The sequence below is a fragment of the Neltuma alba genome, unplaced genomic scaffold (genome assembly GCF_004799145.2).
Source record: "Neltuma alba isolate B1F8T4 unplaced genomic scaffold, ASM479914v2 tig00010248_pilon, whole genome shotgun sequence".
Lineage (NCBI taxonomy): Eukaryota > Viridiplantae > Streptophyta > Magnoliopsida > Fabales > Fabaceae > Neltuma > Neltuma alba.
This window is the reverse complement of record NW_021635175.1, coordinates 296,006-368,094: the sequence shown is the minus strand read 5'-3', so window position 1 is coordinate 368,094 and position 72,089 is coordinate 296,006. Positions and strand designations below refer to the sequence as shown.

The 72,089-nt window shown below is 32.5% G+C and overlaps 2 long non-coding RNA genes and 1 pseudogene across 2 annotated transcripts; all 3 read left to right on the top strand.

Annotated features, from left to right (window-relative positions):
* The first annotated feature begins 20,892 nt into the window (after positions 1 to 20,892).
* Positions 20,893 to 29,644, top strand: LOC114755313 (uncharacterized). The gene is made up of 3 exons (XR_003741300.1): positions 20,893 to 20,906; positions 21,218 to 21,222; positions 29,507 to 29,644. It is a non-coding gene; the product is annotated as an uncharacterized LOC114755313 (long non-coding RNA).
* A 10,759-nt stretch (positions 29,645 to 40,403) lies between these two features.
* Positions 40,404 to 50,469, top strand: LOC114755295 (uncharacterized). Its single transcript, XR_003741299.1, has 3 exons — positions 40,404 to 40,519; positions 44,524 to 44,528; positions 50,459 to 50,469. It is a non-coding gene; the product is annotated as an uncharacterized LOC114755295 (long non-coding RNA).
* A 4,397-nt stretch (positions 50,470 to 54,866) lies between these two features.
* Positions 54,867 to 58,676, top strand: LOC114755306 (putative receptor-like protein kinase At3g47110; annotated as a pseudogene).
* The last annotated feature ends 13,413 nt before the right edge of the window (positions 58,677 to 72,089 follow it).

The following is a 72,089-nucleotide window of genomic DNA, read 5'->3' as shown; positions in this document are numbered from 1 at the left end:
CCCCAATTGTGATTGAGCTATTAAATAATTTAATGAACTTTCTCTTTTCTACTCATCCTGAGTCAGAAAATTCAGGATGTTACACTCTTTTATCTCAGAAATACTCCGTTGACTATTGTTTAAGCATTTGACACAAGGACAATAATCTAATCCATCTATTTTACTAGGAGCATTTCTCTGAGCAAATTCAAGAAACCTTTCAATCTCAACCTCATATTTTTTGCTAATTTTGTTAGCTTTCATCCAACTACGATCCATTGTTCACAGAGTCAATAAACATAATTGTCAAGCTCAATTCTAATTCCTTGATTCAAATATTGAAATAATAAAATCATTAAATGTTAGTCAATAAATTAAAATTGACTAACACTTAATTACAAATTAAAGGGAATGTCTCTTTTTTAAAAATAAAAAATTTGACAAAATTTCCTCTTAACCACTATGTACAAATTAAACATCAAATTAGAAACAAAAACACTCAAAATTTTTAATCAAAATTAAAATTTTCTTAACCCCTATTTATCTTATTAAATATATTATAACAAAAATAAAATATATAATTATTTTTAAAAATTAGATTAAGTAATTTCTTAAAAATTAGTATATGTAGTGAATGAATGAAATGTTAATAAAATAAAAAATCAAACAAACATATATAAGTTTTGTGAAATAATTAAACAAAAATTATTTTAATTAAAAAAAACTATTCTTCATAACATATTTCAACATGATAAATTTGAAGAAATATAACAAATAAAACAAAAATAAAAATTCAATTTCAAACCAATTTAATGAATAAAGATTCTTAAAGCTAAAACTTCTGAATCCAAAATAAGAACACAAATGATATCCACTTGCAATGAAATTTTAAACAACACTTTACTATCAACCAAAATTCATAATGAAAAAAATCACAAAATACCAAACAGATTATTTATTACTAAATTCTAAAATATATTACAAAAAAATACCAAAAATTCGAAATAAATATCAAAAAATTATAAAAAAATAAAAAACATCAAAACTAATAAATTTCAAACATTTAAACATGTTTCCAATATAGTATATAGGAAGAAATTGAGGTTTTCTCATACTAAATGCCCACCAATTAACAATTCAGGCACATAATAAACGCAAAATCAACAATACAAGCCAACCAGAATATAAAACTAACAAACCCATTTGAAATACAATAGATTTTTATGGTCAAAACATTCAAGAAACTAAGAAAAATTGAAAAGAATGAAAGAAGAGGATACTCACAGAGTAGAGATGATTCAAATGCGAAATGAGGGGTGTTCAAACAGAGCTGGGCAGTGGCAAGACAACACAAGCTAAATGGAGGAATTTAAATGGTGGGAGAGTGGGGGAATGGCCGGTAATAGAAGTTTTTTGATGATGGGATAGAAGGGGACCACGGAGCACTGAAATGAAAGTGAATATGAGAGAAAATGAACCAGCGGTGTAGGTTTATTTTGAAACTTTCCACGGCGGTTATTAAGAAAGCCGCTGTGGAAAACATTTTTAATGGCGGTTATTTAAATAACCACCGTTAAAAATTATTTTGCATAGCGGTTTTCTTAATAACCATCATGGAAAATCAACACTTAATCAACTTATTTACAAAAATACCACCGTCTTTTTTTCACGTCATTTTTCTGATTAACAACTGTTATTTGGTGATGTTAGAAGTCTTTTTTCTAGTAGTGATGTCACTATCACCCATATCATAAAGATCTCTTGGCTTGAGGTGAACGACCATATTCCAATTTTTATGTTTCTTGTCCTCGACATAGTAAATCTAGTGTGCCTCGGAGCCAAGAATATATGACTCATCATCTTCATATTCGCCCATATGAATGAGTCTAGAGAAATTAACAGAGGTGATGCCCACGTGGTCAGTAGTGAGTCCTCGTGAAGTTGTCGTATTTGCCCAGGAGCACTTGAATAGAGTTACGGAGAAAAGATGGTAACTTAACTCAACGATGTTAATTAGCTTTCCATAGTAAGTGATACCTCTAAAGCGCATATTGTCGTCACCGCTGCTAGCAAAACATCTCATCCCGAATGACCCGCAAACTCCAAAGTTTTGTGTGTGCAATCCCTGATCACGTCCAACTATACAAAACTTGAACCCGTTGACATTATATGCGGTAAACCTTTATGCATGGTCTAACGGACCGAGTGAAAGAGATTTGAATTCATTTGTATATGGGCTGTTGTTATTATGTATTTGATTTGTAAACCAACCAGGAAACTCTCTGTGGAATTTTTTTTATCAATGTCAGCAGAACACATACGCCTTCGTAACTGCCGCTTGAGGTAATTTCTAAACTCACTACAATGAAGTGTAATTTGTTAGAAGAGTTAGTGAGAAACAAATATAAAGCGTCAAAGTTAGTGAGCTTATATAATACTTACTGCATAAAGGGTTCAACTTGGCTGCAATTTATCAAAACATGTCTGTGTGCCTAAAGTTTCTCCGTGAGAGTGAGTCTGAAGAATTCATATCCTCCAACTGGTTTCCGAGCAGGAGGAAATAAAGTTGACATGGAAGGACCAGGAGGAGAATCATCTACGTGACGCGAGGGGTTAAAAGATGTCTCCATGTTATCAAAGTACCTTGAATAGAAAGTTAGTACCTCATCTCCAAAATAACCTCTTGCTATTGACCCCTCAAGCCACACTTTTATGCATTACAAAATTCCTTCCCTAAGTCAACATTCATACTGATACACACACACACACATGAAGAGACCACAATATAATGAACTATTGTCATTTTTCGGTTAATACGATATTCTATATGCATCAGCATCATATAAGTAGTTCTTTTTCTTTTTTTTGTTACCCTAATGCAAGAAATAGCACTCTTGCATTGTAATACTAGTCTAAAACTCAATCAAACAACATAAAATAATTACCATAAATAAACGATCAGTAGAGGAAATTCAATCATGTATTGATGGATACTGACATAGAAGAAGAAATTCAGGGAAAAGAGAAGAGCGAAATTCAATTACCAGCATGCAAGTCCAATAATAGTTTAATCAAAAGTTTAACATCTCAATCAAAATACGCAGAGACGAGACAGTATACAACCATTGATCACATAAAATAAAAGGAAGGGCAATACAACGATTATAACACTGTAATGGTGTGGAAGACCAATAACATGTGCAAATATGCTCAAGTGATCAACCCCCACCAAAATTGCTTACCATCAATTGGAGTTAGCTAGTCTAGTAATGAAGTCAAAAGAAATTTCCTCCCATATATTTTTAAGAATCCCTAATGGTTGTAAAAGCCCAGTTGGGGTTTGCGTGTGATATTTTTTTTTTTTTTTTGTTAAACAAGAAATGCAATTCTAGACAAACTTTTAGACTTCCTCTTTTAGAACCGACGTTAAAATCTTTTCTTGCAGTGACTTGTTAGCCTTGAATATGCATCCCCCTGGGTGTCTCTATCTCAAATTTAGGAAATTCAACCTTAGAGTGGGGATGACGAGCTTGTTCCCCCGAGGATTGTCTTGATCTTCTTCATCCAACTCTTCGCCAACCTGTCTGCCGTTACTACTATTGCTGCCTCTGGGTTCAAAAATTATCTTTCGATGTTTTAAAGTAGACATTTTTGCATTCAATGAGTTCAGTTTGGCGATGATCGCAGACAATTGTTGGGAAAGTAATTTAATGGCAGGATGGTTTGTTGGATTCGGATGGAGTGGAAGAAGTTTGGGTAGGTTCTAGAATGGGGAGAAGGGGGGCAGAGTTGAGTATAGAGTTGCGCGTGCAGGCCATAGTGATCCAACAGGTTCCTGAAACAGGGCTTTGATACCTAAAATGATAGATACTGATAAAGAAGAAGAAATTCAAGGAGAGAGGAGACCAAAGAGAAGAGAATAGAGGTGAAGTGAGAAGAGAGAATTATCCTAGGACCAGGATCTGTAATTCGAGGGGAAGGAAAGAGAAGTTACTGAATAAAGACATCCAAATCTTCTTACAAAGGAGGTTTTAACAGGCTACCCAAGTAACCTGATAACACAAAGTCACTGACAATACTAACATAAATAGGGAATAACTAACAACGTTAGTGGTAACTAACATCCCAAACTATCCTTAGCTTCAACGCTTCTTTCTGGAACACTCCAGAAGTGGGCGCTGAAACCTATCACCTATGCATGAAATAGCTTCCAATTAATCCCATACAAACAATGAGCACTAAATAATCAATCACTAATTATGGCCAATGAAAAAAACATTGAGCAAAATGAGCACACAAGGAGATAATACATCTATATAATGCCGTACTGTATAGCAATTGTAGAAATGAATAGCTTTTGTGTTGAGGCTAACAGTACTAATAAAGCAAAGTTACAGGAGCTAGCAACACGAACAGAGTAAAATTGGAATGTTTGATTAAGAAGAAAAGATACACAGGTACCAAATTGAATATTGAAGGAAACTATAGCCACCTGCAAAATAGTTTTTCCTTGTTAAAAGAAGGGGTATCCTCTATGTTGTGTGCCATATATAGCATTACAAGCTTTCACTGTAGCATATGAGAACCCTCACTATTTATCAAGAGCTTGAAACTTGCATGGCACCCACGCCGATCCTCATAATGTATTGAATTTGTACTTCTGATATTGAGGAAAAAGGTAGCAAGCATCGCCTCTTGCGTTATGTTCGCCTTGGTACATCCTGACTATATATTAGGCACCTCTTGGTTCATTTTGTTACCTAAAACTCTATGATCGCATACTTACTTAAGAATCTATTATCTCAACCTACCTCATATCCTTGCAAAATTTTACAAGAATTTTATAATAAAAGGCAAAGCATCTATAAACATGATATATCCAACCTATTGTTTGTACCTTAAAATACATTATCTGATCCTACCCACAAGGAAATTACATTGTCTAAAAGCAAACTCTAGGTAGATAACACTAGTGACCAAGCACTAAATAGTGAACATTGAGTGTTATAGGTGCATATAAATAGTTAGAGACTATAATTTTATTTACTTTTTTGTATTAGCTTCAAATATTAATTTCAGTGGTACGTGGATTAATATTTGTATTCGATCCAGGCTCAATACCAATGGAAATAGGTAATCTTCAACAACTTGAGACATTATTGTTGTCTCAAAACAAATTGAGCGAATCTATTCCATCAGAAATTTTCAACATCTCAACTTTGAAAGTCTCGTCCCTCCTCAACAACTCTATCAGAAGTCTTCCATCAGATTTTGGATATGGCCTTTCTAATCTACAAGAGTTGTATTTATGGGGCAACAAACTCTCCAGAAGAATCCCAAATGCTTCTAAGTTAACCATTCTAGAATTGGAGCAAAATAATTTTGATGGGGTTTTACCAAGCACACTTGGGCATTTAACATACCTAGAAAAACTCTGGGTAGATGACCACAATATCACCATAAGGGATGATTCAAATTCTGAAACTGGCTTTGTTAGGTCGTTGCCAAACTGTAGACATTTGAAGACTCTGATTCTCTCAATTAATCCTTTGCATATGAAACTTCCCAAGTCCATTGGAAACTTGTCTGATTCTCTACAAGTGCTGATGATAGACTCCTGCGAGATTAATGGTAACATACCATCAGAAATTGGGAATTTGTCTAACTTGTATCACTTATCTTTCGCTGAAAATGTTTTAAGTGGATCAATTCAAGCAACAATTAGCAACTTACAGGCTCTTCAGCGTTTGACTCTTATGGGCAATGAGCTAGATGGTTTGATTGTTGATGAGCTTTATGACATTAGAAGACTTGCATATTTATATCTGTCTCAAAAAAAAATTTCTGGAGCAATGCCGTTTTCCTTGGGAAATCTTATGTCCCTGCAGGAGCTTTATATGGACTCCAATAAATTGCTTGCTGAGGTACCTTCTTCCTTTTAGACTTTGACAGGTATATTGCAAGTAAACCTATCTTCCAACATGTTGTTTGGAAATCTTTCATTCAAGATTGGGAACATAAAATCTCTCACACTATCAGATTTCTCAAGAAATCATCTTTCGGGCACCATTCCGACAACCATTGGTAGCTTGCAAAGTTTGTAAATTTTCTCCTTAACGCATAACATATTGCAAGGAATGATTACAGTATCACTTGGGATTTTGCTAAGCTTAGAAAAGCTAGACCGTTCCCAAATAATTTGTCTGGTGAGATTCCTAAATCACTAGAGTCACTTACATCCCTCAAGTATGTTAATCTCTCTTATAATGAACTACAAGGCGAGATTCCTTGTGGTGGGCTTTCAAAGATTTGTCAGCTGAATCTGCCATGATGAATAAAGCACTTTGTGGTGAGCCAAAAATGCAAGTTCCTCCATGCAGAAAGAAAAAAGGAAGAGGTCAAAGGCAAAATTGATTTTGCTGAGATACATACTACCAATGGTTTTGTCAACAATTTTGGTTGTTTTAGGCATTATCCTCTTTCAACGTAAACGAATAAATTCCAGGCATACCATGAACAAGATTTATCAACTTTAGGAACGCCAGTAAGGATTTCTTATTTTTGAAATTTTGGATGCAACGAACAGATTTGATTAGAGCAACTTACTGGGAAGTGGAAGTTTTGGTTCTGTACTTAAAGGAAGGCTTTCACGTGGAATAATGGTTGCTGTCAAAATATTCAATTTTCATTCTAAAACATTGTCAAGGAGCTTTGAAGTGGAATGTGAGGCAATGCGTAATGTGCGTCATCGCAATTTGGTGAAGATCATTAGTAGTTGTTCCAATGTTGATTTCAAGTGTTTGATAATGGAGTTCATTCCCAATGGGAGTCTTGAAAAATGATTATATTCTGATAACTATTGTTTGGATTTTCTGCAAAGGTTAAATATAATGATAAATATCGCATCTGCTTTGGAATGTCTCCATCATGGCTTACCAACACCAATAGTCCACTATGATCAAACCAAGTAACATTTTGTTGGATGATAATATGGTTGCTCATTTGAGTGACTTTGGACTAGCAAAATTTTTAGATAAAGGAAAATCGAGGACATTCACAGAGACAATACCTACAATTGGTTATGCTGCACCAGGTAATTATCCTAAACATTGCTACTTTTTTTCCTTCAATATGAATACTCAGAAATTCTTGGATGATAAAAGCCCTTGGGTATTTACTTCTAATCTTATGAGGGTGGCTTTTAGATTGAAAAAAGAGAGCTATACTTGTTTAATTAATTTAGCATACGAATGTTGAAACATCCTACCTTTAACCCTTCAGAGTATACGTTTGGAAGTGTTATGGTTCAAGCGATTCACAAAACAAGCCCGTAGATTGAACTTTGTGATTGGTTCTCAGGTTACTATTTACTAGTAAATTTTAGATTTTTAGTCCAACTCTGAGCAATCATAACTCTTAGCACGCACATCCATTTTAAATGATCTACCACTTGTTTCAAAGCTTAGGATGTTTATTTTAATCATGTCAAATTTCATGCCTTAACTCATTCATTTAATAGGTCAAACTGAAGCTAGAAACTGAATGCTCTAGGACCTACGTTTTATCTATTAAACAATTCGTACTCTAATTCTCCCTTTATTCGAACATGCAACAACTAGCCTTATGGATTCCCATTCATTTATATATTTTGAGTTGCATACTATTACATTATATATCAAACATTACATCACATTTCATACTTGACATATCCATAATTAATTACATAATTAGCGATGTAAATCATTATATTGAAACGCATGTAAATTATCCACTTTCTTTGCTTCCATCTTCTTGTCCTTCTTCATGCATGCCTTCTCTTTATCATTTGACCTACTATAGTTGGTTAAGAGAGGGTGACATTTGGGAGAATCTCAGTAGCAAACAATAACCACCCAAACATACATTGCTAGCTTGGCATTCATAACATGCTAGCAACTTAACATTTCTATAACATAGTGACATGTTTAGAAATCATCACACATTAACCATAAAACACATAGGCCTATGACACATTTTAAACATATTCACAATCACAATATATGAGTTTATAAAATCATATAAACACAGAACATGTCATACATGCAGACAAATACTAAGCACATAAGAGTAGGGTAAAGTTTGGTACCTTGTGTCCTTAAGCCTTCTTCTTACTCCCTTTTTGTTTCTAACCATTAATTTTTCTTGTTCAACCACATACAAACCTTCTTTTGGATTCATCAAGGTCCTAATCACAGCCACAAGGGTCACATTACTTATTAGGACCAAGAATTGCACAACATGGAAGACTTATGTCCTTAAACTTCATCCCTTTTTTCTTAATTTATAATGTAGAGTTCTAGTTTTGTAAAAATTGTTTCCTTAGGCCAATCTTACACAATTTTTCCCAAGGAATCCAAATATGACCTTAGATTCATCAAAATCCAACTCCTTCCCCTAGTTCTAGGCCAAAACTGAAATCTACCGCTTAAATTTTAGTTTTGATTCCAATGCTTCCAACTTCATTCTTTCATCTTATCCGTACACAATTTTTCATTTTAAACACATTGGAAAGATCAAAATCATCAAAATCACATTCTAGGCATAAGAACCAGGTTTGGATGAAAAATTTCTCAAGTACATAATCATGAAATTCAATCAATTTCAGCATAAAACCACTTGATTCGTATTCCTTTCAAGCCTTTGAACATTATTCTAACATCAATTTCATCTTCTCCTAATCTTAAAAATTTCGTTCAGCACCTCCTCTAAGGGTTTTAAGCTCCCAAAATCATTAAAATCCATAACCAAGCTCAACAACAACAAGGGTAGGGAAAACTACATCAAAAACCATGAAAATACCTTATTTTAGAGCTTCATCTTATATAGAACCACTTGGTCTTTCTTTCTCCCTCTTCTTTCTCTCTCTAGAAACCATTTTGCAATAGTTTCGCCATAGTTCCATGAGGTTGGACGAAAATGAGGGGTGGGGAGGGGGTATTTATAAAAAAACAAGACTAGATCTGGGCCGTTGATCTTGAAAATGTGTGGCTTGATTTGGACCATCCATTTTCTCTTTTAATCTTATGAAGACAAGTGTCCTATGACATCATGCTTACATCATCAAGCCACATGTCCCTAATCCAACAGTACACGTGTCTTGCATCCAGCCGTAAACGCAATACCTTCTTTTTCCCATCTAACCATACACTTGTCTCCTCCATATTCCTTCATCATTTTGGCATTAAAATAGGGAGGAAATTAATATAAAATTCATGTAAAATTTAGGCATTCCTCCACCTGTCTTGGCATGCTGCACTATAAAGGGTACTTTTTCGGGTCTTGACTTACCCGGGACACTGGAACATGTTCTGGCATTATTTTCTCATCTCAAATAAATTCACATGGCATTATGTAACATGCCCAAAGAGAGAGTGATTCTCTTCCCTTGTTCTTCCATTAAAATAATTAATGATATTTATTTTGAAGTGATCTTGACCGAATTCTTTCTATCGGTCCACAACTCTGAGAATCTATCTCTCGGTACCAATACTATTTATTTATCACAGGAAATTACTCTAATTTTTCTTAAGTCAAAAGTGAACCTCTAGATAGTTGACTTTGACTTTTTCCGGATAGTGTATAAATAGGCTTTAAATTCCATTAAAGCCAACCTCTTCGCTTTCTGGGGACGGAATTATTTTTAAAACCCGTGATAATTCTTCAAGTAGTTTTTTCCATTTTCTTCCAATTATCTGAGGCTTCCCTATACTTTAAATAATTTATTTTTGAAAGTATTCCAAATCAGTCAAAACCCTGGGAATTCCACAATTTTCTTCTAGGGGCATTTTCGTCATTTTTAGCCTCATACAGGCCTCTGAACCTTATTCCCTTTTTTTTTTTAGAATTTTTCTAAAGTGTTCAGGCCGTAACCTACCATTTTCCATTTTTTGGGATTTTTCTGGGATTTTGGAGCGTAATTTCCATTTTGCCCCTTACCAGCCCAAAATTTTACAAAATTACAATTTACCCCTGGTTTGACTTAACCTCGAAATTTACCTTATTAAGCCCTCTAACATAACCTTTGGCTTACATTTATTTCTATTTCTCATTCCTGGGCCCTGAGACTTCATCCAAGTTTCTAACTTCCTCTTTTCTCAGCCCTAGAAAATTTTCTTTTTGCGATTTAGTCCGTGGGATTCTCTCTGTCCTTCTAGGGAATCTGTGGGACCTTTGCCAAAAAAAAGGTCTGGTAGTCTATCCATTTCAAGCTAATTCTGGTACTTCTAGACTCAAAAGTTGGGATGTTACAGATGTCCAAGTTCTTTAGTATGAGGAAAAGAATAAATTTTGATCCTTGAACTTTTCCGTAATTATTGATTCTGTATTTAAACTTTAAGTTGAAATAACTTATTAATCCCTATAATTTCTTGACTCAGAACATGTCAATTGTCGTAACTTTTTTTACTTGAAATATCTTCATCCTTGTAATTCTTTCTTTTTCACTTGGCGAATCCAAATCATATGCAGAATACGGATCTCTTGGAATTGTTTCAACAAAGGTTGATGTGTATAGTTTCGGAATAATAGTAATAGAAGTGTTCACAAGAAAAAGGCCACCAGAAGATATGTTTTCGGACGGTTTAGGCTTGAAGAGTTGGGTAAGTGAATCATTGTCACATTCATTAACTCAAGTCATAGATTCCAATTTAATACAAGGAGACGATCAACAATATATTGCTAATATTTTGACAACTACATCCACCATCTTTGAATTGGCCTTGAGCTGTTGTGCCGATGTTTCACGAAAGCGTTGCAATATGTCAGATGTTGTGGCGTCATTGAACAAGATCAAGGACCTATTGATGCAAATATGTCACTTGGATAAATATTGAACCTATTTGTAATTTATTTGTAATTAATTTGTATTGTTGTCCATCAGTCATTTTTATTGACAATCCCACTTAGAAATGTTGGGATGCAATACTTAGTGAGACAATATGGATATGAATTTAATGTGGTTTCTTTCTTTCTTTTTGTTTGGATGATCTGTAATACATGGATTATGGGCCTTTTGGTCAATGACGTGTAGTGGTACTGTTGGCCCAAAAAAAAAGTAAGAATCCTTAATTTTTAAGTTTTTAAAAGGAATCAATAAGGATTAAGTCTAGAGGAAGGGACGAATCCCTCACAACGTGGCTAACCAATGTTTGAATCCTAACTGAGAGAAATGTTCATATTTAGTACCTGATAGTACCTCGAATAGAATTGCTTCTAATAGGAGGATAACTATCCTTTAACGGGAAAAAAAAGTTTTGAAAGAAGGTATTGAAGCATTTAGGTTGAGCACATTTAGTATTCATTAAGTACAATCAAGTCAGGTTACTTATATATATTATGTTAAATTCTCCAATCACAAATGGTCATATGTTCTATTGTCATATTTTTTTTTTAAAAAAATAAAATACGTGGTTATGTGTAATTCAAGAACTTTACAGAATGAATATCTTGTAAATATTTTCCCTCACTTCGTGCAATTAAGTACTTTGGTTATTTGGTTTTGTTCTCAATAGTCAATAGCATAAAATTATAATTATTGTTATATTTACTTAATTTTTTTTAGTTTATTTTATTATTATTTTTCTTTGAAATCAAATTTTTATGCATTCTTCTTATTATTTTTGTATTTCCTCATTTAAAATATAGATAATATAGATTAAAATATAATTAAATTATGATCGATTCAAATACAGTCCAATGATCAAGAAATTCATGTATGCCATTGCAATATAATCTTTATTTTTACTTTCAATAACTTGAATCAATCCCGATCACATGCATGAAGATTGCCCAGGTATTGTATACTTGGATCTACGTTGAGCTAATTCACACTTAGGGCTAGACTAGGAAGATGGAACTGAGAAGGAAGGTAGATGGACAGAAAAAAAATAGAAAAAGTAACCAATATATTATTACCAATTGAAAAATATAAAATTTATAGTACCATGTATAAATTCATAGCAACGAAGTTTATTTTAGGCTTCGAATAAAATACGCAGGAAAAATATATCTAGTTTAAATAAGTATACATAATTATGTAAATTTTATCATAAATATGTGTTTAAGAAATTTACACTACAAAAAAATTGACTTTCAGCGGCGACTTAGTATAAAAGTCGCCGCTAAAAAGTCGTTGCCGTAGCAGCCGTAACTGAAAACTTTCAGCGGCAACTAAAAAGGTTGCCGCTAAAAGATACTTTCAGTGGCGACTTTTAGAAAACACTTTAGGCAGCAACAAGAATCTCGCCGCCGAAAGTGTCTTTCAACGACGACATTCTTGTTGCCGCTAAAAGTAATACCTAAGAAGAATTGGCTTTTACCAATGCCACGTCATCACTGCTGACCCCACATCATCAATGTCACCCGCTACGTCATCACTACCGGCCACCACATCATCACCGTCGGGGTGCCACGTCATTGCCACATCACTCCTCCCCGCCATGTCATCGTTCAAATATTTTCACCTTAAATGTGTCTTCTTCAAGGTTCGAACTCATGACCACCTTCTTTTGTGTCCAATCTTCTTGCCGCTGAGCCATATTGAATTTGTTTATTAATATTGTAAAATAAAATATATATTATTATATTACACTTTTAGCGGTGACATTATGTAGTCGCTGCTGAAAGTGAACCCAGTATTTCTCAAAGGTATACTTTCAGCGGTGACAAAAAGTCCACTTTCAGCGGCAACATTTTTGTTGCCACTAAAAATCTTAGTTTCAACAGCGAACTTTCAACGGCGACTAAAAAGGTTGCCACTAAAAGTCCACTCTCAACTGTGACATTTTTGTTGCCACTAAAAGTCTTAGTTTCAGTGGCGAACTTTTAGCGGTGACAAAAAAAGTCACTGCTAAAAGTTCATTTTCAGCGGTGACGAAAAATGTCACCTCTAAAAGTCCTAGTTTCAGTGGCAAACTTTCAGCAGCGACAAAAAAGGTTGCAGTTAAAAGTCCACTTTCAGCGGCGACATTTTGTCATTGCTGAAAGTCTTAGTTTCAACGATGACTTTTTGATGTCGCCGCTGAAAGTCATCACCTAAAGTCTTTTTTTTTTTTGTATTGTTAATGGATGTGGCTTTTATATAAACTCGTAATGGCATTACCAATGATGGCACTATAAAAATGGTACAACCGTAAAAATGATGAATTTGTTGACAATTACTACCTCCATTCCTTAATATAAGAGATAGTTAGCAATTGAATTTGGTTCTAAATATAAGATCTCAATTTACTTTGTCTCCTATTCTTTTCTATAATATCCCTATTGATTTCAAGAGGTTTCTACCATGGAATTCTAATTATCTAATGAATATGATTGAAGAGAATAGCTCAGAAAGATCAAAAAACATTTGTGACAAAATAACTAACTTAACTAATTTTCTTAATCCCCTAAATTTATTATCTTGTTCTTCTATTAACGATCAGATTAGTACAGTGAAAGTGAAGTACAATAACATGAGCACTAAGAACATGCAATGCCAGAGAACAACTACTAGATGACCCCCAAAATGAGGACGTTTGGATTTAAGTGGCTCCGTCATAGCATTTTCTTTTTTGACCTCCTCCTCCTCTTCTCTCTTTGCTCCTTCATCCGTTCCTAGTATCCTCAATCGCCAACCCAAAGAGGCCAGATTCAGTCCCTTTGCAATCGAAATTTTTAACTTCATCTCCAGGTAGTCAGAATTTCTTCCTCAGCGTCCTGAATCGTCCGCCGTGATTTGTTATCTTTCATATCCGAAAGAGGAGGAAGAAGAAGAAGGCGGCTTTTCTTAGAATATTGCAATATAATCATCTCTTCTTCATGACTTAGTCCTTGGAATATGCACTAGGAAAAAAAAAAAACTAACTTTCAGTGACAACTTTCAGCAGTTGCTGTTGAAAGTTAGTGACCCTAAAAAGTCAATGCATAAATTCATACTTTTGGAGGGTGACTTTTTAGGGTTGCGACTAAAAGTTTGAGTTTCAACAGCAATAATTAAAGTCACTATTAAAAGAAATTAACTTTCAGCGGTAACTTCAATTGTCACCACAGAAAGTCATACTTTCAGTGGCGACTTCAAAAGACGCCACTGAAAGTTTGAGTTTTAGAATCACCGCTGAAGGTATGGCTTTTTTATAATTCTCACCAACAAATGTAATTCTTTCATTTAAACATAATATTTAACATCTAAAAACATTAAATGTATCATTTTATCATTAAAAAAAAGGTAATGATATTTCATGTTCATAGGATTTATGTTTAAATCAATACTTTAATTAAAATCTCTTATATATTTACAATTATATACTATATGCATATAAAACTGTTTTTATTTTTTTGGTTTCTAAAAAAAGACAATTGTTCTACCAATTGATAGGTAAAGTTAATATGTTGTATGTATGTATGCGTGTGTGTGTGTGTTTTGCTGCTCCAATTTCTTCACTCTTGCACATAGAAGGGAAGATATATTAGGTCATATAAAAAATATTCTATTACACCTCAATCAAGATATTTTTATTGATAAAATTAGATATATGATTGGAAAAAGGTATCTCCTCTTCCTTTTCTATGATCTTTCCTCCTATTCTTTTTCTAACTCTTAGAACAATGTTTCAAAGGTTCAGATTTTAATTAAAATTACCCCTCCAGTCTTTAATATATGACTTAATTATTGAGTTGATTTTGATCCTAAATATAAGACCCATTTATCATAGTTATCAATTTTTCTTAAATTATCCCTATGGATACTTCCTCAACCATAATCAAATAGAAGAGGGAAAAAGGATATTAAGGAAGATAATTATGATATTTTTAAAAAAATTTCATATGTCTTAAAATTAACTAATTTAGCTAACTTTCTTAATCTAATCAAATTAGTTAAATAAACCTTATATTAAGGACTGGAGGAGTATTATTAAAAGTTAAATTACAAGATTAAAGAAATCATAAAATACAGATAACAAAATTAATTTTAACAATTTGCAAGTGATAGAAAAAAAGTGACATTCAACAGCGATTTCAATTGTTGCTACAAAAAGTCTTACTTTCAATGGCAAATTCAAAACGTCGCTGCTGAAAATCTGAGTTTTAGTAGTGATTTTTATTGTTGCCACTTTTAGAAAGTGTGACTTTTACAATAATTTTTTTCTCACCAACAAAAATAATTTTTTTGGGTTTAAATCTAATGTTTACCATCTCAAAACATTAAATTTATCATTAAAAAAAATAAGGTAACAATATTATATTTTCATAAGATTTATGGTTAAATAAATACTTTGATCAAAATGTATTTTACATTTACAGTTGTCACTACAAAAAAAAGTGTATTTTCTAGCTATTAAATTATGACATTTTTAATGGTTTTAACTGCTACAAACAATATTTGTAGTCATTAGAAAAACCACTAGAAAATCAAGTGTAAGAAACAATTTTCTAGCGGTTAAGAAAACTGTTACACAGTATAGTTAAAACGCTAGAAAATTTCTAGCGGTTTCATTAATTGCTAGAAAAAACAAGCAGGCGCAGGAGAATGTGACGATGTTTGTAGCAGTTCAAAACTGCTAGGAAATTTTTAAAATATTCATAGCGATTCACCGAATCGCTAGAAAGTTGTGCATGAAATTTTATTTTGCCGAGAAATGAAATTTTGAAATTGGTGCCAAACAATAACCACTAGAAATTTGACACTAGATGGACCAAATTTAAATTTTGTGGAATTTTTCCTGCTTTTTTTTAAAAAAATTTTCTAGCAGTTTCTGAATCGCTACAAAATTCATTCCAGATGAAAAAAATAAAATTTAAAATTCTCATTATTATAAAATATAATATTATTAATTAAAAAACCATTAAATAGATTATCTTAGAGAATTATGTTAATATGTGTATTTACCAATGTATTATATGTTATATATTTAAATTTTGTGATAGATAATAAGTAATTAATTTATAATTGTGTCAAATGAATTGAATTGAATTTTATTTAATTTAATAAGATAGTCAAATTGGAGATGGGATAGTTTGTAGTGTTGAACCTTAACTTTTATGTTGAAAAGTGGTTGAATTAGTTGAGGAGGGCATGACAAATATAAAGAAAAAAAATTTGAAAGAAAAAAATAAATAAATATGTGAGTAAAATATAAATAAAGATAAATAAAAGAAATTAAGATTTATAAACTGCATATCCTCTTACCATATAAATAAAAGAGAAAAACTACCATATAAGAAAGCAAGAAGAAAAGAGAGAATTATAAAGAAGAAGAGGAGAGGAAGGAAAAAAAATGGAGTAAATGAATGAGGAGGTGAGATGGTATTTATAGAGATCAGCGAGGATTTTCTAACTGGTGTATACTATTTGTAGCGGTTTTATATATTTTCTAGCAGTTTTGTCAGTTTCTAGTGGTTCTGTAACAGTTACAAATTGCAATTTTTTATTTTTAAAAAACTGAATCAAATTTAAGGGTAACGATGAGAATTTTCGAGTGGTTCATAACTGCTAGAAATGTTGAGGTGGGAGGGAAATGTGAATTTCAAAGTAAGAGGGTAACGGTAAGAATTTTCTAGCGATTATTAAAACATAACATAATAAAATCCAAAGTATTAAAAGTCAATATAAGGGAAGGGCGTAAATAAGGGGTGAGGAGCAAAAGCACATCATCCTTATCGTCATTTTGTGAATCCTCTTGCTGGTTCTATTGGGGTTGGGCTGGTTGCTAGTCATCCACTACTAGTGCCAGGCATATATCAAGGAACTCGAGAAACGGGATGTTTGGAGCAAAAATGATCATTATATCATGCATGGCCATGGCGGCTACTTTGAAGTGGTCAAGCTGTAACTGCAAATGACAATCACGCTCCTCCATCTTAGCATCTACCTCTAGCCTGATCTCCTCTCGCAGCTCGTATGAGGATGAGGAACTGGGCCGCTTCACTCATGCGCTCGCCTGATGGGATACTGCTGCTAACTAAGAGGTTCTTAGAGTGTTTGAAGGGCCAGCGCCACCTGAGCTGGGTAGCCCACCCGGTGTGGGTCCAAGACTGAGCCCGCTAACTAGGCTGGGGTACTGCGCTTGGCCATGACTACTAAAAGTGAGGTAGTAGGATCCAAGGCAAACCCTTGAAACTCCCGCAACTCCGTATCGACCTAAGTCATCCGCGTCTATCAAAATTAATATAAAAATATTAGTATCGAATATTTATATTATGATATTAATATTTAATTAATTAATTACTTACCGTCATCTCCTTAACCTCATCCGATGTAGGAGACCCGTCTCAAGGCCTATACAGATGAGGCCACATCTCGCCATAGGTAAGCATGTATCCTCGCTCTTGCCCCATCTTTTCCTTCTATAAGTCAAATGAAAAAAAATTATTATTTGCAAATTAAATACATATACGCAACATATAAATTCTTTTTATGTACTTACAATCTAATCATAGGTGATAACAAAGCTCCTCAATCTAGCCCTATGGTGCATAGTCTGATGCCTGACACCTTTAGTATTTTTCTGGGAAAGAGCCTCAAACAAAATGTATAAAAATTAAATTGGTCAAATTGGACCAAAAAAATTAAAAAAATTTATAATTAATGCAATAATATCATACCCTCTACTCAGCCGACATCTTAAAATACACAAAACTTGACCAGTCTTGCTCCGAGACTCCAGTAGGTATATCTGCCAGTATCTCCTGCAAAGGCCTCATCCCGTCACCTTTCTTCTCTTGCCATAGGTTAGCCCTCTTGCTCTCCCACGCTACTCCAAGTCTCTTGATGGTATCCTCCCTCAACTCCTCTCCCAGTATAAATTTACTCTGTAATTAAATAAATAAAAAATTATGTTCATTTAAGTAATTTAAAAAAATTATAAATAAAAAATTAATTAAATAAATAAAAAATTATAATCAAACAATTAAGTAATTTAAATAAAAATATATATTACCTTTATCACTTCACAAACATTCTGCTTCTTCTCTGTCGTGATTTTCTTCCAATCCTTTACATAAATAGGAAACAAAGTCCACTGCTGACCAAGAAGGCACAGATACTTATTATATAGCTGGCTACCTTTCTTAGTCAACTAGCCCAAATCATTCAGTGGCGCAACCACCCATCCACTTGTCATCATGGACAAATCTCTAATTGTCACCCTCCTATTAGACCTGTTCCCCTCAAAGACTACAAAATTTAATTAGAAAATTAATTATATATTAATTAAATTAAAACAATTTTTGATAAATCAAATAGTCATCAAATTAAAAATATTAAATAAATACTCACCCACAAACTCCACTTCAAAACCGACCTAGTACCTTGAAGCACGATGCTGCTCATTATGGGGATTCTCATTACCCTAAACCTCCTCCTCCTTCGAGCCATCATCATGATGGGGTTGTTCATTCCCCGAGGAATTAGCCTCCTCAGTAGGCTGGACATCATTGTTTGTCATGAAGCTCAAGATGTCCTCCTCATTTAGATCGTAGTCATAAATGCTTGGGAATGACTTAACAGCATCATCACCTCCAGTACCATGATCCTCGTTGGGTCTATCAGGATCGACCAACTCCTTCCCTAGTCGACGAGTCATCCTAATAATAGCACATAGCAATTATAATGAAAAATATATTTTACAACTAACAATTATTAAAAATAAAAAATTGTATCTATTAACTCTAAATAAATACTTCAAATAGATAATATCAAATAATAATAATTGAAAAAAATATTTATATATTTAAATTTGCTATCAACTCATTAAAAATAAACAATTACTTCAATTAACTCTAAACAAACAAGTCTATTATTAAAAATTATTTTTATTAACTCTAACTAAACCAATTTATTAAACTCAATGTAAAAAATATAACTCTAAATAAATACTTCAAATAAATATAATCAAATAATAATAATAATTGAATAATAAATATTTGTACATTTAAATCTCATGTCAACTCATTAAAAATAAACAATTACTTCAATTAACTCTAAACAAATCAGTCTATTATAAAAAATTATTTCTATTAACTCTAACTAAACCAGTCTATTAAACTCAATATAAAAAATAGAACTCTAAATAAATACTTCAAATAAATATATTCAAATAATAATAATTGAATAACAAATATTTGTACATTCAAATCTCATATCAACTCATTAAAAATAAACGATTGCTTCAATTAACTCTAAACAAACTAGTCTATTATAAAAAATTATTTTTATTGACTCTAACTAAACCATTCTATTAAACTCAATATAAAAAATATAACACATAATTCAAACTGTGGAGAACTATCTAAGACATATACTAAATAAATCAAATAAAAAATAAAAACAAAAATAATTTATACATAAATTTCTATTTTACCTAAAAATGTGAAATACTCTCTGGATCTGGATTTGCTTTGTGGAGAAAGTTTGCTAGAGCTTTGCTTCACAATTAGCCAAAAGCGTGCAAATGAGGAGAGGGGGGTATATATAGGTGGCACTTTCTAGCGGTTCTATGAAAACCACTAGAAATTTTGATAAAATTTCTAGTGGTTTCTAGCGGTTCTATGAAAACCACTAGAAATTTTGATAAAATTTCTAGTGGTTTCAATGACAACCGCTAGAAACTTTGATGAAATTTCTAGCGGTTCTATGAAAACCGCTAGAAATTTATAGCATTGCCCCCCACCGCTACCTGCATGCAGCCACATGTTAGGACTCCTTGGGAAAAATAAATTATTTCTAGCGGTTTCAAGGATAACCGCTAGAAACTTTGATGAAATTTTTAGCAGTTACTGAACTATTAGAAAATGCAATCTAGCGGTTCCAGCAACAAAACTGCTAGAAATTAAATACTGGAAGTATGGTACCAACTTTGCGCCACTATGGCGGTCATTTTCTAGCAGTTGGGTCAAAACCGCTAGAACTTTGTGGGGTCCACAACCTTTCTGGTCAAAACGCTGCAAATTTCTTGCAGTTTGTGTTATAACCACCAGAAATGTTTATTTTTGTAGTAGTTTTTTTTAACCGCTGGTAATTCACTATTTTTTTGTAGTGTGTAATGTGTGTGTGTGTGTGTGTATTTATGTATGTATTTATGTGTTTTGCTCTGTGTGTGTTTTTATATTAGGTCATATAAAATTTTCATATTCTCCTCTACCTCAATCAATATATAATTATGGATAAAATTAGAGATATAATTGGAAAATATTCAGGAATTGTAATAGCTTAAATTTATTTATGTATATTTATGTAATATTATGATCATGGTTTTATAAGACATTAACTCTCATTTTATAATTAATATGAGGATTCAAATCCTTTTTTTAATGCTATCTCAAGATATACTATCTTGAAATATGAATATAAATATAAACATAATATGGGATGAGATGTAGGGAAAGAAAAGGAGAAAAAGATGAGTAAAGGATCCAAAGTCTTTCCTAATTCTACTATAATATATAATTTAATGTGAATTTATATTTAAAAATTTAAAATAATAAAAACTGAAGAGAGAATGTACAAGTTTTTCAATAAAATTTTTTTAAAAATTATCTAATTAACTAAAAGAAAAATAAATTTTCAAATAAGGAAACTATTAATTTTTATATATTAATTTCTAACGTAATATTTATATGTTAAATTATCAATTAATATAATCAGTAAATATAAATATAATATAAATAAAAATGAATTAAATTAATAGTATTATACTAATTAATTATCTCCATATTTTGATCTTTCCAAAAAGACTATTATAAATATTATACTCATTATAAATTAATATTATATTTTATAATTTAATATATATTGAAATGAATATAAATGATTAAATGTATATATCTTGATATTTATATATCAATATTATATGTATGTACAATACATGGACTAAAATATTTTTATATATCATAATTAATATATATAGATATATGTGTTTGTCATGTTTAATACACGCATATATATATATATATATAATTTTGTGTCAAAAAATTGCAGGCTCACTCTAGCTCACTTGGTAAAGAGAATCCAAGGTTCGAATCTCGGGGGAAGCACTTGTGAGGAGAAAATATTGGTAGGTGATGTGGTGTAATGAGGCATTGACGCATGGCAAGTGTAGTGGCAGTGACATGGCAACATGCAGTAGGCTAGGTGATGAAGTGACGGTGGCCAAAAGTGATGACATGGCAATGGTTGGCTGGGCAGTGATGACATAACATAACCATATAATTTTTTTTTTTATAGTGATGGTTTTTAGCGGTGACCAAAAAATCGTCACTGAAAGTACTTTCTGTAGCAACTTTCTATCACCGCTGAAAATACATTCTATTGCAATATTTATGTTGCCACTGAAAGTACCCTTTAGTGGCTACTAAAGGTATATTTTCAATGGCAACTGAACTTTCAGCGATGATAATTTTTATTTTTTATCGTCATTGAAAGTCAATTTCTTTTGTAATGATGGGTGATCCTTCTTGCTAATTTGAAATGATTTAATCCTTGGAATATTGAATTTTCGGAAGTGTAGAATCACAGAATGAATTTGAGAGATCCATCTTCATTGCTGGTTTTGTGGCAGAAGGCAAAGACACAATCACCATCTTGCTTAAGTTGCAAAAGTTCATCCGTTACTTCAGGTTTCACCATAGGGAGGAGCATTTAGTTAGTTAATCATGATATTTGCCATTTAGTAGGTCGTCTCAGTCGCAGATTAGTCTTAGTAGATGGTTTTCTATTCTTATCTTTGCATGCGAACTTTGCTCCTTGAATCTCTTCCCAACTATTATTATGTTGTTAGCATAAAAAAAAAGAAGGATAAATACAAGAGATTTGAATCAAAGAGGAAGGAGACGGGTTGAATCAGAGGATGAATCTGGGAGATTGGGAGGGTGAGAGAGTGTGCGTGTGTTTTTTTCCTGTGAGTTGGGTTACTTTGGTTCTTTCGCAACAAATGTTGTGGGCTTCATAAGAAACGGTAGTTATATTTGCAACCATTTTAAATTTTTACGGTTACTTTTGCATTTTAGTGGGTGCACTTTTGATAAAAATTAATGGTTATTTTTGTACCTTAATTTTTTTTGATACACCTGATAAAATTGACCGGCTTCATTTCTCCTGTCCTCTCCCATATGTTGTATAAGGTAGTTATTGACTTGGTTAGCCCAACTATACACAGTGAAAGAGCTGCTCTATTATGAAGCTGCTTTATTTATTTTATTGTCTTTGCTAAGGCATAGAAATCCTTTTATTGGAGGGCAATCCTTTTCGAGACACTATTAGGCACTAAATGTAGGCACCTCTCTTAACTGGGATTCAAACCTTGGTTCGCTGTGTTGTAAGGGACTAGCCCCTCCTGCTAGATCCAATCCCGTTGATATGAACCTCCTTTATTTTTTTCTATATGTGTAAGAGTTGGGCCCATCTGTGTATTAAAAAGAAAAAAGGAGTTGGGCTAATCTGGATTATGCGCTCAAATCTTCCTAGGAGACATTTGCCCATTGGTATTTACAGCATGAAGGCCAAGTTTTCTTTGCTCAAGCTACGCATGATCATCACATTCATCAATAGTATGTGAAAACGTTATGCTTTTGTTAAACAACTTCTCTAAAGCAGACTTTTCAGGATTTTCTCACTTATTTTTTTAATCTTTATTTACGTTTTCATATAACTGTTATTATGTAGACTTTTATTTCTTTTAATTAATATATTTCATCTTTTTATCAGAAAAGAACAAATATCTACTGTTCAAAGTCAATCCCTTGCACTGTCATCCACGAGAAAACGTAAGTGGGAACAAAAGCTAAAATTTCATTCAAAACACCAATAAACAATGAAGACAGAAATTTGTAAATCGAATCCAGCTAGCCGCCCGGCTCACATCGGTATTATAAAAATACTCCTAACCACCTTATCGAAACAAGATCATAGGTTAAGTTCATTTAATTTAAAAATTAAATTAAATTTCTAAAATGTTGAAATGTGAAGAAGCTTCCCATACAAGTTGAAACATGTCCACTGATCCATTGAGTAAAAGGACTGATAACACCGCGGAGAGAATGCTGTAGAATTAACTCGATAGGTCCCCTGGGTTCTGATTTAGGCTTCTAGTTTGCTGTTTAGTTTTTCCCCCCTTCATTTATTTTGTTTCTTGCCGTGTTTTGTGTTTCGACATGCTACCTCTGATCCTTAATAAAAAGCTGGTTGACTAATTTGAGCAGATTAAGAAAGTTTATTAACTTAGTTATGTGTCATAAATAGGAATTATTTTTTCTAAAATATCCTCGCTAATTATGTGTATTAGTTAGCTACAAGTACTATTTGATGAAATTTTTAATATGTAAAACTACTGCAAGGACTATCTTGAACAAAATAGATAAATATGAGAGACAGAATATATTAGTGTTTTATATTTAAGACCAAATTAAAAGTTAAACTAACTTTTATATTAAATATTGGAGGTGGTATAAAAGAAAAAGGAGATAACAACAACGTAATTAATAGTAAAACTTAGAAAAGTATTATTATGATGACATCGACTAGGGACAACATAGGAAAAATTGTGACATTGTACAAGGCCAGCGCTCGTGCTCTCCACACCAATAATTAATTAAGACGAGAATAAGATGTAGAGGGAGAGAAACATGCGTGGTGATATGATATCTCTGACAACGAAACTGAAAAATTTAATTAAGTGAACATAACATCAATAATTATTGATAGTTTTGTAAATAAAATTACACCCATTTTACTCCGATTTAAAAATAAAATCATGAATTGAATCTTTTGGGAAAGTTGGTGAACTATTCTTACTCAAAAAATATAAAACAAGAGGGGATGGTGGTTCAGTCTATGAGACCCAAATATTTATTTAAGGGAGAATCTCATTTAGCCCCCGCTGCAAAAGATTTATTTCCAATTGCCCCTTACAAATTTGAAATTTCACTTGAATTAATTTCCAGAGTAAAATGACATTAACAACCCTGCAGGGCGAGAAAGAAGAAAGAGTATTATTTGAAAAAGAGAGTGCCGAGAGTAAGAATAAGTTTGCGATTTCAAAATTTTAAGTCACTCCAAAATCGAGATCTGGTGCCTCGCCGTTGACGCTGTTCTCCAAAATTTAAGAAATGACATTATCCTCCCCTAATAAATCAAATTGGTCTTTGATTTTTGCTAGTAATTATAGTCTCTACGATGGCATTTTGAATATACTCTGTTTTGCAATTTCTAATTTTTATGAATATTGTGGCTACATGTCTCTAGTATTAGTAAGTGAACTTAAGGAAATTAACAGGTACACTTATTGCTCGTGTAACAAGTTGACGTTAGGACATTTATGACAACAAATAGAGCATTTAGAAGGTGATGGTAACAATTTCATGTTCACTCATGTAACAAGAGAAGTTAGGAAATTTACAAAATTAGTGTATTTACAAATTTATTGTAGCAATTTCATGGTTGCTCATGTAACAAGCGAAGTAGGAAATTTATAACAATGGTTAGTGCATTTACAAGTTGATCATAACAATTTCACCTTGTCATGTAACAAGTAAAGCTAGGAAATTTAAAACAACTATTAGTGTATTTACAAATTTGAGGTTTATATAACAAGTTTCATGCTATGCATTATCACTACCAATAAAAGGTCTATTTTTGCCTGTTTACAGTGAGACATTAATGAAGGAGATACAAATAGTAATTATTTATTTATATATTTTTAACGGAGGAAAATAGTGACCCTTTTTTGTCTAGTCACTAGGAACAGACGAACATAGGGCATCTATTTTTGTCTGTTTTAGGCAAAATAGATAAAAATATGGCACTATTTTCATCTGTTCCAGCCACAATAGATGAAAATGGATAGTGCCCTATTTTTATCTGTTTTGGCTGGAATCAACTAAATTTTATTTTTTAAAATGAAGCGTGAAGTACTTGTATTTGTCAGTTTTAACGTGTTGTTTATTATACTTAACAATATTATCATTATTGTGTGAAGGTTTATGAAGATGGTCAAGAAGAGTACAAAAGTAACCGGATGGAAAACATTCATTGCTAAATTTAGAGAACGTAACAAGGGGGAGATGCATGGGATGAGGGGGGATACAAGAGCTGCTACAAAACAGTGGGACAAAATGGCTGCCACAAAGAAGGAGGCATATGGAATAAGGAAGGTGGAGTCGAGGGTAGACAACAATAAGAAGAAACAAGTGATGCCATTTTCAACCTGATACTTTCCAAGTAAATTCAAGGAAATTGCCAACTTTATCAATGGGAAAAGAAGACTAAGGCATAGGGTGAAAAAATAGGATTTGGGGAGCTACTCAATATTGGGTTGAAGAAGATCCTCAGGAGTTATCCATGAAGGTTATGCATTCATATGATCCCCCCATGAAGCAAATGAGCATAAGAGGAAACAGAAATAAGAATATGGGCTGGCCAGGCCCTAAGGCCAACAGGCTTAAAAAGGTTAGCCCTACAGGGCCGAAATTTAAAAAATATCCCAAATTGCGAGGTTGACCTTTAAGCTGATAGTCTCAGGGCCGGCCTATGGGCCCAGCTCGTTTAATTGGGTAGATGAAAATATTAATATGTTACTAGTATCAGATTCAACTTTTACTATCTAAACCAAAACCAATAGCAAATCATCAACCAGATGTATATTATCTAAACTAATCACAATATATACAAAAATCTATTGTCCAACCTAAGTAAACTAGCTATGAACGTAGCTATACAGAAAGAGATTAATATTCCTCACATCTTGAATATAGGATCTAATTGTTGAGTTGATTCTGATCCTAAATATAAGACCTTTTTTTTCATATTTATCAAGTTTTTTCCTGAATTATCCTCATTAAAGAAGATGACTATAGTGTTTTAGGAAAAACATGTCATATTTTTTTATGATTAACTAGCTTACCTACTTTCTTAATCTAATCAAATTAATTAAATATGTCTTACATTAAGGACTAGAGGAATTTTTTTTTTAACCATATCTCCAGAAATATAAAAACCGTCTCTACTAGTATTTATATCTTCCTTTGTATAAGGTCCTGGGTTTTCAAATATCTGGAAATTTAAATTAATGAACTCATTAAATAAATAAAAATTAGAATCAAAATAATCAACAATTAACCATGGTAAAATTAAACTAATAACATCTTTAGGACCAATATCTAATTACTTGATCTCATTTCTTAGCAGAATCGGTTTGAAAAATTTCGTAGATGTGGTAAATAACATAAAAACAGTGCTTATATCAAGTTATTTACAAGTATTATGTCAAGTACAGGTGCTCATGGGACGGGATGAGACGGTTTTTTCTGTCTTGTGTCTTGTCCTATCCCATCTTTTTAAATTTTTTTGATATTTTTTACTTTTTTAATTTGAAAACTAATTATGCATGAATAATTTATCATAGAAACTATGCGAAGAAAATAGATATAAATGAGAAAATAAGGACAAAGAAAAAATATTTTTTGTAATTTTGATGAACAAAAATAAACAACTTAAAATGTTCGCTACAAAGAATACCATGTAACCCATACAGAATAACTTATAAACAAATAAAAAAATAACAATTGATAAATATTATAACCAAAATACTATTACAATGATAAATAAAATAAATTTATAACAATTAAAAATAAGATAATATATTGGGGTAGGACGGACGAGATACCCTCATCCCACGTCCCATCCCATTCTAAAACAATTTTGTTCCATTTCGCTTTCATCCTATCTTGAAAACTTTTGGGACAGGACTATCTTGTCCAAAATGAGTGGGACAGTATCGGGATGGAATACAGTTGAACACCCCTAATGTCAAAGTTTTCAATCACTCAGTTATGTTTTGGAAAAATATATGGCAATATAATGTAGATTCCTTGTTCAAAGTTCAACAATTGCTACATTATTTGTCAACAATTGACACTTCATATTCTATTTTATAATTGTTGAAAAATGAATGTTTACACTGCCCAGATCTCAAAAGAAAATCTACAAACTGTAGAATGTTTAATTTTTATTTCATTTTTATATGTATAATGATTACTTTTAGTTTTATTATTTTACAACAAATGTAATTTTGGAATTAATTAAAATGCATCATGGTATATCAACCCATCTATATATCAATAGAAAATCAACCTATGTAGTATTTAGCACGCGCAATCAATAATGAAGCTCATGTTTTGTACTGGCCAATATATTAATGTGAAAAAGTTACATGGTAAATTGAGAATCAATTTACGAACAACTACTATTTATTTATTTGAGTACAGCACATTGATCTCCCTTCACTTCTGGGGAAAAAAATTCTCTTCTTTTAGTTTTTTAATTAAAATTACAAAGGTCTTTTCTTTACTTTCAACTAAACCCAATTTTAGCTTAATTTTTAACCTTTACTATTATTTCGTCAGAGATTTTAAAATAATTTTTTTTTGGTTATTTTGAGTTTAATACTACTTGTGTTTGCTCAATCAGTCCCTAAGAAATTTTTGGGGGGGGGGGTAAAAATTTTTTTTTTTTAAAAAATTTCATTGGCATACAACTAACTAATAGTCTCCATTCTCTCGTTTTTTTTCCCCAGACAATGAAATCCATTCTGATCAATAATATTATTGCGGGCCCCCATCATCCCTTTGATAATCAACCTCTCTTTTTAATTGCCTAGTAAATCAATAGCTGTTAAGCGGATACAGAAATTTCAGCGATATGAGATTGATGCGACTCACAACCGCCTTCCTGTTTTCTCTAATCAAGTTGTCTTCTTATTTCCATCAGTATTCACTTTCCACTTCACTTTCTACACCGGCAAATGTCATATACCCAGCAAAGAAATATTCTACGCCGGTTGTAGTGTATGGTCGATCGGGTTGTAGTGTATAGTCCATCGGGATAGAAAGTGAAGAAAATATTTTTATTTAGCACCTTTAATTCTGGTTAAAGTCCAATTTTGTTGTGAAAGTTTCTGCGCCGTGAATGTTAAAAAAAGGGTAATATTAATGATTAAGATTAGTTTTTTAGTCGTTAGGATGATTTTCCTCCTATTTACCGCTTATGAAGCGATATAAAAAAAATTTGGGTACCCACACCACATCTCCTGCATCAAAACTTTGAAGAATTATAATAAGGTCCCAAAAAAAGATAATTACTAGCATATCCTAATAACAATAGAGTAAATGTTGTTTATTACCCTGAAACTTGTTATTATAAACTGCTCTGTTGCCACTAAGACTTTTTGATAATTATTTTTCTTACTTGAAACTTCATAGTAATTCTCCCTAAACTATATTTGGCCATTTGGTCATTTTACTTTATACAATGTTTTAATTTGGCCCCTTAACTTTTAAAATACACTTTTCATCCTTTAACCCTAAAATCGTTAGGCTAAAACAATCATAGTTACTTTGAAAATTGAACCTAATATGTTAGCATTTGAAATATTTTATCAATATTTAAGATCTCAATGTCATCATTTTTTGTTAACAATTTTAGGATATTAAAAGACTAAAATATACTTTTTTTAAGTTAACAGACCAAGTTGAAACTTGTATAAAGTTAAATAACCAAATGTATACTTTAAACCAATATATTTTTAGCCCTTATTTTAACACCGTTAGTCTCATTTAATTTACTGAAAGAAATATTGACTCAACAAATTTAAAAGGTAACTTTGCAATTAAACACTAACAAATCATCCTTTAAAATTTTCAATTCTTCGTTGGCCACAAAAATCAATTCTTCAATATAATTATTTATTTTGTAATGCTTAAAAAAGTACATACAATCCTCATCCTGTGTCCCATATTTCAGCCCCAGTTTAGGCCTGTCTTGAAGATGTCCCGATCCCGCCCAAACAAGAGATGGATCGGGATTGCCTATATATGCATCTTATAACTTCAGGTGACAAAAAGAGATGAATTAATCAATCAATCAATACGTACAGTAAAGGTAAATATTTAGCTGTGTTTAAACAAGAACAGCCTCAAGCCTACATAGCCACACATATATAGTTCCTATCGCACATCATATGACCATAGCACAAGAAGAAATGTTATTATCCTTTTAAATATATAATTAACAACAAAATAAAGCTTCCCACTCTAAATGGCTTATTCTCAAGACGAAGTAAATTAAAGAAGCAAATTTGCATAAAACGGAATGAACTGAATATTGAATAATGACGAGGACATCAATAATCCTTCTCTTTCCCTGAAAATTCCAAAACCATATGGAAAAAGCGAGGAGGTTTCTAACTTGGACAAGTATGATTCACTTGATGGGTCCCAATGTGAAGGTGTGAAGAAGTTTCGCATCCAAGTCGAAGCTTTCCCATTGTGTTCATTCAAAGAATTTCAAAGTTGAATTCCATTTTGTTTAGCTCTTGAATGAAACAACCACCTAATTAATAAGACTTAAAAAGCATTATATTGGCGTCAATAACGACGGAATATATAGGAATTGTGACATTATAAAAAGCCAGCACTCGCATGTGCTCTCTACACAAATAGATCAATATTCTAAAGATGAGAGCCCTAGGGAGTAAGATGTTTGCCAAGTGGTTAGTTGTGCTTTTCATTGCTGTTCAGTTTCTGATGATCCCAACGTCGTCTCTCGCCGATGCGGCGGAGCATCAGGGATCCTCGTACCGGCCGCCTTCCAGATCTCATATTCTCATCAAATCACGGTCTCTGGCAGATGGGGATCCTATCGTCGGACCTGGAAACACAGAGCATCACCCTCCGTATAAAATACCACCATACAAACCACCAATTTACGGACCACCACCGAAAGGCAAGCCACCAAGCCCGCGCTAGAGAATGGGCCCCAGTAGTCAAAACTGACTCTCTCTCTCTCTCTCTCTCTACACCACACACACACACACACACACACACACACACATCTAAAGCTTCCGTGCCTATGTAAAGAATAAGAGTACTCTTTGCTCGTGTAATACTCCCTCCGTATAAAATTATTATTGTTTTAGACTACTGTTTCAGAAATTCAATGCTGCATTATGGATTTTTTTAATAATTATAAATACGTCTCCCTCTTATCAGGTGTTCTTTCATCTATAATTTTTCTGTTAATCTCATCTCTCTCTCTCTCTCTCTCTCCTCTCTCTCTCTCTATTAAGCCACACATTGAGCTTGCTGGACCTTATTAATTAAAACAAAGATATAGGGGGAGAGAAACGGATGCTTGGTGATATAATATACGTACATTGAAAATGAAAATTATGTGAGGAGAACATATAACATCAATAATTATTAATCGTTTTGTAAATAAATTACCCGATTTTACTCTGATTCAAAATAAATCACGATTAAATCTTCTGAGAAACCTTGCGAACTATTATCTTATTTGGAAGACACAAGATAATTATGCGATTTTTTAATGGAAAAGGGATGCATCAAATCGACCTGAAAAAGTTATGGAATTAGCATGAAGATGACATGGTGTTTGATAGGGAAGTAACAAAACAACGAAACCAGAACACCGGGAACTACAGTACCAAATTTTTGTTTTTAAAAACAGAAACAAAACACTTTGTTTGGTAATTTTTTTAGTTAGTTGTTTTAAAAACACAAAAAATATTAATATATTTTTAAAAAATAAAATCAAAACAATTTTTAGATGTTTTCTTGTTTTTTATTTTATATTTTTATACTTTCTGTTTTGGAAAATTAGAAAAACCTTCTCTCCGACCGCTCACACCATGCAATGTCACTGGTGACAGCCAAATGTGATTTTCTAAAATAATTATATAAACATATTTTTTTTTCAAAACTTGTTTCAAAAACAATTTGTAAAATTATTTTCAGAACAAGAAATAAAAAAAAGAAACAAAAAGCCAAATTACAGACATTTTAAGGGACATGAGATAAAAACCATGTGCCACCAAGGAGTCTTTGGCCAGCCTATCAGCTTCATAGGGTGCGTTTAGATTACCGGTAATAAAAGTAACTTTTTCAATATGACTTTTGCAAATTTAAGTTGGAATAAAAGTTAGTTTATGTAATGTAATTTATCTTTGGATTGACTTTGGTAATTTAACAAACTAAAGCATGTTTGGGATCATTAATGAAGAAACAAGTTTAGATTAAAATGATTGAAAAAGACATGAACCTTATTAAATAATACATATTTATACTATAGGTATATATGTGATAATTCTAACAATAATATTGAAACTATAATTATAAAATAGAAATAATTAATGTATGATAGAGAAAATTTGAAATTACTAAATATTTAAATTTTATGAAAAATTGGAAAAATTTATTGGTAAGAAAGATTTAAACCAAAGTACAGGATACTAGTGCTTTGTGCGTACAAAATTTACGGAGGACCAGTATCCTATGTGTATAAAAATTTATCATATCCTTCTCATCAATTAAATTTCTTATAGAATATTTTTTTCATAATTTTTCCTAGAGTTTATTATTCAATTTTTTTCTTTGAATATAAAACCTAATTAGAGAGCTGGTAATAGTCTTTTATATATAAGATCTATTTTATATGTTTATTAATTATTTTTTCACATTAATATTTTTTTTAACAATAATCAAATAGGAAATGGAGGGAGACAATTAAAGAAGATACTTAGAGTGTTTTAGAAAAATATATCATATGAACTAATTTAACTAACATATTTAATCTGCTCAAATTAGTTAATTAAGTCTTATATTGAGGATTGGAGGAGTATTTAGAGGCAAAATCCATCTCATATAGGAGAATATGTTGTCAATATCAACTGCGATAGTTGTCAATATAGGTACTTATTAATGATAACTATACTGTACAAGTTTACATTAATTGGTTATATTTTGACACAAAGACCATGACTTTCGATGCCCTTGACTCAAGAAGAGATTATGAAAAAAGATGAGCAGCCACATGAGGTAAAGAAAAAAAAAATGACCAAAAAAAAAGCCATTTCAAATCCAAATATATTATAGCAAAGGAAATTTTTAAAAAATATAAGTGATAGGAATTTTTTATAATGCCACAGCACACACTAGAGCCGATAATACGCAGGCTCAACCCGCCAATCTGTCAAGAAATGGCAGGTTGGGTTGATAAAAATCAGGCTCATTTTAAAACGGATCTTTTGAGCCTGTAACTACCAAGATCGAACCTGCGACGGGCTAACCCGTAGGGTTTGGCGGGCCGACCCACTTTATTTTTTTATTTAAAATTTTTTTTTCTCCCTCAAATATAATTATGTTTACTTCTTTGGTCTTTTATCTCATTCTTATTATTTAAAATTACCATAATATAATATATCTTTTGCTTTGCATTATGAATTTTACTTGTATATGGCAAAGTTAGTTGAGCAAAAAGAAGGTGATTCTACTTATGAAACTTAACCAAATAATTTCACATCTTCATATCATTCTTTGAATTATATCAACATTAAATGGTAGCTCATGGTTGAACACTTGATAGTGATTTGTAACATTGTGTTTGTATTATTATTAATTTAGATTTATTATGTTTTAATTTGGGATGTATGTTTAATCATTTAGGATGATGTATGATGTATGCTTATAGTAGTATTTTGGAATGTTTGGAACTTTGGGTTTCATATTTTATTTATGATAATTTCTATATGCATATTTTATTTTAGCTATTTAAGAATTAGAATAAATTTATTAAAAGCAAACAAAAGAACAAAAAAAAAAGTGGCGGGTTGGCAGGTCTAATTTGCCAACCCATCTTGGCTGGCTGGGTTGGAAAAATATCAGCTTGTCAAAAGTCGGTCTTTTTAGAACTGACTCGTCTGTCCTTGAACCCAGCACAGGCCAACTCATAAGTACGGGTTAGCCCATATTATCGGCTCTAGCACACACCTAAGTTTTTTTCTCCCTCAATAATGTACTCAAATTAAGTAGCCCTTACTTTAAAAGCAGTAGAGCGATATATATTTAAGAAAACACGAGTTCCTAGTGAATCCTTCTGCTTCAAGGATGCAACGTGCAAGATGATGGGTAGATGTCACGCCTAAAATCCTCGTCATCCTGTAAAAAGGAAAGAAAGAGGAGTTGCCACTCAAATTTTGAAAAGTTAATTGACAAACTCAATTATTTTTATATATTTTGATATCTTTTATATGGGTTTTGTCAACTTAATTAGTCCTTTTGGCCTTATTGATTATTAATTGATTTAATATGTTTTATTTTGAATTATTATTTTATAGGGGCAAAATTGTCATATTTTGGTTTAATTGTGACTAATTGATTTTTTAGACAATTAATGTTACTTTATTCTTGAATTTTTGGTTGCAGGTTTTTGGTAGATTTAAAAATTTAAAAAAAGAGAAAAAATATAAATAAAATTAAAAAATATAAAATAATAGTAAAAAAGGTCGGAGCAAAACGCAGCGTTTTGGCTCCAACCCTAAATCTGCAGAATCATCATCATCTTCGATCCAGTAGATAGGAGAAAAGGAGGGACCAGCGAGCTGACGGACGAACAAGAAAACAGTGAGAGTAGCATGAGCAGAGCACGGCGAGAGAAAGAGCGAACAGAGTTGACGGTGAGCAGGGAGAGAGGACCAGGCGAGCAACACCGAGAGCAGAACGAAGGCGAAGAAGGGCCAGAGGCGACGGCGTGAAGAAGACCATAGCAGAGTAACTTCCTTTGATTCTTCACATTCCATCGACGCAACCCACCATCACCATCTTCATCGTCTTCTCCATGAAATCTTGTAGCAGAGTTCTGAATATAGCAGTTTTGATGGCAAATCGTGGCTAAGACTCTATAATCTTCTAATTCAACAATAGTGGAAGGAGCTCATCAAAGTAGAGTTTTAGTTACTTTAATTTCCTGTCCAATAGTTGTTTAACAATTTCTAGGTCTTACGATAGTTATTCTGATTATTAGAAAATTTGTATTGTTTAAGTTGATTATATTTGGAGGCTATTGTAGCTGGATTACTATTTAACATTTAACATTAGGCTGTTTATAGCTTTAATTTCAATTATAATATTGTGATTATGACATATGTATTGACTTTGGAGTTAATATATTGTGATTTTCTGAGGTAGCTTGGAATCTTGGATCATATTATCTCTTGCTAGCTTTAATTCTATTAAGAGTTCTAATTAAACATTAGTTTTTTAGCATCCTTAATCCCATTTTACTATTCTGGTTGTAGTTAGTAAGTTGGGATTTTAGAAAAACATTTTTTGCAATTCAAAATGACTCAATTGTTGAATTAAAAGCTTAATTATAATTCTTAATTCATTGTTTTAACTCTTGTATCTTTTGGAATGAGGATTGCTTGCATTGTTGAATTGGAGGATTGATTATTATCATTGTTATTTGTGTGTTTCATTTTCATTTCTTTCATCTTCATTCATTTTAATCACTTTTTATATAAAAATAAAAAGTATTTTAATTTCAATTTATTTCACGGTATTTAATTAGTAATTATCAAATCAAAAATTCTTTTTATAATTTAGGTTACTTGCATTTATTTATTAGGATTTAATTTTATTTTCAACTCCTGAAAGTGAATACGACCCGGATTGTGCACTATGTTAGTGGCAATCTCACCCAAGAGGGGGTGAATTGGGTGAGTTATAAAAATTTGCGAAATTAAAACTAAATACAATCGAAAACAGAGAGAGTAAGTTTAGAAGAATTTCACTGCAAAGAGAAGACACAGGATTTATACTGGTTCGGTCTTAACCACTTGACCTATGTCCAGTCCTCAGAACACCTCTGAGTATTTCACTATCTTCCAAGATTGATCGGGCTCTTGGCGCCTCAGTACAGTAATTGAATCACTCAATCACTCCCCCTTACTTCCCATAAGGTTACAAACCCACTCAAGAGTCCACACTCTTGAGTATCACACAGATGTGATTAATGAAAGATAGATAAACTCTCTTACAAAGTAAATAGGTGATAAACACTGACGCACAGTAAAATGAAGAAACAGAGTATTGAATGCAACAGTAAATGATCACAGACGGTAGCTCGGATATTCAATTCTCTTCATTAATGCTTCTTCATGCCTTTTATAGTTGAGGTCGTTAAGTAACCATTAGACGGAAGAGCTTCTAGCCGTTGTGACTCCGTTTGTGTGTTTTCCCAGTTACAACAGTTCCACCATTAATGCTTCTAGGCTTCTGACACAGTAGGTTACAGGTTACGTAATCAACCGTTGAAGAGCTGTTGTGATTTCTCTTCATAATCTGCAACAATACTTTTAACTTCAATAAGTTAATCTTTGCAATGTAAACCTCAAGGCAAAACTGAACAGATAATAAAATGATTATTCATTGTTTTCAGGTGGAATCAAAATGTCTGTTAAATATGTAGAATAACAATCTAGTCATTCTTGATCGAAGTGCTGATCGATCACTGGTTGCATCGATCAGGTTATCGATAATCAGAGTAAAAGCTTTTTGAATCAGTTAAATAAGATTATCGATCAAGTGATGGATCATTAATTTATCAAATAAGTGATCGATAAAATGTAGTAGAGACACTTATGCTGATATGTGAACCAGAGAAAGATCAGAGTCACTTTGATTATAAATCACTTAGCAAAATGATCAAGATGATCATGCATGCTAAAAATAGTTTGGAAGAAAATAGAGAGTTGAATTTGAGAACCATCATAATTAATTGAAATAGAACTGGAAAAGTAGCGTGATCGAACAGTTTATCAAATACTTGTTGATCGATTAGATTATCGATAATTCAAGTGTTGCAGAAATGAAACTTTAGTTTATGTTGATCGAACACATTATCGATAAACTCATGATCGATAATGTTATTGATAAATACCATGAGAAAAGTATTCTATGAAGAGCAAGGATTAATTGGATTTATCAAATAGGTGATCGATCAGGTTATCGATAAACTGTGAAAGAAAGATTTTGTTCTGAAGCTGTTTATTGATCATGTTATATGAAAAAGTACTATGCAGAAAGGTTCCATTATCGATAATGTTATCGATAATTTGGTGATAGAAAAACTAAGTATGAGTAGATAAAACACTGATTATTGATCATGTGATCGATAATTTGGTGATCGATAAGGTTATCGATCAGAAGCTATGATAGGTACCTGCATTCAGAGAGTTAGCGAATAATGTTCGATCATATTATCGATAAATGAATGATCGATAATGTAATCAATAAATAGTGACAAAATTAATGTGCAGAACGAGTATAGTGTATTACCATTTATCGAAATCTTCATCGATAACTGATTTATCGATCATGTGATCGATAAATGCACTTCTGAATTTGGTTCTCTTTATCTGTTACTTGTTTGATTATCTTACATTATCGATCAAGTGATCAATAATTAACTGTAAACTTGTATAACTTCTACGTTAGTGATAATCGATCAACGGATTATCAAACAACTTATTGATCAAAATATCAGTCATATTACTGGTTTGCATTGACAATTTATCTGATAGCTTATCGATAAATACTTGATCGATCATATGATCGATCAACACACTGAACTACTTTAATCTAACTTTGTTATCATCAAAACCATAATCCTAACACACTATATTGCATTGATTCGGTTAATTTTTGGAGTAATCCCAAAGCGACAAATTAAGGGTATTATTTCATTAATTTTGGAAACCTAAAAAATGTGGTCTACGAAAACTAAGTAGGGTTCGGAAGTTGATTGTGTATGGAGAAGGTGTTAGGTACCCCACAACACCCGTTCAAAAGAACGGTTACCCTCAATCAACTACTCAAAATTAATATGACCTTTTTAATTATATTTTAATTGTCCAAAAAATAGAAACAAAGAAAAAATCTATTTAAGAAAACAAAAAATAAATTATTTATAAAGTTGGACTTGACCTAAAAAAAGAATCTAAGGCTTACGTACCCTTTAGAGGAATCAAAGTCTACTTAGTTCGGAGATAAAAATGCATGTCACTTGGTCAGTATTTTTTAGAAAATATTTATTAATTAAAAAAAGTTTTTTTTGGTGGGTTTGTATTTTTTAATATATGAAAACAAGTTTTTTATTTTTATTTAGAAAGTATTTTTTGAAAGAAATTTTGGATTTACTCTCCCTGCGAAGGTCCCCATAACTTTATATGGGAGAATAATCATTCGAGCTTATGGAGGTTTTAAAAATCTCACACGGCTCTAAAAACATTTTTAGATTATATATTCATATTTAAAAATTAACTTTCTATTTTATTATTTATTTGTAAATATGGGGACAAAATTATTTTCTTTCTTTTTATTTCAAAAGGGAGATTTGCACAACCACATTAGTATTCCTGTAGAGACTCCCATAATTTCACACAGTTTACCAATGAATCTAGATATCTGCGGAGGTTCTAAAAGCCTCACACGGCTCTAGAAAACATTTTTATTTATTAGTTTTGATAATCATATTTTTCTTAATTCAATTAGTAAAACAATGTTTACATCAAAATTCAAGAAATGATTAACACACGTTGCCCATAAACTGAGAGCTTCTGTATTCACAATAAAACAAGAAAAAGATGGCAAGAAGTATATGTGTGTGGAAATAATATGCATAGTGAGGCAGTATGGACATTTGAAACTTAAAGAGGGAAATCAAACAATTAAAACAAGATAAATCACGTGTCATTACAAGAAAATGAGAATAGATGGAAGCATGTACCCTTAAGACTTGTCGCATGAAAAGAATGAAGAATAAGGCCTTTTCTCTTACCTCTTCTTTGCTTCAGAATTCTCCTCCATTCTCTTCCTACAACCCTTACTCTCCTATTTAGGGGGTGTTTGGATGAAACCAAACTATGGTTTGGAGAATAGCTTCTGGAAAATAGATTTTGGAGAGAATAGATTTTATGAAAAAATGATTCTGAGAAGTGAGAGTATTTAGATAGTTGTTACCAGAAGCACTTTTTACATGTGCAAATTACTAAAAAGGACATAAATTAATATGATAATTATATAAGGGATAGATTTTATAATATATTTTGATTTGAAGAAATAAAATTGTTAATAAAATAATTTTTACTAACATAATTAATAATGTATAAGATAATATAACTAATAAATAATTAATATGTGTATATATATTTATAAATTATAAGATTAAATAGTGAAGAACTGAGTGTGGAATGAAGAGTGAGGCATCAATTATGGGGGCTGCTTTGTTATATGCTGTTGGGCTCACACCAACGTCTGAAAAATTTAAGCCAGAAGCAACTTCAAACCACTTCCACCGAAACCATGGTTTTGTGGTTTTGGGGTTCAAAACCATGGTTTGACCCCAAACCATGGTTTCACATTTTTTGCTCCTGTTTGGCTGGTTTCTTTCCCAAACCATGGTTTGGGTCTCCAAACTATGGTTTGGAGGGACATCCAAACTTATAGGCTTCACTTAGTGTTTTTCAATTTTTCTCTAATTTTTTCTTTTTAGTTTGCCTCAATTATGTCCTATAATGTAACTTCCTATTTAAGCACCAAATCATCATCAAATTGTGATTTTTTATTTTAATTTTCATTTTTTTTACTATTATGACTCCAAAATATGTTTCTAAATTGAGGGGCTAGTCAACTTAAATGAGGGATTTTTATTTTTATTTTCTAGTTTTTCTTATATCCCTCTTTAATGTGTTCACCTCATATTTTCTAAATTAGAGAGCAATCAGCATTTAGTTTCAATCTTTTTCTTTGTTATCATTTATTGTGAGAAATATGTTCTTATTTGATTTTTCTTTTTTGAGCAGATTTTCAAACTTGGTCATCAAGAAAGAATCAAGGAGGATATTTCTTTTATTATTATTGTTATCATTTTCTATCGGTTTCTTATTATTAGATTAATCATTATTTTTGTGGGCCTGGACAAAATAGGGCATTTACAATAGAGGTGGATAAAATTTGTACGGAACCATTCATTCCCAAGTACTGCTTACAATATACTAGAATATACTTCAATAAACATCCAAAAGCGAACAAAGAAAATTAAATCCTTTGAAGGCTCTGAAAGTTCTTAAGCAATTCGAAAAGAACAACATATCCAGCAGCTCCAAGAATCAGCAATAGAGTGATCTTCCCTCCGGGAACTAGCTCAGGTAGTTTCACAGGTGGAGATGAAACTGAATTCGAATTTGAGTACCTATCAGACCAGGACATTGCAACGGGAATAATTCCAAAGAGCACCAACACTAAAAATTGAAATGAAACTATGAGAAAAACTTGCCGCACCAGAATTAATCCCCAATAAATAACTATGAATTATATAGAAAAGATAAATAATGAACATAGTTCCATTTGCAGGCTGAACATTAACTTGATGAAAATAATCAACAAGCAAAAGCACTGAGACATGCCCAGACATTCATTATAGATATAACTCGATCAAAAGGGAACGGATCATTATGAATGGGGAGATAACTTAAATTCCATCAACACATTCTGACAGGGAATGCTTCACCGTTGTCGGTTCATAACTTTTAGGATTCTGGGTTTTCGCTTCTTGTTATTGCTCTGTTTTTGATGCGTTCTTAAAAGCAGAGAAACAGCATTTATATCCAAGAGGATACAATAGTTCCCCTTCAAAAAAAAAAAAAAGAAGGGAAAAAGCTCCCTCTTTTGTAGTTGAGCGTGAGTTTTTGAACCGTAACAATGAATAAGCATTATGCAGGGGAGCACGACGCTCGTTACAACACCCATTAGCCAAACACGATAATGGAAAAAGGTACTAAAATTAAGAGAATAAATCATAATCTAAGCTCAGTGAGTACAATGAGGAATTAATAGTCATCCATTAACTCCAAGATTAACATGGATTCAACAGTGTCTATTGATCGAGAGGTTGAGAACACGACAATTCTAGAACGATTTTTGTTTTTCTGCCAACCCCTACTAAATGATTAAGGGTAGGATAGGAAAGAAGGAAAAAGGCAAAAAAAGAAGACATTGGCATCCATGAATTTCAAAACAGGGCTTCATATAAAGGGACAGAGCGATCAATATAAAACCTCAGCTAACACGTTAAGAGTTTTTGAAAATCAGAACCAGCAAATGCAATAATAATGGAACATGAAGATCTATGTGTTAAATTGGAATCTTTTGGGTTTGATAAGGAGTGGTTGGCATGTATTCATCGGGTAGTAGTTGATGACAAGATGAAGCAACTACTTCAATTGGAATCCGAGGTGAGAACTGGCCAGTGGTATAAAGGGCGATCGATCTAAAACATGATGTGATTGGCTTCTTAAGTTTATTGGTTTGTATTAAGGCATGCAACACTTGAGGCTACCATTCTTATATTCCAACTTCAATTTTTCATGCTGAAATGGTGTAACACAGCAGATTCACAGTTTCAGATGTCAAATAATGATGTCTTGGGCATAACATTACTGATCGAATGGCATCTTTCTGTCTGGGCAGGAACAGAGCACCACAAGGAGGCCTAACAAAAAGGTGATGGTTCAAGCAGCTACGCTCACCTGGCATTGTGGGCTGGAGAAGCAGCTGCCTGTGATCCTTCCACCGTAAGGAGCCAGAGATTATCGCTGCTCTGTGAAACCAGCCTCACGCAGTGCCCTCTTGCTTAGGAACCACGAACCCCAAGCCTTCGGTTAGGAGCCACGGCTCGGCTTTCGACTTGGAACGGGCAGGCCATCTAATTGCCTCCTTCAACCCGACCAGGTAAATGCCAAAGCCGTGTTCCGTCACACTAGTGCCCCCACTTGGGTTACAAGCTAGCGTTACCTAGCTCGGTGTGCTGCTATACTGACACTAGAGTTTTATATCGTGTAGTTTGTTCTTTTATACTACTCAATGTGTGACTTGTTTCCAAATACTACTTGCCAAAGTAATAAGTTTTGCAATAAATATTCTTGGTTTTGTCTCTTCAGCGAACACAATCCTACGTGTTAGAATTTTACATGTAGTTGGAAATTATTTCGCAAAGGTGGTTCCATGGAGCAGAAGTAATCAATCTCCTGCATTTTCATTTACAAGATGACCTTAAAAAATAAAAAAAAAAAAGACCCGAGGGATTTTCCTGTATATTGTTTTGTCTCGTTTCCCATCCAAATTGTACGTAGATTATACTGTACCATTAGGAAGCTTGTACATCCAACCTTTTTATCATATATGACCTGTACATCCTAATAAATGATTAAGGGTGTGTTTGGTTGGAGGGGAGGGGAGGGGAGGGGAGGGAAAATGAGCCCCTCCCCTCATTTGGTTAAAAATTTTGGAGGGGAGGAGAGCTAAAATGTCCCCTCCCCTCCCCTCCCCCATTTTGGCTCCCCTCCAAATTGAGGGTTTTTGGAAGGGAGCCAAAATTTTGGACCATTATGCTCTTATGATTTTTTTAATATTCCACTTCTACCCATAAAATATATTATTATAATATTTATTTCAAATAAAAAAATATATTATCCTAAGTAAAAAAACAAAAAATATATACATTATTATAATTAAAAATATATTATAAAAATTATTTAAATAAAAAATTATAATATATAAAATTAATTGTTTTTTATAAATATATTATTTATTAAATATATTTAAAGCTGGAAAAAAAGATAGCCTAAAGAAAATAAAATTTCATTTTTCTTAGAGCATATAAAATTTGTTACTTTGATTATTTTAAATATATTATTATATTAATTAGAATAAAAAATTACTATAACAATTTTTTAATACACATATTAACATGATAAAACTGAATTTTTATTAAATTATATAATTTAAATTAAGATGTAAATTAATTTATATAACATATCAATAAAAAACATAAACTAATATGTAAGGGTAAAATGGTAAATTGATTATTACTATCCCTCCCTCCCCTCCTTGAACCAAACAAGGGATCATTAAATACCTTCCCCTCGCCTCCTTTTTAATCAAACCAAACAAGGTGAGGATAAAACCTCCCCTCCCCTTCCCTATCCCTCCCTCCCCTCCCTCCCTCCCCTCCCTCCCCTTCCCTCTCCTCAAACCAAACAGGCCCTAAGGGTACGAATGAGAAGAAGGAGAAGAAACAAAGACATGTACGAACTTAATTGCATCTGGGAGTCTGAAAACTGGGTTTTACTTACAAAAGGAGACAGAGGGGGAGTAAAAAACTTTAAAAAAAAGATTTATTAATCATTAAAAAAATTAAATTTACAATTACCTTAACTTTAACACTCCCCACCCAACAAAAATTAATCTCAAGTCCATCTGACTTAAAGAAACTTTGAATTTACACAAAAAAAAACATTATATATATATTGATGGCCGCGAATGATTGAAGTTTACAAACATTTATAATATTTTCTATCAAACACATATAATGAAATTTACAGAATTATTTATGATCATTTATAACTGGGCATATATTTCCTGCGTATTTTACTCGAAGCCTAAAATAGGGTTCGTTGTTATTTGTTACATATTTATGTATAGTACTGTAAATTTTATATTTTAAATTACTAATAATATATATCTTCGCAATGTAATCTTGTTGTATATCATTTCATATCGTTCATTTCTATAATCGATTGAGTTTTCTCTGCCATTGACAAGGCTTCATTATAATGCACCATGTTTTGCGTGCGTGTGAATGTATTGTCCTTCGTTCGGAAAACCTTGCAGTTTTCACTAAAAGGAATCCTTATATCATCAAATTGAAGGACATCCCATACATTCCAGGACAATCTTGTCGTTCATTTTTGTTTTCTTTTAAAAAGTTAAGATACAAATTTGTCTTGAATGTTTTCGTTCAAAAACACTAGGCACACTGAAGTTTTTTTAGGTGCAAATTTGACCTGAAATTTTAAAATCATACTAATAATTAACTTGGACAAATATGATACACTTGGAAGATTGAAACAATGTACAAGTGTGAAGAGGCTTCGCATCCAAGTTGAAACTTGGGCATTGAGTTGATCAAAACAATTTCCAATTTTGTTTATAAGTCTTGAATGAAAGGACTGATAACAACCATGCATTTAATTAATAGTAAAACTTAGAAAAGTATTATGATGATGACATCAATAATGACGGCATAGGAATTGTCACATTAATTTATAAAACGCCAGCACTAGCATGAGTGCTCTCTGCACCAATAATTAAGTTGAGAGCCCTAAGAAGTAAGATGGTATCCAAGTTGTTAGTTGTGCTTTTCTTAGCTGTTCAGTTTCTGATGATCCCAATCTCTGTCGCGGATGCGGCGGAGCATCAGAGGTCCTCCTACCGCCGGCCACCACAAACATCTTATATTCTTAAGTCACAATCATCAGAAGATGGAGATCCTAACTTTGGAAACGGAAAGAATAACCCTCCACCAAAAAGCCCACCATACAGACCACCCTATAAACCACCACCTCCGAAAGGCAAGCCACCAAGCATGCTTGCGAATGAGCCTCAAAACTGAAGTACATGAGGTTCCACAGAGGCACTAAGCCACTGCCAATTAGCTTATGATCACTGCAACCTTTACACACACACACACACAAAGCATATTTTTCAACTTTCCCCCCTTCTCTTTCTCCATAGGCGTTTAAGAAATTTGTATAATGAGTTTGTTGTGCATTTCTTTTATGAATTTCTAAATTCCCAAGCTAGGGGTTGAAAGCTACAGAGTAAGGATGTAATCTACTAATCTAGTTTGGAGAAGGCATTTTTGAATTTTATATGTTTGGCTTTTGGGTTTAAATATTTTGTATTTGATCTCTTTTATATTTATCTTCCCTGTGCTTAAATTGTAGATTTTAGGTTGCCTTCCGCTTAATCTTGTCATAAAAATTAGGTCACGAACTGAGACGTAAAATCAGTTTCTAGATCCATGAACGACATACACAATTAATCTACGCTAGGTATGGATAAATTCATGGCTGACTTATAGCTTAAAAGGTTTAATTAATTTAATAATCATTCAAGATATCTTTATTAATTAATTGGGCAGATCAAGATATTAATGAGATATGCTAATAGTATCAGATTCAGTTTTGTACTATCTGAACCAAAACCAATAGCAAATCACCAACCAGATGTATATTATCTAACCTAATCACAATATATACAAAAGTCTATTGTCCAATCTAAGTAAACTGGCTATGAACGTAGCTCTACAGAAAGAGATTAATAATTCTTCTGTCCTTAATATAGGATCTAATTGTTGAGTTGATTCTAATTCCAAATATAAGATCTATTTTTTATATTTATCAATTTTTTCTAAATGATCTTATTAAGGAAGAAGATTATAGTGTTTTAGGAAAAACATGTCATATTTTTTGTAATTAACTAACTTATTTTACTTTTTTAATCTAATTAAATTAGTTAAATATGTCTTACATTAAGAACTAGATGAACACTTTTTTTTTCTTTTTTTACCATATCTCCAGAAATATAAAAACTGTCTCTACTAGTATTTATATCTTCCTTTGTATAAGGTCCTGGATTTTCAAATATCTGCAAATTTAAATTAATGAACATATTAAATAAATAACAATTATAATCAAAATAATCAACAATTAACCATGGTAAAATTAAACTAATAACATGGTTGGGAACAATATCTAATTACTTGATCTCATTTCTTAACAGAATCGGTTTGAATAATTTCGTAGATGTGGTAAATAACATAAAAACAATACTTATGTCGTTGGGACCAATATCTAATTACTTGATCTCATTTCTTAACAGAATCTGTTTGAATAATTTCGTAGATGTGGTAAATAACATAAAAACAATACTTATATCAAGTTATTTATGAGAATTATGTCAAGTAGGGGTGTTCATGGAATGTGACAGTTTTTTCTGTCTTGTGTCTTGTCCTGTTCCTTTTTTTTTCTGGATTTTTTTAGTTTTTAATTTGAAAACTAATTATACCTGAAAAACATAATAGAAACTATATTAAAAAATAGATATAAATGAGGAAACAATGACAAAGAAAAAATATTTTTTGTAATTTTGATGGACCAAAATAAACAAACTTAAAATGTTCACTACAAAAAATATCGTGTAACCCATACAAACTAACTTATAAAAAAAAAACAATTAATAAATATCATAACCAAATACTATTACAATGATAAATAAAATAAATTTATAACAATTAAAAATGAAAATAATATGTTGGGGAGGGACTAGGATGGGACACCCCTCGTCCCATGTCCCATCCCGTTCTGGAACAATTTTATCCCGGTTTGCTTTCATCCTATCTCAAAACTTTCAGAACAGGACTATCCCATCCAAAATGAGTGGTACGGTATTGGGTCAGCGTATAGTTGAACACCCCTAATATCAAAGTTTTCAATCACACTGTTATGTTTTGGAAAAATATATGGCAATATAGTGTAGATTCCTTGTTCAAGTTTCAATAGTTCATACGTTATTGGCCAACAATTCACACTTCTATTCTATTTGATAATTGTCGAAAAATGAATGTCACACTGCCCAGATTTCAAAAGAAAGTCTACAAACTGTAGAATGTTAATTTTTATTTCATTTTTATATGTATAATGATTACTTTTAGTTTTATTATTTTACAACAAATGTAATTCTGCAATCAATTAAAATGCATCATGGTATATCAACCCATCTATATATCAATATAAAATCAATAGAAAATCACCCTATTTAGTATTCACCACGCTTAATCAATAATGACGCTCATGTTTTGTACTTGCCACAGTACATTAAGGTGAAAAAGGTGCATGGCAAATTGAGAATCAATTTACGAATAATTACTATTTATTTATTTGAGTACAGCACATTGATCTCTCTTCACTTTTGGAAAAAAAAAATTTCTCTTTTAATTTTTCTTATTAAAATTACAAAGGTCTCTTCTTTACTTTCCATTAAACCTAAATTTTAACTTAATTTTTAACCCTGACTAATATTTCATCACAGATTTTAAAGTATAAGTTTTTTTTTTTGTTATTTTGGGTTTAATACTACTTAGGTGTTGCCCAAGCAGTCCCTAAAAAATTGGGGGGGGGGTTATACCTTCTTTTTTTTTTTTATTTCGTTGGAACACAAACTAACTATAATTTGAGTATTCCACTATTCGTTGTGGGGATTTGAATACTCTATGCTTTTAGGGGAAATCCATTCTCTCGTTTTTTTCCCCAGACAATGAAATCCATTCTGATCAATAATATCATTGCGGGCCCCCATCATCCCTTTGATAATCAACCTCTCTTTTTAATTGACTAATAAATCAATTAGCTGTTAAGCGGATACAGAAATTTCAGCGATATGAGATTGATGCGACTCACAACCGCCTTCCTGTTTTCTCTAATCAAGTTGTCTTCTTATTTCCATCAATATTCACTTTCCACTTCACTTTCTACACCGGCAAATGTCATACCCAGCAAAGAAATATTCTACGCCGGTTGTAGTGTATGGTCGATCGGGTTGTAGTGTATAGTCCATCGGGATAGAAAGTGAAGAAAATATTGTTATTTAGCACCTTTAATTCTGGTTAAAGTCCAATTTTGTTGTGAAAGCTTCTGCGCCGTGAGTATCCAAAAGTTTTCTAAGGGATCAATATTGGTCGGGAATGTTAAAAAGAGGGTAATATTGATCACCAAAAATGTTAATGATTAACATTAGTTTTTTAGTCGTTAGGATGATTTTCCTCCTTTTTACCGCTTATGAAGCGATATAAAAAAATTTTGGATACCCACACCACATCTCCTACATAAAAACTTTGAAGAATTATAATAAGATCCCAAAAAAGGATAATTACTAGTATATCCTAATAACAATTGAGTAACTGTTATTTATTAGCCTGAAACTTGTTATTATAAACTGCACTGTTGTCACTAAGACTTTTTAATAATTATTTTCCTCAATTGAGACTTCATAGTAATTCTCCCTAAAATATATTTGGCTAAAATATACATTTGGTCATTTTACTTTATACAATGTATTTGGCTAAATATTATTGCCGGTCCCCACCATCCCCTTTATAGTCAATCTGTTTTTTTAATTGACTAATAACGTTAAGCGGACACAGAAGTTTCCACGATGGATGCTATTCAGTCACACTTGCTTTAATTTCCTGGTTTTTCTAATCAACTTGTCTTCGTATTTCTATTTCTATTGATTACCTAAATCAAGCTTTGAATATTCCGCATATACTTTTCTTGGTTAAGACCTTTCTCGGGTTTACAATTAATTACCTTGCTACCATCACTCTCATCATAGTATTTATTCTTGCGTCTACTAACAAATCGCATATATCCCTTCCACCAACATGGGAAACATCATCTTTCTGTTCTGCTTTATGTTCTTCATGATTTGCCCAGGTTTTTGTCAGTCCAATTTTACTAATTCCGATGAATTGGCGGCGCTTCTTGCTTTCAAATCCTCTGTTAGGCATCCTTACAATCACTTGCAAAACTGGTCCAATTCGTCTTCCATATGCAATTGGTCTGGGGTTACATGTGACTCTGAGCATGAGAGAGTGAGAATACTGAGTCTTTCTAACATGGATCTCAACGGAACCTTACCCTCACAGATTGGCAATTTGTCCTTCCTAGTAAAACTGGACCTCAGCAGAAACAACCTGTTTGGTAAGTTGCCAAAAGAGTTGCTTCAGTTGCAGAGGTTAGAAATTCTGAACCTGAGCTATAATGTACTCAGTGGAGAAATCCCAAGTTGGATAGGAAGCTTAGTTACCCTTCAACACTTGATTCTTGGCAATAATAGTTTTGGAGGTATCATTCCTGCAAGTGTATCCAATTTGTCAAAGTTGGAGACCTTGGGTTTGAATTGTAATTCTCTCCGAGGATCTATTCCGTTTGATATTGGAAGGCTTCAACATCTCAAAAATTTACGCCTTTCTGTCAACAAGCTTTCAGGAATTATACCTCCTTCCATTTCTAACATATCCTCACTTGAGCGCATCTCTTTGTCTCTCAACCTCCTACAAGGTATGCCTTCCATAATTATTACTTCTCCTGTTTCTTTTTATAAGTACTTAATGGCAACTTTACATAAATTAACAAAGTTAACAAGAGATTAATTATTTTTTTAAAAAATATCAAAATTAAATTAAACTCACTAAAAGAGTAGTTTGGTTAGTTAGGAAATTTTATAGTTAATTCGGAATACTGCTTATAAAAAATTAATGTTTTAAAACATGTTATATTATAAAATATGTTACAAGTCCGGAGGGAATATGTGATATATATAACTTTTGTTCTATTTGCTCACGTTTACACACACACACACACACACAGTGCATTCTATCAGCATCTTATTTTAACCTTACTTTGAACTGATGATACACATAAAACTTATCCATTATGTTTATGAAGCATAAATTTGAATATTTGAACTATGCTCATGTTCCTTGTAGATCTCAACTTTTATATAGCAAAGTAATAGTTTTGTTTAATTTTACTTTTATATAGTTGAATATTCGGAATTAAAAAAATAGCAAATGTTAGTTATGTTTCTAAAAGCATGGTCATATTTCAAAACCTGAAGTGATACACACACTACATCTGATATTTAATATAAGAGCTAGTTTGACATTTAGTTTGGTCCTAAATATAAGATCTAACTCCACTTTGTCTCTTATATTTATCTATTTTTTCATGGTTGTCTCAGTAATAGTTGTACATATTAAATATTTTATCAATTAACACTTAATTAACAGGGGTACTTTAAAAAAAAACAATATCTATTTATTACTCCCTCCGTTTCTTATTATAAGAGACAGATAACCGAAATACGTTGATCAAAAAATTAGTTAAAATTAGTTAAGAACAATTAATATGTAAAAAGTATAATTTATTTTCCAAGAATGCCCTCATTAATAAGGAAAGAGAATATGAAAGAGAATAATTAAAATATTAAAAGAAAGAGAAGTGGGAGGGAGAGAGAGTGTGAGTGGGAAACAATAAATATGGGTAAAATAGGAAATCAACACAAAAAAGTAGAGACAACTTTTAAGTGTCTCTTATATATAGGAACATACCATAAGCATCAAATGTCTCTTATAATAAGGAACGGAGGGAGTATAAAGAACTAACTTAACTAGTTTTATTAATTTACCCAAATAATTAGTCAGCTCGCTCTTATATTAAAGACTAGAGGTAGTGTATTTTAGTTCTAGTAAGCTTACTCCTTTTGTTCTGGCCAAAACAAAACTCACTCATTAGTGTCAATTATGTTGTACAAAACTCATGAACTGTACAAATTACAAAAATCCGTCTAAGTCAACGTTCTTTTTTCTTTCTTTTTTTCGGGGTCTAATATTATATGATTGGTAATATTGAACATCCCTCAAATTATTGGATATACATATATATATATATATATATATATCAAGAGACCACAATAATGCATTACGAACACATTTAATGACTGACTTAATTGGTTTTAATAATATTTTTTTATACAACAGCACTCACAAAAATGTTATTTTTTGTTGCCATATTGCAGGACATATTCCCATAGAAATGAGTAAGCTTACAAAGCTGAAAATTATCTACTTGGAACTTAATAAGTTGACTGGTCAAATACCAACGAGTATTGGAAACCTGCTCATGCTTCAACAATTATATCTTTACAACAATAACTTACAAGGTAAAATTTTACCACTCCATAATTTTGACTATCTTTATTTTTCCTTTTTGATGATTTTCTCTATACATGCATACTCTTTTGGGGTCCAACAACTAATCCTTTGTTTTTTTGGGCTTGACGAACAACTGATCTATACATGCATCGTTGGAAATACAGTATTGATTTCATCAATAATACATTGGGGTTGAAACATATTTATGGGCAATAAATTTTTCAAGTACTATATGGCAAGTTGGATGCTAGAATGCAAGGAACTCTGTAATATTTGACCCTTTACAGTAGATAGTGACATTCCAAAGCGGATATGGAGTCCTATCTAAAAAGAAAAAATAAATAGTGGTTAATATAAGAGTTAGTTAACTAATTTGAATATATTAAAGAAATTGAGTTAGTTATTTATAATAAATGGGTATTTTCTTCCCCAAAATATCCTTATTAATCATACATATTAACTAAAACTACCATTTGATGAAATGTTTAACATGTGCAACTACTACCAGGACAATTTTGAGAAAAATAGATAAATATGAGAGATAAAATATATTGAAATCTCATACTTAAGACTAAATTGAATATCAAATTAGCTTTTATATCAAGAACTAGATATAGTAAATTAAGAGTAAAATTGTATATTTATATAATAAATTTAATAAAATAATTTGTATTAATGATAAAAAATACTCTCATTATAAATAATATCATGGAGTACTTGATTATATTTAAGAGACGACATTTTATAAGTATATACTACAAAATATATCAAATTTCCTACTTTATTTTCATAAATTTTATTCTTTAATGGGATTGTTAAAATCAAAACCACAAAATAAATTTACAGGAATTCATTATCCTTTAAGTTTCTAATCAAAATTTGTCTTTATCAATTTTTTTGGGCAATCGAAATGAAATAAACTTAAAAAAAAAGGAAAAAAAGGAAGAGCAAACACAATTGAGAATCTTCTCTGGAATCAGAAGGCTGGGCAGGAACATCGGCAGAAAGATTCCTCTCCAATTGGGAAGGCGGACTTCATACCCAATTAAACAGATCCGGCTTTCCTCCTCTACCCTTACCAAGTTACCATCCTCTTCCCCTCCTCTGCCCAAAGCTACACGGGTTTGGTAGTGAAAAATGAAGGCTGGTCCCTTTTTTCCCCCCAAACCAATATCCTTCAATTTGAAATATTTTTTTTAATAATATTCAGTATCCTAAAATAATTTTTAATCCTACCTGCTCGGCATCTAAGAATATTTTTCAGTAGTACCTAATATCTAACAAATGACACTCTAAACTATTTTTCAGTAACACTCATTATCTTAAACTAATTTTCAGTACATCCAGTATCTTAAAATAATTTTTAGCGCATGTGGCACCCAAAATTATTTTTCAGTAGTATCCGGTATCTAACATGTTGCACTATGAGCTATTTTTTTTAGTGGCATCCAATATCTCAAACTAATTTTTACTGCATCCTGCATTATTTTCCTAGTACTAACACCCATCATTCTAAAATTAGTTTAGAATATTATGTGCTACTGAAAAAAATACTGCAGCTTCAACTTATTACTGAAAAGATATTTTAAAGTGTTAAATACACTAAAAATTATCTTAAGATAATGTATACTATTAAAAGAAATATTTCAGAGCGATAAATATTGGTTTTAAAAAAAGAGGGTCAGCCTCTATTTTCACATTCAAAACAGTGTAGTTTTGGGTAGAGGCTGAGAAGAGGATGGTAAGGGTAGAGGAGAAAAGCCGGTTCCAATTCAACTAGTACGACCCAGCCAACGAACAGTTAGAGGCTAATGTTTGAAAGAGTAGAGAGTAAAAATATCAAAATAGAGAAAGAGACATTTTTTAAAAAAAAATAAGTTAGGGGTCCATAATTCAAGGCTTAATATAGAGGGTCGATAATTCAACTGTCGACAAAGTTTATCCGTGTCAGTTGTTCTGTCTATAAAGTATAATTAACACCCGGTTAACTAATTTCGAAAGATTAAAAAAAGTTACTGAATGACATTAAAACTTTATATTTGTCATTTTTTTAATTAATTTGCCTCACTTATAAATTAATATACCATCTAATGATAGGTATAAGCATTTTAGAGAGTTCATTTAATATATGGTATAACTAAGTAATTTAGTAATTTTTTTATCTTCCAAAATTAGTTAACCGGGTCTCATACATTTTCTTAATCTTTCTAAATTAATCAACTGGATCTTATTTAAAGATGGAGGTAGTAATTTTTAAAAAGATTCCTAAACCATCAAATTTATATTAAAAATTATGCATGCATTCCGAACACATTTTACCGTTCATATCTCCTTTGATATAATAATTGTTTTATGCAACAAATTAAACTTCATATACTGCAGGAGATATTCCCAACGAAATTAGCAATCTTACACATGCGAACAAAATAGACTTGAGTGGTAATCACTTGTCTGGTCACATACCGAAAATCATTGGAAAATTGACTATGCTCCAAGAGTTGTCTCTTGCCGACAATAACTTAGAAGGTATATATACTTTTATCAAATTGAAAGTGCTCTGCACTTTTCTTTTGCTATGATTTTTTGGTAGGCTTTTCTATGATATTTTATGCATGAGCAAGAATTTGTGACTCTGCAGAATAATCCTTTTAGTCCTATTATAAGATATAAATAATCAGATTATGTAGATAAAAAATTAGTTAAAGGAAATAAATACCAAAAAATGTATTTTATTTTTCAAAAATACTCTTATCGATGAAAAGCGAGAGTGAGGAAGAGATAGAGAATGAGTAGGGAAAAAAGGACGTTAGAGATAATTAATGCAATGATATAATAGGCAATTAGTACGTAGAAAGAAAAATAGAAAATGTTTAAAATTTCAGATGTCCTTTAAAACATAGGACTGGGTCATCTCCAAATTAAAAGCATTATCTTTTATGTAGAATTGGATGAGTTACTATTGACAAACTTGGCGATCTTCCTAGAATGAATTTCACAAAGTTAATGTTAAATATGCTCTTTCATGTCAATATGGATTTGAAACTTGACAATACTTGAATGGGTATATCTGAGTTTGACAACCTAGAAATTAAGCAGCAAAATTAAAATAAAAAGTGTTACTATAATTCTTTTTTTTTAATGACTCTATCATATATACTAGTACTAAACAACCTAAGGGTTGCGCATTTTACTTCTAACTATTTATGCATCAACACTGTAAACATAGTAATTATTTTGGCTTGCAGGAAATATTCCCGATGAAATTAGAAGCCTTACAAATCTGGAAATTGTAGACCTATCAGCTAATCAGCTATTTGGCCACATACCAAGAGGCATTGGGAATTTGACTATGCTTCAAGATTTAAATCTCGAAAGCAATAATTTTGAAGGTATATTTTCACCCAGCAATACAACGTGCTATTATCATTTTTTTTTCGTTTATGTGATATACTCTTCATACCAGCATCATATAAGTAGTGCTTTTTCTTCTTTTGCTGCCATATTGCAAGAGATGTTCATTTATATCTATTTATTGGGGACTATGCTATTATGACTACTTCAATGGCAATATTTCTTTTAAGAGACATAGTGGCTACATGACTAACACATTGATTACATTTGACCATGCTCCATTAAGCCTTGTACCTTCACTTTAATAAGGTAAACTGACAACAGATTATATTATCTTCATAAAAATTGGAAAAATAAGATCAATGGCTCATGTTAAGACTGTTTTCAACAGATAAGTTTGTTTGCAAACAACTTCGTATACTGCAAGTATACTGTACTAATTAAGTAATAGCAAATGAGTAGGACATTGTTTTCATAAGGAAACAGTTAAGTAGTAAGTATACCGGTTGTACATTGTAGAAAATCCCCATTTTTCACCAGTTGTGACCGGTGTAGAAATACTCACTTTCTACCTCGGTTGATGTCAGAATTGGCGTAGAAATATTTTACACCTTTCTACACTGTTTCTGAAGGAACCGGTGTAAAGGTTTTTTCCCCCCTATAAATCGGTGTGGGAAAATGTGACACTCAAGGGTTAAGAGTACAAACATATGATTGACTCGAATAACTAATTAAATTCTTCGGGTTAGGCCAATCCCAAACCTAATATACCTCGATGGCCAGTACACAGTGCAAGTAACACATTGCCATTCAGTTAGGGGTTGCATGTAATGGTTCCTTGGTATGAAGCATTGAGAATGAGATCAGGATCATGATTGAGAAAACTTATTAAAAGAGTATTTAACATGAGAAATTACTTGTTATTTAGAATTGGGTAAACCTACGTAGATAGGACTAGGGAAACCTATTAAATTTTCTTTTGGGTATGTATCACTGGTGTGTGGAGAGGGGAGGGAGAAAATTTTTTTAATGAACTTGATTAAAAAATTGAAAAAGTGGAGTTTTAAAATTTTAATAAAGAGAAGATGTAAGATAAAAGAGTAGTAAAAATTAATTAAAAGCTTTTAACCTCACTTTTCTGATTTTTTAAATTAAGTTTATTAAAATTTTTCCTTCCCTCCCTTTCCATTTCTCACATACCCAATGAACCCTTAGGAAAAAAATTACTCCCCTCCTGGATATTGCAAGTTTCAAAATTGCTAATAGAATATTGTAATATGTTAAAAGATGCAAATCTACTTCAAAAGTTTTTACTCAAAAGCATTGGGTACTTAGGAGTTTTTTTTCTGGTGTAAATTTAATTTGAAAGTTCAAAATCATAACAATATTACTTCATTATGTTAAAAAACTAATGTTAACTGTTAAAATAGTGACGTTGACTATTAACATCTTTAATGGTAAGGGGCAATATTGTTATGATTTTAAACTTTTGAGGAAAATTTGCACCCAAAAAAAACTTATGGGGTGCCCAGCGTTCTTGAATGAAAACTTTGGAGTAGATTTGCATTGTAACCCAAAAATTTATGATTACTCCTCATTAAGGTGACAGAGAGACTAAATAAAAAAAAAGTTAGTCTCACATGCACGTACATTTAACTTCTATTGTTGATGTTTCTACCAAATTTTTCAAGAATTTTATAACTAAAAATAGTAAAGGACCTATAAACAAGATATCTCATTGTACGTTAATATCTTCCTAAAAGAAAATACATTAGCTTGAGGTAAAGTCTGGGTGGATGACTGCCACCAAACAAAAAAAAAAAAAAAAGAAGAAGTCTGGGTGGATGACATTAATTAGTGACCAAGCACTCAATATTGAGCATCATACAGGTACATCTAAATAGCTAGACATTATGGTTTTATTTGCATTTTTGTGTTAGCTTCAAATATTAATTTCATTGGTACTTCTATTGGTAATTGATTTCCAGGCTCAATACCTATGGAAATAGGCAACCTTCAACAACTTGAGACACTATTGTTATCTCAAAACAAATTGAGAGAATCTATTCCATCAGAAGTTTTCAACATCTCAACTTTAGAAGTCTTGTCTCTCTTAAACAATTCTCTATCGGGATATCTTCCATCAGATCTTGGATATGGCCTTCCCAATCTACAAGAGTTGTATTTATGGGGCAACAAACTTTCTGGAAGAATTCCGAATACTATATCTAATGCTTCTAAGTTAACCATTTTGGAATTGGAGCAAAATAATTTTGAAGGGGTTTTACCAAGCACACTTGGGCATTTAAGATACTTAGAAACCCTTCGGGTAAATGACAACAATTTCATCATAATAGATACTTCCAATTCTGAAACTTGCTTTTTTAGCTCGTTGTCAAATTGTAGACATTTGAAAACTCTGGTTCTCTCAAGGAATCCACTGCATATGAAACTTCCCAAGACCATTGGAAACTTGTCTGATTCTCTACAGATACTGATGATAGACTTTAGCGAGGTTACTGGTAACATACCATCAGAAATTGGGAATCTTTCTAACTTGTTTAAGCTATCTTTGGCTGACAATGTTTTAAATGGATCGATTCCAACAACAATTGGCAACTTACAGGCTCTTCAGCTTTTAAACCTTGTGGGCAATGAGATAGATGGCTGGGTTGTTGATGAGCTTTGTGACATTGGAAGACTTGCATATTTATATCTATCTCGAAACAAGTTCTCTGGAGTAATGCCTTCTTGTTTAGGAAATCTTATGTCCTTGCAGGAGCTTTACTTGGGCGCCAATAAGTTGATTTCCGAGATACCTTCTTCCTTTTGGAATTTGACAGGTATATTGAAAGTAAACCTATCTTCCAACATGTTAGTTGGAAATCTTTCATTCGAGATTGGAAACATAAAAGCCCTCACACTATTAGATTTCTCAAAAAATCATATTTCAGGCACCATTCCAAAAACCATTGGTAACTTGCAAAATTTGCAAGTTTTCTCCTTGGCACAGAACATATTGCAAGGGAAGATTCCGGAATCACTTGGGAATTTGCTAAGCTTAGAAAAGCTAGACCTTTCCCAAAATAATTTGTCTGGTGAGATTCCTAAATCACTAGAGTCACTTACATCCCTTAAGTATGTTAATCTCTCTTATAATGAACTACAAGGCGAGATTCCTCGTGGTGGGGTCTTCAAAGATTTGTCAGCTGAATCTCTCATGATGAATAAAGCACTTTGTGGTGAGCCAAAAATGCAAGTTCCTCCATGCAAAAAAGAAAAAAGGAAGAGGTCAAAGGCAAAATTGATTTTGCTGAGATACATACTACCAGTGGTTTTGTCAACAATTTTGGTTGTTTTAGGCATTATCCTCCTTCAACGTAAACGAATGAATTCTAGGCATACTATGAAACAAGATTTATCATCCTCAGGAATGCCAATAAGGATTTCTTATTTTGAAATTTTGGATGCAACCAACAGATTTGATGAGAGCAACTTACTGGGAAGTGGAAGTTTTGGTTCTGTATTCAAAGGAAGGCTTTCAAGTGGAATAATGGTTGCTGTTAAAATATTCAATTTTGATTCTGAAGCATCGTCAAGTAGTTTTGAGGTGGAATGTGAGGCAATGCGTAATGTGCGTCATCGCAATTTGGTGAAGATCATTAGTAGTTGTTCCAATGATGATTTCTAGTGTTTGATAATGGAGTTCATTCCCAACGGGAGTCTTGAAAAATGGTTATATCCTCATAACTATTGTTTGGATTTTCTGCAAAGGTTAAATATAATGATAAACATCGCATCTGCTTTGGAATATCTCCATCATGGCTTACCAACACCAATAGTCCACTGTGATCTGAAGCCAAGTAACATTTTGTTGGATGATAATATGGTTGCTCATTTGAGTGACTTTGGACTTGCAAAATTTTTAGACAAAGGAAAATCGAGGACACTCACAGAGACAATACCTACAATTGGTTATGTTGCACCAGGTAATTATCCTAAACGTTGCTACTTTTTCCTTCAATATGAATACTCACAAATTCTTGTATGATAAAAACTCTTGGGTATTTACTTCTAACTTTATGAGGGTGGCTTTTAGATTAAAAAAAGAGAGCTATACTTGTTTAATTAATTTAGCATACGGATGTCCAAGTTCTTTAGTCTAAGAAAAAGAATAAATTTTGATCCTTGAACTTTTCCTAATTATTGATTCTGTATTTAAACTTTAATTTGAAACAACTTAATCCCTATAATTTCTTGACTTAGAAAAAGCAATTGTCATAACTTTTTTGACTTGAAATATCTTCATCCTTGTAATTCTTTATAGCTCAATGAGCAAAAAGACTGAATTGATTAAATGCTTATTTTGTAAGTTGTTTTATGAGATAGTTGACTTTTCACTTGGCCGAATCAAATCATATGCAGAATACGGATCTCTTGGAATTGTTTCAACAAAAGTTGATGTGTATAGTTTCGGAATAATAGTAATAGAAGTGTTCACAAGAAAAAGGCCAACAGAAGATATGTTTGTGGATGGTTTGAGCTTGAAGAGTTGGGTAATTGAATCGTTGCCACATTCATTAACTCAAGTCATAGATTCCAATTTAATACAAGGAGATGATCAACAATATATTGCCAATACTTTGACAACTACATCCACTATCTTTGAATTGGCGTTGAACTGTTGTGCCGATGTTTCACAACAGCGTTGCAATATGTCAGATGTTGTGGCATCATTGAACAAGATCAAGGACATGTTTATGCAAAGATGTCACTTGGATAAATATTGAACCTATTTGTAATTTATTTGTGTTGTTGTCTATGACTCATTTTTATTGACAATCCCATTTGGAAATGTTTGGATGCAATACGTAGTGAGAAATTATGGATATAAATTTAATATGGTTGGTTTCTTCTTTCTTTTTTTTTCGTTTGGATTATCTGTAATATATGGATTATGGGCCTTTTGGTCAATGATTTGTAGGAGTCAACTTATTTTTAAGTTTTTAAAGAAGATATTAAAGCATTTAGATTGAGCACATTCAGTATTCACTTGAGTGCAATTAGGTCAGGTTACATATTATTACAAATTGAAAAATATAAAATATATAGTACTATGTATAAATACATAGCAACGAAGTTTATTTTAGGCTTCGATTAAAATACGCAGGAAAAATATATCTAGTTTGAATAATTATACATAATTCTGTAAATTTTATTATAAATGCATGTTTAAGAAATTTTTATAGATTTGGCTTTTATATAAACTCGTAATGGCATTACCAATGGTGGCACTGTAAAAATGATACAACCGTAAAAATGATGAATTTGTTGACAATTACCACTTCCAGTCCTTAATTTAAAAGCTAATTAGGGGTTGATCGTAAATATAAGATCTTATTCCACTTTGTTTTCTATTCTTTTCCAAAATAGCCCTATTGATTGTAAGGGTTTCTATTATGAAATAATTCTAATTATTTAATGGACATGATTGAAAAGGATAGTTTAGAGAGATTAATACACATTTGTGACAAATAACCAATACAACCAATTTTCTTAATATTCCTAAATTAATTATCTTATTTTTACATTAAGGACAGGATGTAATACAGTGAAAGTGAAGTACAATAACATGGACAAGAAGAATATGCAATGCCAGAGCCCAACTGCTAGCTCATCTCCAAAACGACGAATTTTGGATTTAAGTGACTTGGTCATAGCATTTTCTTCTTTGACCTCCTCCTCTGTCTTTGCTCCTCCCTCCGTCCCTAGTATCCTCAATTCCCACGTTCAGACCCAAAGAGGTTAGATTCAGTCCCTTTGCAATCGCAACTTTTATCACCGAACAAGATGACTCATTTGGCAGAATCAGATGGTAATACCTCAAGCAAAAGAGAACGGTCGTTCAAGGGGTCCGGGATATTATCATTGAACTGATAACGAGAGAAACAGCATCTATACCCAAGAGGATAAGATAGTCCCCCTTCAGGGAAAAAAAAAAAAAAAGGCTCTCTCTTTTACAAGTTGAGCGTCAGTTTTTGAACTGTAAAAATGAATACGCATATGCAGGGGAACATGACCCTCGTTACAACACCCATTAGCCAAACATGATAATGGAAAAAGTTTTAAGATTAAGAGAATAAATCACAAGCTAAGCTCAGTAAGTAAAAGGAGGAACAATCATTCATTAACTCCAAGACTAACATGGATTCAACGGTGTCTATTGAGCTAGAGGCTGAGGACACTACAATTCTAGAACGTTCTTTGTTTTTTTGGCCAGCCCCTACTAAATGAATAAGGGTAGGATAGGAAAGAACGAAAAAGGAAAAAAGAAGGCATTGGCATGGATGAATTTCAAAACCGGGCTTTACATAAAGGGACAGAGGGATCAATACAAAACCTTAGCCGACATGTTAAGAGTTTTTTTAAAATCAGCACTAGCATTAATGCAATAATGGCAGGAACATAAAGATCTGTGTCTTGGATTAGAATCTTTTGGGTTTAATAGGACTGGTTGGCATCTCTTCATTGAAAAATAGTAGTTGATGACAAGATGAAACAACTACTTCAATTGGAATCTGCAGCGAGAACTGGGCAGCAGTATAAAGGGTGATCTATCTAAAACCTGATGTGATGGGCTTCTTAAGTTTATTGGTTGGTATTAAGGCATTTAACACTTATGCTACCGTTCTTATTCCAACTTCAATTTTTCATGTTGCAGTGGTGTAACAGCCCAGATCTCGAGAAACTCCCTCACAGTTTCAGATATCAGGAAATTATGTCTCGGCCGGTCATAACATTGCAGTTGGAATGGCACCTCTCTCTCTCCCTCTCTGTGTTATATTGGCCAAAACGACGGAGGTCAGAAACAGAGCATCGATAGATGGCCCAAACAAGAAGGCAATGTTTTAAAAGTTAGACCGAACCTCGAGTTGGATAAGTTAGTGAGTCAAGATTTAAATGGTCAGATCGCAAGTAGGTAATAAATTAATATTATAATATATCAGACAAAAATAAAATTAAATACATATGCAATTCATTTTAAATATATAAATAATATCCAACTATAAATTATTCGTATAAGCTTTTATTAAGAAAATTAATAAAAAGTACTAATATATGTTTCTTAAGTTTTTTGGGAAAAACATAGACCTAGGAGGCCAAAAAAAAAAGTAAAAGTATTCATTGAGATTTAATAATAGCTAATTTGTTTTATAAACTCATTTGTTTGACCACACTGTGCAATGAAAATTTGATGATTTTTATTATCTCTTTTCGACTAGCTATTTAATTTTATAATCAAATTAAATGGGACACGTGGTGAGAGATAAAGATGACTGTGCCAAAGCTCAAAATGTAACCCTACTTGTCCTCTTTTCAGGTCGTTGTTTACATCTTTGCGTTTTCTTAGCCGCGCCTCGCCTGGATTCTCCATTTTGCTGATATCTAGAGGTTTTAAAAATGAATTTGGGTTTGTGATTGAAGTAGATCTAGTTAGTTAGTTTTTTTTTTGGGTGTACGAGTAGATCTAATTAGTTATTTGCTCTGCAATAAATACTATGATTAGAGCGATGGTCGCAAGGTAATTAACTAACTGTAAACCGAAGAAAGGTTTCACTCCTCTACTCTTCAGGAGCTAATTAGAGAGTTGACGTTAGTCCTGTAATATAAGACCTACTTTATTTGTTTATTAATTATTTTTTAAATTAACGTTATTGATATTTCCTTAACAGTGATCAAGTAGGAGAAAGATGAAGAGAATTAAGAAAAAATACTTAAGGTGTTTTGCAAAAAATATATCATATTAACTAATTTAAATATTATATTTAATCTACTCAAATTAGTTAATTAGGTTTTATATTAAGGACCGAAAAAGTATTTTATAAACAAGCAAAAAATCTACGGAATATTCAAAAATCAAAGCTTGCCTTAGGCAATCAATAGAAATAAGAAGACAAGTTGATGAGAAAAAAAAGGAAAGCACAGTTGTGAGCCATCCTGGAAATTTCTGGGTCGGCTTAACATTATTTAGTCAATGAAAAAGACAGATTGGTTATAAAGAGGATTTTTTTTCTTGGGGGTTATGGAAAATGGATTTTGCTCCTAAATATATATTCCCGTCTTACTTATAACTCAATTCAAAAATGTTTTATTGAAATCAAGAAAAATTTTAAATATTATTAACTTTATGTTTAAAATTAACAACATTTTAATTTTATATCTATTTAATATACATTTTTAATAAAATAATAATATATATATAATAATAAATGAAACATAAAGTAATATATTCATGCTAAATATTTAAGAATGCGACTAATAATTGGGTAATGAAATTTTCTCTTAACTTGTAAATATGACCAGATGCGTAGAATAGGCTATTCCTTCTTTTTTTTTTTTGGCCCAGCGTAGGATAGGCTATTCCAAGGCATTCACAAATATGACCACTTTCTTTGTTTCTTTTATGAAGAGAATTGATCTCTTACAACTCATGCATGCATTGGCTGAAACCACCATGAGAAAAAAAAAACATATAAAAACAGTTTGGGGACCAGGGGTTCAACTAATATGTATATTAATGAGAAAAATATATACTCATGAAATATAAATACAAAATAAAATAACTCTAGATTTATCCCTATTTTTTTGTCTTATTTGACAGTTAGAAATAGCAAGTAAGAACACGTCATTTAAATTCCAAAACTATACTTGAAAATTTTTAATTATCAAATAAGGGGTAGCAGAGTTGTTTTAGGAGGTTGGGTTACTATATAATATACTATCAACAATTATTGATGTTATGTTCAGTTAACATAATTTTGCAGTTTCGATGAAAGCGATATTATTTCCCACACACTTACAAGCCGTGATTGTGGCCGAAGAGAGCACTCCCGAAAGCTTAATTTGTGGCTTAATATAGAGAGAAAGAGAAATGAGATTAATAGAAAAATCATACTACTCTATTCCTATTTATAAGTCACTTGTAGAGAAAAAGTTTGTTCCTAAATAGGGTTAATATAATTTCTGGTCTCTTAAATTGGCCTTTATTTTGGTTTTATTTTCTCAAATTTCAAACTATAGATTTTGGTCAGTCAAGTTTCTTTTCATTTAAAATATTAATCTTTATAATGCAATAAATATCTGGACCATTTTGCCTTTTGAGGGACTAAAAATTATAGTTCGAATCTTGAGGTACTAAAACCATATATGAGAGCAAATTTGAAGGACAAAAATTTACATTAACCCTCCCAAATACGAGTCACTTTTAGGATAATTAATAAACTTTTTTCAATTTTATTCCTATTGATTTAGTAAATGCAGAAAAAGAGATAAAGTATATAGATGAAAGAAAATATAAAAAATATTTTTAATACCTTTTTTAATAAAGGTAAATATGAAGAAAAATTATCAATTTAGTATATTTCATGCTTTGCAGACTTAGGATACACTCATAAATAGTAACAGGGTGGTAGATGAGAAGAACATAAGATGTGAGAGAGAGAGAGAGAGAGAGATAAAGAAAAATCCATGTCGCATTGAATTTCTAAAAATAAAAGTCTAAAAGTAAAATAACAATAATTCTATATCCGAGGGAGTATACGTACAAGCGCGCAGTACTTGATATATGAAAAGCGCATTACCCATCATGAGTAAATACTTTGCCATTAATACATCTCTTTTGATATAAGCTTTACACATCAAAAAAAAAAAAATAGCATTACACGTCATGAGTAAAAAATAGTGTTATTCTTACATATAAGCTTTTGACACATATGGCTCCTAGTGATCATAAGCTAGCTAGTTTGGGCATTGACGGTGGCTTATAATTTGATGGCTCATTTACTTCAGTTTTGAGGCTCATTCTGGAGCGATGAAGGCTTCCTTTTCGGCGGTGGTGGGGGTCGTTGTCGAGGTCGGAAGTGAGGTGGTGGTGGGCGTGAAGGGTTATGTTTTTTGTTTGGAAAGGTAGGATCTCCCTCATCAAGTGTGGTGCTTGATGACTTAAGAATATAATATCTTCGAGGTGGCCACCGGTAAGAGTACTGCCGATCGGCGAGGGAGCTTGGGATCGTCAGAAACTGAACAGCAATGAAAAGTACAACCAACAACTTGGCAACCATCTGACTTCTTAGGGCTCTCTTCTTTAGAATATTGATCTATTGGTGTAGAGAGCACATGGGAGTGCTGGCCTTTTATAATGTCACAATTCCTGTATGTTCTGTCGTTATAGACGCCAATATAATGCTTTTCTAAGTTTTATTTGCTTATTAATCATGTGGTTGTTTAATTCAAGAGCTAAACAAAATGGAATTCAAAATTTGAAATTCTTTTAAATGAACACAATATATGGGAAGTTTTCGACTTGGATGGGAAACTTTTTCGCACTTGAATGATCCTCCAAGAGAATCATACTTGTCCAAGTTAGAAACCTCCTCGCTTGTTCCATATGGTTTTGGAATTTTCAGGAAAAGAGAAGGATTATTGCAGTCCTCGTCATTAGTCAATATTCAATTCATTCCGTTGTATGCAAATTTGTTTCTTTAATTTTCTTCTTGTTGAATCATTTTTTTTTGGCCGCCACTTCTAACAAATCATGATGCCATTGTCTGCTCATAGTTAACACGGAGGAAGAAAAATAAAACTAAAAATAAAAATAAAAAAGAACATGTGAGAAGAGGCTGTATTTTATACCACAGACAAGCAAGACCTGCATATGTAGCATTTAATCGACACTTGTCAATAAAAGTTTTAGAAATCCCAATTAAATAGCACATAAGAATTAGGATTCCATCCCAAACTAATCAACATTTATCTAATTCTTGTGAAATATTACTCGAAAGGTTTAGCCACAATTAAGTATTTATTGGGAAAAAAATAGACTATAGCATCAAAACAATCTGGTATCCTAATAATTAAATAAAAAATAGCATAACATGTGTTTGAGGAGCTCAATAACATAGCCTAAAGCTTTAAGGCTCACGCCTCTGGTGCCTCTCTTTGACTCTTATTTAATCGTTTCATAAACCAAATTCATAACAACTATATGCATAACACGTCAATACGCAAATGCAGCCTCTTTTATTAGTCTGTCTAGTCTTATTCATGTATATCTGACTAAAACTAGTTCCATAAACTTATCCGCAGTCTAATTCACACACTGGACCAATCAAAGCTCCTCCGATACTTGAAATGTACAGAGTCCAAACCTAACATTGTCCATGTTCCAAGTGATGCAAGTTTTATGTCTAACATCTCAAGATACAATTCATGATTTTTAAGTATGATAAATTTATAAATTTATTTTATTTTTAAATGGCGCACGAAAAGATTTGGTTTTATATAAACTCATGATGGCACTGGAAAGGGATTGGATTACATGGAATGGGAGGTTGCGGTAAAATCCAAGGATCCAAGGATTTGGTTAAAAATAGGTTCGTCGTGAGATTGCAAACTGACTTAAAGAGGTATTCGAGTAAAACCAAACTTCGGTTTAGAGCATAATTTCTGAAAAATATTATTTTGAGAATACATTTTGTGGGGGAAAAAAAGATTTTGATAACGTGAAAGTATTTGGATAATTATTATCGAAATCACTTTTTCTTGTGCAAATTGCTAAAGAAAGCATAAGTTAATATAATAATTATATAAAAGATTTATTTAAAATAATAAATTTGTAAATAATATTTTTTTCCAACATAATAAATAATATATGAAAAAAATATGATAATTATTATGTGTATATGTATTTATAAAATATAAGATTTAATATGTTTTTAGGAAAAATTTGAGAAAATTTTTTTACAAGAGCTTAAGGATTGACTTCATTTTACTTATTAATTATCATTTTCCCTTTTCTCCAAAAAAAAAAAAATAATACACACTACATCTAATTCATGGACGCACGCTTGCAATTGTTGCTCTTCAAGGTGGCTTTTGGTTTGCTTTCAAACCTGAGAGGTCTTTTTGTCCATATCCAGTTGGCACCATATTTAACATCTCAAAAGCAACATTTTTTTTTTCACTTTTCTGAAAACTTTGGTTTCCAGCCTCAAACCATGGTTTGAAGCAAAAAATCAATTTTCTAAAATCTTGAGCTGTTTGGATGATTTTAAGCCCAAATCATAGTTTGGGATCTGTCATGTTTTTTTTTTTTTTTAATCTAAATAACCTTAATAGGAATGAATGATATGAATGATTATATTGCCAAAACATTAAATGAATTTCCAGATCAGTTGCATATTGCCATAGACTTGAGATTATTCTATTTGTATCCAATTAATCACTAAGATTGATAGAGCTGAGGGTGGCCGCCATTATAAATATTTCTATTCAAAACATCTCCCAATCTAGTATTACTTTTTTGAGAAATGAGAGGAGTTTTTCCATAATGGAGGGCAGTTAATTATATTACACTGCATAGTTAGTCTCTACTACGTGTTGAACTTCTGCAATCTCAAGTGTTTATGATCACAGGTGTGTCTACTTTTGACATCTGTCTTCACATATTCGACTGCTTATGAGTTGAAATATGGAGTTGGCAGATACCATCATGGAGAAGATCAGAAGTGAGACAGCGAGATGATGATGACAAAGCTGCAAAGCAGTTAATACAACATATATGTTACCTCTTGTGGGAGTTGGGACTTTCTGCCATTAATATAGAGTCAAAGTCAGAGCAAGAGGGCTTGCAACAATATGAAAGCCTAGCTGCACAATTCTCTCTTTACATTTCTTGCAATGCAAAAAGATGTGAAAAGACTTTGGTTACGTGCATAAATCATGAAACAATAGATTCACCTGTTGATATGATTCATAAATTTGTAAGTTCGTTTTTTATTATCTAAAATTGGATTTGGAAGATGAAGGGGGAGCAATAGGAGCTATGCAACAAGAACATTGCCATGATGATAATGTTGACAGTGACGACGATGAGAGAGAACAACAACATAAGGAAGAAGACAAATCTCTTTTTTGGTCCAGTTCTTGTTGTCTAGATTCTGCAGAGTACAAAATGATATTTTAGTAACAACAAAAACAGAGAAACAGAGCTGCGGGAGGAAAAAGTGATAGTTCAAGCGGCTAAGCTCACCAGGCATAGCAGCCTCGAGAAGCAGCGGCCTGTGATCCTTCCACTGTGAGGAGCCAGAGGTTGTCGCTGTTCTGTGAATCCAACCTCACGCGGTGCCCAGGCTTCGCTTAGGACCCATGGCTCAGCTCTCCACTTGGAACGGGCAGACCAGCCAGCTGCTCCCTCGAACCCAGCCAGGCGTTGACAGAGTCATGTCCCATCACCTTCATGCCCCCACTCGGGTTACAAGCTAGAATTACCAAGCTCGGCGAGCTGCACGTTGTGTCAGGGTTTATTGTAGTGTAGTTTGTTTCTCATACTAATAGATGTGGGACTTCTCTCCAAATACCAGCCAACGTTAAAAGTTTTTGTAACAAATATTCTTATTTGTGTTGGTGGAAAACAAAATGGAGAAAGGACACTGAGGTTCCATCAAACACAAAATACTATAAAAAGGTGTCAAAAAAACTTGGTAATGAAAAAAGAATTTGAAATTCTAAAACAACATAAGTGCAATTTAGTGAAATGTGCAAAAAGCTCTGTGGCCTAGTAAGATGCACCCAAAGCAGCTAAAAGTTGTCCTGTTTTAATTTGAAAATCAGCACTCTGTTTACAAAAAATAAGAGGAAAAACAAACACAAACTTCATCTTGTTTCTTTCCCATTCCCAATCAAAAACTTGGCCATTTCATTCGCATCAACAATTGGCAAAACACACTTCTGTTTTTGGTTTGGTATGTGTTGGTTATTTAAGTTGGAGTTTTATTATGGATGAGTGATATATTATGAGCAGGTTCAGAGTAATCTTACTCTATTTGAGCATGATTTAGTGGGTAGTGGTCAAAAAGTTAAAGATTGACGTGATTAGAAACTTTTACTGTAAAATAAGATAATATGTTATTAATATAAACCATAATAATTGTTAATATAGCTATTTATTAATTATAACTATATTGTGTAGGTTTACATTGATTGGTTATGTTTTGATACAAAGACCATGACTTTCTATGCCCTTGACTTATTGGTAAATGTTACAAAAGAAGCAAGAGACCAAAAAATAAAAGATAAGCAGCCACATGAGGTAAAAGGAAAAAAAAAAAGACAAAAAAAAAGCCATTTCAAATCCAAATAAATTACGGCAAAAGCATTTTTTTTTTTGTAAATATAAGTGATAGAAATTTTTTTTAAACGTCGCACCAATCAAGTAGCTCTTACTTTAAAAGCAGCAGAGCGATATATATCTAAGAAAACATGAGTTCCTGTTGACTCCTTCCGCTTCATGGAAACATAGTGCAAGATGATGGGTAGAGATGGATAAGATTTGTACGGAACCATTCATTCCAAAGTACTCCTTTGCACTATACTAAAATATACTTCGATAGTCATCCAAAAATGAACAAAGAAAATTAAATCTTCTGAAGGCTCTGAAAGTTTTCAAGCAATTCGGAAAGAACAGCATATCCAGCACCTCCAGGAACCAGCAATAGAGCGATCTTCCCTCGGGGAACTAGCTCAGGTAGTTTCACATGGGGAGATGAATGTGAATTGGAATTTGAGTACCAATCAGACCAGGACATTGCAGCTGGAATAATTCCAAACAGCACCAACACCACAAATTGAAATGAAACTAAGAGAAAAACTTGCAGCACCAGAATTAATCCCCAATAAATAACAACGAATTATATAGAAAAAATAAATAATGAACGCAGTTCCGTTTTGCAGTCTGAACATTAACCTGATGATTATCAATGGGGAGATAGGTTTAACTTCGTCAACACATTCTGACAGGGAATGCTTCGCTGTTGTCGGTTCATGACTTTTAGGATTCTAGGTTTTCGCTTCTTGCTATTGCTCTGCTCTTGATGCCTTCTTAACAGAGTTATATTCAAGAGCATAAAATAGTTCCCCTTCAAACAAACAAACAAACAAACAAAAAAGAGAAGATCCCTCTTTTAGTAGTTGAGCGTGAGTTTTTGAACTGTAACAATGAATAAGCATTATGCGGGGGAAGATGACTCTCATTACAACACCCATTAGCCAAACATGATAATGGAAAAAGTATTAAGATTAAGAGAATGAATCTTAAGCTAAGCTTATTGAGTACAATAATAAGGAATAATCATTCATTAAATTCAAGGCTATCATGGATTCAACAGTGTCTATTGAAGGGGAGGTCGAAAACACTACAATTCTAGAATGATTTTTTTTTTGGGCCAACTCCCACTAAATGAATAAGAGTAGGATAGGAAAGAATGAAAAAGGAAAAAAGAAGATGGTTCAAGCAGCTAGGCTCACCAGGGCATTGTAGGCTGGAGAAGCAGCGACCTGTGATCCTTCCACTGTGAGGAGCGAGACGTTGTCGCTGCTCTGTGAAATCAGCCTCACGCAGTCCCCTCTTGTCTAAGAACCACGGGTCTCAAGCCTTCGCATAGGACCCATGGCTCTATGAAATGTAATATCCCAAATTTTATGGATTTGAGTAAAGTACGATGAAGGAGAAATTTTTAGAGAAATTGTTGAGATTAAGACCCTTAAAATATGGTCTGAATAATTATAAAGTTAATTTCAAGAATTTAGGACCTATTTTCTTGGAATATTCAAGAAAAATAGTTAGAGGCTAATTTTTGAGCTGAGATTTTTAAGAAAATTATTTTATGGACTAAAGAAGCTAATGGAAGAAGAAAATTCATATAAAATATCCAGGTTTGATTTCTGGAATTATCTGATTATCCTGGAAAAATAGAGAAGGATCAAATTGAAGGGAAAATAAAGACCAAAGGGTATAATGGTCATTCTACAGCCCTCACCGACCTAACATCTTCTCCCTTCTTATTTTCCCCTGCTGCACGACTGAAACAGAGAAAGAGAGAGACGGTGGACTAGGGGAAGAACGAGGAAGAAGAGGAGGTGATTGAAGGAGACAATCGGTTCATCTAAAAGTGGAAATCAAACCAGGTGAGTCTCCTGAATCTTCTTCCATCTTTGTTTTCTGTTATTTGGTCATGTGTTGCAAGACGATGATGAAATGAAATCTGGTTTTTGAGAGAGAAAGTGAAGAGCATGAGAGCTAAGCTATAAAAATCGTGCTTAATGGTGAGGATAGAGTTTGTGGTTGGAATTTTTGCACTTGCTTGTATAGTTGATTACTCTGGTTTTAGTTACCGAAACAGGGACGTTCAGTTTGTTCGGTGGTAGTTTGAGAACCTTGGAGGTGTAGATGTAATATATATATATCTATATATACACACACATACACACACGTATGTGTGTAGGTGTTGTCCGTGTCAAATCTGGAATTTTAGTGGCAATATCTCAAGCTGGAAAATTGAAGGATCATTACGGGTTGATACTCTGCAGCTATTATTGGCATATTGAGTTATTGGATCAGGTTTAAAAGCTCTATTGTGATAGTAAGAAAATAGTTTTAAAGCTGGAGAATTTTTAGAACTAAAGTAAAGAGTGCTGTTCCAAATTGGGAGTATGTTTAGAATCTGGAAAATTTTTCCAGAATTGCTTATGACTGTGGCGTGAAAAATAGGAAGGGAAGAGAGATTATTAAACCTCAGTGTAGACATATTAAAATATTTTTGGAAGCATGGGGTGCTGTCCGAAATTGATTAAAGTGTGAAGATAGATATTGAAATCTGAAAAAGTTTACAGCTTAGCAAGGTTGTTGAGATTAATGTGGAATTTGAATACTGATTTGAGAGGACTGAATCAAGATTTTTGGACCTTAAAATGGGAAATAGAATGACGCATATGAAGCTGGAATTGTGGGAGAAATATCCGAAAAGATTAATGTATGCTAATTGTTTATAAGTTTGTGGAGTATAATTGTTATATACATATATATATATATATATATGCGTGTGTGTGACTTTTGGAAGTATGACCGTGGGAAGCATGAGGGAAATGGGAGAGTACTTAAATACTTATACCTATATATATATATATATATATATATATATTAATCTATCCTTGTCTATATAATTTATAGGATTTGATATTTGTTCAAGTCCATTAAGAAGGGAGCCAAGGAAGAAGCAAGGGGAAGTTAGTACGGAAGAAAAAGCAAAAGGTAGTAACTCTTTTCCTTTAATGTGATTGTATATGGATTGCCACATGCTTGGATGTGCCTTTATGTTGATTATGCATGAGAACATGTAAGTTGCCTTTGCATAATAATATTTGTCATGACAATATGCGCTGGTTTCCATTTATTTTGGAATGTGGGCGCGATAGATAGTGATTAGCTATATGGGTGTATGTTGTATATGCATCATTGATTATATTTGGATGCAAGGTGTTGTTCTCTTTGGCCTATGTAGCACGTGTTTGTGATCTTGTATGATTACGTGAGGGAAATTTGTTACTACTGAGATTCTTTAGAATCTCACCCCTTCTTCCATGTAATACAGCAAGAGCAAATACTCCTAAGGGCAAGGGAGTAGTGATTGGTGGAGTTTAAATGCGCAGGAAGCTGGCGATCTTTTGTGTATAAATATTTTGCTAAAATGCATCTTATTTTGAAGTGAAGATATATTGTATATCTATTTTGGTTTGTAAATATTTCTCCATAAGGAGGTGGCTAAGGGCTGATAAACCATGGTAACTGCTATTGAAAGAAATGATCAATATTTTGATATATAGTTATTATTTTGTCTAAAATTACGTGTATCTGTATATGTAACTCGTTGTACGAGCCAATGGCCAGAATATTGAATGTTAGATCCTACTGGCTATAATTGATTTGATATGGGATCCAAAAGGTTGGATGGAAAAAGAATGGGTTCGATGGTTGAACATGAACCATGGGTCTTAAACGGTTTTTACCGTTTTTGTAAAAGGGTTAAATTGGGTACTCGAACCACTAGACCGGTTACTTTAAAAGTGAGTTTCTGAAAAGTTTTAAACTTTTCAGAAAATCCTATTCCTTGAACAGGATCAGATTTTGTGCTTGGGAACTGTAAAAAAAAAAAGAAAAGATTTTTCCAGGATTGAAACCTGGCTTCTAATGATTCGAGGTTAACTATAACAACTCTATTGGTGTATAAAGGATAGTCGTGACATGAAATACTTGCCAATCTTGCAATAAATGTTCTTAGTTTGATCTCTTTAGAGAACACCATCCAGTTGGAAATTATTTCGTAAAGCTGGTTCCATGGAGCAGAAGTAATCAACCTCTTGTATTTTCATTTACAAGATGACAGTCTTTTTAGTAGACCAGAGGGATTTTCCTGGACATCGGTCTTCTTTCATTTCTCATCCAAATTTTACGTGGGTCAAATTGTACCGTTAGAAAGCTTCTACATCCAACTTTTTGATCATATATGACCACATCCTAATAAGTGACCAAGGATATGTAGGAATGAGGAGAAGAAGAAGCAGAGATGTGCGCACTTAATGGCATCCAGGAGTCTGACAACTGCGTTTTACTTCCATAAACAGACGGGCGAACTACAAAGCTCTAAAAATAATTAATAATCATTAAAAAAATTAAATTTACAATCACCTCACCTCGATATTGATTATGATGAATGATTTCAGGTTTATAAAAATTTATGTCAGTTTTTTATAGAAAAGCTCTTGTTTGACAGAAAAATGTATTTTTTCAAAGAAATAATATTATGTATAGTTTATTCGCTCGAAAAAAATAGAACAATTATATGAGTGCATTACAAAGTCATATATATAACGTAAGGATTTTCCAGCATGGGATAAGCAAATTACTTACAAGTTGTTGAACGACATTTTTTAATTCATCAAAATTGTCAAACTCACTTGGGAATAAGGATTTATAAGTATTTTAAAAAAATCACCATACATAATGTAGCATCAGGAAGCATCCTCAAAAACGAACTAGGGAGGTAAATATACTGAAATGATGAGACGGGACATAAATACTTCTATATCTCTTTCTTCTCCCTCACCCCCTCCACGGCCACCATGACTGACTGCCGAGATCGTCGTCATTAGGGCTGGGGTCTCTCCAGCCTCGTCACAGCTTGAAGAAGATCATCACGAAGTCATCGACTCTGAGAAAAACCACCGTGGGGCCGGGAGTCACCAATCTATATAAGAAGTGAAGACGATGGTTTGAGTACACAATTTGAGTCACCTCTTTTAAAGAAAAGAAGACGGACTTTTACAGGGC